The sequence below is a fragment of the Strongylocentrotus purpuratus genome, unplaced genomic scaffold, assembly GCF_000002235.5.
Source record: "Strongylocentrotus purpuratus isolate Spur 01 unplaced genomic scaffold, Spur_5.0 spur5_scaffold_13, whole genome shotgun sequence".
In the NCBI taxonomy this organism is placed as follows: Eukaryota; Metazoa; Echinodermata; class Echinoidea; order Camarodonta; family Strongylocentrotidae; genus Strongylocentrotus; species Strongylocentrotus purpuratus.
In genome coordinates, this window is record NW_022145598.1 from 14,057,639 (window position 1) to 14,129,727 (window position 72,089).

A 72,089-nucleotide genomic window follows, 5' to 3' on the forward strand; every position below is an offset into this window, starting at 1 on the left:
TTTAGTTGAAACTTTTAAATATATCGGTGGGGATTTTTTTCGGATTTTTCGTGGAATTCCCACCTGTCTCGATATGATGTTGAGAGCAGCAGTCGGGTGTCAGGTGTACAGATGAATAACCCTCACTGGTGCATGTCCAGACAGTATCGTTCGAAAGTAGCCCAGCGATGTTGTGATGGGTAGTGATTTGGCAGACATGTGTCAATAGCAATGAATCTAAGGATTACAAGGTGAAGGGAAGTTTAAATTGCGGTAAACATTTAACACAAATATAGTGGGTTACCAACCGTACTCTGGATCGTGACAATAATAGTCCATATATATTTGATATTTATATAATATTGGATGGCTTTGAGTGTGATACAAGAATATATTGCTCGAGCTATGACAATATTGGACGAGTCAAAGACGAGTCTAATATTGTCTTAGCGAGAGCAATGTATTCTTGTATCACACGAAAAAAAGCTATACAATATCATTATTATCATTTATATTATTCTGACTAGCGAAATAGCTAAATTGTACTTACCTCGGTAAATATAGCTTTGTTTTCGTGTGATATCGAAATGATATCGATATCAATAGTTGAAGTTCCCGGATGATTGAGCAATACGAAAACAACATTGGTCAGTCATCCGGGTACTGCGCTAAAAATATTGAATACACTGATATATTGTACCACTTGAAAGCCGTATATAAATAATAATTGCCAATCTCCACCCAGGTGTGAAAGGGTACCTGGAAATTACAAGGGTAATGATAACTACAGGGCCCGTAGGAGAAGCAGTATTAGGGACTTTTAGATTTGCAAGAAGACAATGTGGATTGCTACGATCAACGTCCTTTTAATGCACTGCCTTGAATGGACGTCACATGTATCAGTCCACGCAAATCTAAAAGCCCCTATTGATGCCGATGTTGCTGCTTTGGGTCAAAAAGACTCAATAATTCCCATTCTCTGAAGTCAATTAGGAAGTATTGCCTTCAAATGCCCTCATATTCGAAATATTACGAGAAATGAAAATTACATGCCAAACTATCATGTCACATGTGTGTTTATGTAGTCCCATGGCACAACGATGTCTTTTTGTCTTTTTAGCAACAATATTCAAAGGCGTGGGGACGGCGTTGTACGATCATACGATTGGAATGTACTTAGCTATGGTTCGATTATTTTTTCATTTGTACACGATTGCTATTTTCGGTTCAACGGTTTCAGAACTGAAACCATTGAACAACAAAAGCAATACAAAAACTGACGATCTACTGGTTATGAAATATGAAAAAAGAGTAAATAGACACATGCCGTTATAAAAGTAAAAAGGGGGAATCCCTAATGTGTATATCCACACTCCTTACATTTATATTTTGTATTCATTCAGATATTCAGTAAAAGCCAAACATGTCCGGGGTCATCATGGCAGCAAAAAGTTTTAAGAACCTGTACAAGGCTACATCCACGATGTTGTTATTCATAACTATGACATCATAATAGTTTAGCACGATATAAAACACGATTGCACGTATTTTCGAAAAATCAAGGGTAATTTCAATCCCCTATAATAATTGTATGTCCGATAGAAATCATGGTCGGATTGCGTAATCAATCATTGTCATGTGCACGCGTTTCAATAGATGACACACAGTGTTTATTGAAATTGCTTTTTGCTTATTTTTCGAAAGAAGTTGCTTTGTGCACACAAATCTTGCCCACTAAAATTCAAGGTTGGTAGAAGCTTTAACAAAGATTACATTATATACAGTAGGCTTGCGGGTGCACCATGTGAGAGAGAGGGAGGATTGAGGAGTCCTGAAAGATTACATTATATGATTATCCCAACCTGTGCAAGTTTTCTGTATCAACTTGCTTTGTGTTATACATGAAATGAAATAGATGAAACATATATCTAAAGATAAAGAAAACAAGAATACATGGTTCCATTGAGAAGATCTAAGCTAACAAATTTCTTACCACAATTTGTGGTTGAATCCACCGGGGCCGATCGGCTGGAGCATGTTCTCCCGAGAACCGGCAACAACAAGAAAACATGGAGTAACATCAAAACTCTTTTCTGCCCCCTGTCCATGGTGAGTTTGCTACACTGTACTATCTGGCACACATATGAGAACTCTCCCTGTACTCACGGAGTTTACAACAGAGGTCACAGAACTATAACTTTCCAAAGCAGTCCATCTATATATACATATATCTCTCTGTAGTAAAATGTTTATGTAACCAATTTTTCTTTAGATTCAGAGCTGATGGTTCATTGCTTTTATACAATGGAGAAACGAACTTAGCATTGATACAAATATTGCATATCCTCAATATCCTGTTACGGTAGATTCCCTCACCTCGCCTTTTAGTTAGGCTATTGTGTTTATTTGCAGACTATTTCTGGGTACTTGTTTCATATTAACACAAAGGATTTTTAATGGGAAGGTAGGTAAGAGAACGAGAGAGAGAGGGAGAGAGAGAGAGATAGAGAAAAGAGAGGGAGGGACAGAAAATAGTCAGGGAGAGAGAGAGAGAGAGACAGAGAGAGAGAGAGAGAGGAAGAGAGGGGGAGAGGGATGGAGAGGCAAAAAAAGAAAATAGTGCTAATTGTTGAAATGAGTAAAGGTTTTTTTTACCAAGCTGTTTTTCAATTTGACAAATATATAATAAGGTGGACCCTTCCTTGAAACCTTTATATATAGATAGATTAGCGGAGGGTTAGTTGGGAGTAAATGACAAATAGGGCACACATTGTCATTGACAACGTAAATAATGTATTGTTTGTTTGCTTGTCTTTTTGGCGAACTTACATTTTCATAATAAGAAAACAAAAACAAAGACACACACATACACACATCACATACACTATTAAACACAAATAATATAAAGGAATCAATCAATTAACAAAGTTTGGAGGTTTGTATAATAAAAACGGACACTCTGTTCAGTAGACTGTAACTAAATCATTATTTAATGAAAGGGCCGTGGTCTGAAGTGTTTTTAACATGCTGAATGTCACCTTTGAACGGATGGATATAGTCATTTAGAGTGAGACACAGCATTTTAATCGTAGCTCTAGCGCAGATTAGATTTGTGAACTTGCTTGTTATGGCGCTGTGCAGGTTGCAAGAAAACAAATATTGAGCCAGATCCTATACTGCTCTCGTCTAGAATCTGATCGGTTTAACATTTAAAAAAGATCTTCTAGTTTGTACCGATATATTCACCGGGCGCTCTATTAATCAGGGATCACGTATTGGTAGATTTTTTAAGAAATGAAATCGGTCAGATTCTGGATTAATAATGCAAAATCGGTCACACATGGGAAGTTGCTATCACTGTGTGTAATCTGGTTCTAGACGTTTTCAATAAGTTAATCCGTTTTAACTCCCTGTGCGTCTACCACGCGTAGATGGCGCTAAATCTTCTTCTTTTTCTTCTGGTAGTCTTTAAGATTTGCAAGTACAAGTCTTGATCCACTCACTCTCCCTAGAGGATTGAAAAACCAAACCCGGTAGAATTAATAAATTGACCAGGGGATTTAACGGTGTATAACTAAGTCCAAGACTAGATTTAGAGCATGACGTGGTTATATTTGCACCGTGCCTGGTACAGCAAACGCCCACAGAATCCCTCCCCTGTAAACCAGAGAAAGTTATGTTGCACGTATAATATTCCCGCATTGAAAACCACACCCCAATGAGTACGAACAATAAAACCTAGCGCAGACGTTCGCGAGAGCTATGACGTATAACCCTATTCATCGGCCCCTATTCAATAGGTAAAACTGCATAATATATATACCACAAACCTCCAGATGCATGCACAATTGAATGTGTGTTGTCGGTAGGACAGAACGAGCTTTGAACGTTAGTAATCAATGACGCTGTACTATTAAAGAATTCACCATGTCGTAAAATTATATCGCCTAGCCTCTCTGATAATTGTGGATGCAGTACATTATATAGCATACGAAATTGTCTACCCGAGGAAGCATACATTCGTCTGATCAACAGATTCTGGATAATATTCAAGAAACAGTTGGTAAGTATAATGTTTACAATTTTTTCTCGAACCAGATTCGGAAACAAAATCATCTCATACATTTAAATGCACCGTTGTATTGTAAGATAATTCATCATTTCGTATACATTTTCATCATTCACTTGCTTTGCTGTTGAACAGTGAAAACTGCATTTAATCGTTTCACCTGTCACCAACAACAGTGTTTTCCCGCTGAATTGAAGGCGGTTAAAATAACCCAGACACAATCAATGTTAGCATCATACTATTTAGCAATGACATGCTTGGTGATGCATATATTCGACGCATTTACATGTGCTTTCGAGTACAGACATAACTGCACGTCTAAATGAGTCAGCCATGAACTAATAAGAATGATTATAATTTATATTTAGAAATTTGTAGAATACAATATAACGGCTGGAGATGGCTTTTCAGTTAAATTCATACCTGTAAATTTGATGTTATTCAATGTTTTTCTTAACAGATGACTGACGAATTATATGTGGAGTGGTTTAACCATAGGACATTTGTTGTATATACTTTTAGATTCAAGCTATAATACGTCACATTCTGGAAAAAAAAGTAAATCTGGAAAATCAAATCTTGTCACATACTTTAAAAAAATCATGTTCAAAATTGATGAGGGTAAGGATCATTCAGTTTGTTAGTGTAAGCAGGCTATCAGAATGTGGGGTTATATCATACAATATTTCCGACCGTAAACACTATGATAATATTTCCATCTATTTTCTCGATCAGCAGCACTATGAATAGAAGTTCCAAAAACAACTTGTTCAATAGTATAACTAATGCACATGCCTCGGAAGAGGTCAATATGCAAGCCCTATTAAACAAATTGAAAAAGACAAAATGATATCAATAAAGGTAGCTGTGATGTATACTGTCTTTACCTTTCCATGCAATAGTGGCTATATATCATTGGCATTGTATGACGCGCAGGCGATGTTATAGAACACACTATTACTTTTCAATTGTACATTGTATCATAATCCTATCAGTGTCTACTATTATCGACTCCTTTAATGTAACTTATTATTGAACACGACTTTTTGTTTATGTGTCATCCTGTAAATGGATGGAGATCAAACAAATGCACCCTAGGTAAACAATTCACAAAGGGTTAAGGCCGTGGGTAAATAGAGACGACGAGAGTGCTCCTATTCATCATATACCGAGATCATAGTTTGTGCCAGACGTAAGAAGAAAAAAGGGTGTTCATACTTTGATATGCCTTGAATTTGAACCTGTTTCAAGTTTTAAAGACCGTCAATACTACTGGGCCAGAAGGGATTAGACCACACAGCAAGGTCACTGACAGGTGGCTATCTCATTAACTCAGCTCTCAACTAACATAAGAAAAAGAGGATCATGGGGGACCAACAGGCACCGATTGGGGAAGTTTTCTATATAGAGGGAGCAAGTAGATACAAGTAGGACAATGGGGCTTTAAGTTTCAAGTTTTATTTATCTTTCTTTCATAACACACTTTACAAATATGACATGAATATAACAAGTGAACAGAATATGGCGGTACAATAGAAAGATGAGATGACCTTGGTTGAAAGCAAGGCTTGTGGATTTAAGGTCCACCTTCTTGCATCTACATGATTTAGTTGACAAAAAAGAGAGATATTTTCCAAAATTATGATTATAATAGCCATAATAATTATGAAAACAACAACAATAGCAACAATAATAATAATAACAATAAAAATAATGATAATAATAATAATGACTCCTGGGGGTGTCTCACAAAGATCCTTAGTCGAACTTAACTCTAAGTTGGACTTAACAATAATGGAAGCCGTTAGCATCTTTGGAAATATTTTGAAAAAAAAATATTTTTGAAAGGCATACAAATGTTAATTCAAATTATTCATATTTTCTATTATCAAGGAGATTTCATGTTCTTGAAGTGGTATTTATGAAAAGTCTAAAACACTTGAATTTTTGCTTTTGAATATATTTTATTTTAAGGCTACAAATGGCTCTCCATAACGTTTAAGTCCAACTCTCTTCCACAATATATTTCGTAAACAATTGACAAAATTGAACTAAAACCAGACTGAATAGGTCCTTTTATATGCACCTTAATTAATATGCAAATAGGACACTCCGTTCTTCATGTATTCTGACAAAACACACACCCTATTTATTTGCGAGAATTTTCAGGAATAAAGGAGGCAGAGTTTACAGAAGAAGACGATAATAAATATTGATAATAAATAATAATGACATTAATGATGAGGATACAAATAATACTAATTGATTAAAAAATAATAATAAAAACAATGATACTAACAAAAAATTGTTGAATAAAGAAAAGGGAGATTTCATGTAAATATTGTGGTGTATCAGGAGGATTGAAAAAGCATTTTGCAGTCCCCTCTCTCTCCCCTCCCGGTTTGAAGGCCTCGAAATTGAAATGCTTAGTCTATGTTTCTGAGGCTGACCTGATAAATACTGCCCCCTCCCCTCCGCTGTTTTTAATTCCCGCATTCGCCTCAGAATTTTATTTTAGCGGTTTTATTTATTAATTTTGTATTCATTTCATAATTAAAATAAGAAATGGTTGTTTCTCTTATTTATTTCTTGATTAATATATCAATTTGTTCTTATATATTTTATTTTTTTTCAGTGACAACTTAACATGACAAGACAAAGCATGTACGACCAACGACCAGATTACCGAATACTTTTCACCGTCTGTATCATCGCTGCAAACGTCATCGTTACTCCAACGTTGGCTCAATTTAAAACACCACGTAAGTATATTTTGATTTATTGCTTTAATCTCACCGTAGTGTCTTCTTTGGAAAGTAAACAAAAGTGATCACGTTCGAATGTGTGCTTTTGTTTCTACGGGATTCATATGAGAATCTCATAATAATATGACCTGGGGGTGTTTCATGAAGCTGTTTGTAAAGTTACGCATGACTTTACGAACGATTTGTATATGAAAAGCCAAATGGGATGCTCAATCATTATTAACTGCATCAACTAAAATTGAACTGTGCAGATGTAGATTAACATTCTTATTATAACAACCATTTTTAATGCAAAGTATATATTTTGCCATAATTTAATTGAGGTCATTGGAAATATCAGAAAAAACTTTGGGCATCCTATCTGGCACTTCATATACAAGTCGTTCGTAAAGTCATGCGTAACTTTACGAACAGCTTTATGAAACACCCCTGTCTTAATGATAATGTGTCCCACGAAAATCTGTCCATATTTATAATAACGTTTAATTCTGTTTGTTTGAAAACCTGTTAAAATAATTATCTGCTCATAAGATTATCCGTTTATGTGATCATCTGTTCAATGATAATCTGTCATATGATATATGTTAATTATGTTCATAAGACATCTGTTCATATTGATACTTATTCATGTGAAAATCCCTTCAAGTAAAAGTCTTCTCATATCAAAATCTATTCATATGATAATATGTCCGTATAATAATGTGTTCATACAAAAATTTAGTCGAACGAAATTATGGTTATATCGATATGTTTCTAGGAAAATATTTTCTTGGAACATTGCGTTCATATCATGATAATCCGTTTAGATATAATACATTTTTCAAATGACAACCTATTTAATAATAATATGTTCTTATGAATACCTATTCATTCGATCCTCACATTAATACGATAATCTGTTCATGTGAGTTTGGGATATAATAATTTTGTTCGTTGTGATACTTGAATCATATTAGTTATCTATTTGTATGATAAAATGTTAACATGATCATATTTTCTAATAATATTATGTACATATAGAAATCTGTTCATATTACAAAATTCTGTTCATTAAATTGATACATCGTAATCTGTTTAGGTCTACACGTATGTAGTGATTTGTTCAAATGAAGATCCGTTCAAAATATAAATTAATCTATCAAAATTATATCCAAATAATCCTAATTATTGATATATTCAATCAACTGTTTTGTAATGACAGGGGCAGCACGGTTTGACTCTAATGCTTTGTGGAAGGGAACACCTGAGGTGAGGTTCAACAACAACAACAATTGGGTCGTCATATGCGCAGACTCGCGATGGAATATAGAAGTAGCAAGAGCAGTATGTTACCATCGAGGTTAGTAGCAGGGGATCCAGGATCTGTAAAAGGGGATTAGTTAAAAGACAAAAAAAAAATAACGTGTCTTCAAAGTGTGAAATATATGGAAGGGCTCAATTACGTTATGCTCTCACCCTCTCTCGCTCTGTTGTCTGTCTGTCTATCTGTCTGTCTCTCTGTCTCTCCCTCTTTCTGTCGATCTATGCCTTTAAAGGATTGGGACACACGTCCGATCCCCCACACCCTCTGAATTCGCCACTTATATACCCTTATACCCTTATATTATTATGAGCAAAAAAAAGATATCGCAACTTGTCATAATAGCCTTGATATTGAATTTATATTCAACACAAATTCAACAAAATGCATTATTTACATTTGAGTACCATATTTTAATGCCTTCACATTACATCCCTCCCTTTTTTAGTTTTTACTTTCATGTTCCATTTTAAGCTTCTTTTTAATCTTCATGATCATTCTGCACCACTTTATAATTAATGTCAATGAATTTCTTTGCTGTTATTTGTTTTGGATATCATTACACATTTCACTTGTTCAACATCGTTCCTTTCTGGAGAGCAGAGTCAATATTCCTGAAGCTAACCTATCATTATTAATATAACTAGTAGTAGTAGTAGTAGTAGTAGTAGTAGTAGTAGTAGTAGTAGTAGTAGTAGTAGTAGTAGTATAGTAGTAATAGTTGCAGTAATGATAATAATGATAATGATATTGTCACCATCATCATCATTATCCACATCATCATTACTGGTGTTGTTGTTGTTGCAGTTATTCTCGTCACAATTAGTATCACTTTTATTTCATGTATTCGGTTTTGTTTATTTTACATATTCTTGAATTTTCATCAATTTTGATTTGACACCAGGATTCGGCGGAGTTATGCTGATGGGCACCAATACGTTAAATTACCCGGTCGAACACGCATCGTGTACTCCCGATTATTCTTCCACGCCTCCTCTCTACTGCCAAGAGATTTCCACCAGATCGTGCTCTGAAGTACTGATGATTTCATGTTTTTGTAAGTTGCAATATCTCCATTGAACCGAAGCTTAAACGTGCAGCGAGATGGCGAATGGGAAAGGTGCCATGTTTAAGACGAGAAGGCGAGTTGTGAGAACTCGCCGAGGCACCATCCTTTTAAAGACAAGGCGGGAAAGTGCTTTGGCAGTTAAACAAGTCGCCTTTTCGCTGCCGGTTAAGTTTCCCTACCAGTGCCACATATTTGGTCACATGAAATAAACGCACTGTCCGCCGTCTGTATCTATTAAAAGACATCACGATTATAGCCGTAAATCTTACGAGTATAATCATGTTATCCTGACACCATCCATCTTCGGTATTCTTCCATTCCCAATTCATTTTCTTTGTTTAACTTTTGAAGTGCGAATCAGAAGCAAATACCGTTATTAATCAAAATCAATCCAAACAACTCCTTTCGATAGTTTACTATGATTTCAGAATGTATTTGGTTATTTGAAATGTATTATTATTTTGAACATCACTATGTGGAAAATCAAATCGCCCGTATTTTACTCAAACTTGAACCCAACGCTGGGTAAAGGACTTTCTTCAACATGGGGTTTCGCAAATGAATTTAACCCGATGTCTAAACATTGTTTTTTAAACGTGATTTTAGCCTCAGACTTAGGATTACCTGAATTAGTAGAATACGGTGCTTTGAGATATACAATCGGGGCACGTTTATGATAAAATGTCAATGCTTTACATTTACACCACTAGTTTTTGTTCCTCTTCCGTTGTTTAAAATGTATACAGTACCAGGTTATCAGGGCTGTTATGGGAACACGAACTCCAACCCGTACTTTAGCATCACCCCTCCTCAACCGTTCGATCAGACCCTCCAGGACTGCGCTCGAGATTGCTACTCCCGGGGTTACGAGTTCGCCGGTGTGTCTGGCCAGAGATGTTCTTGTGATAATACCAACGAACCCGCGGAAGGGGATGAGCTTGGTCCCGCAGCCTGTCAGACTGCCTGTCTGGGAGATAGCGACCAGGTCTGTGGAGGCAACAATGCCATTAGCGTTTATGATGGTGGGTTGAAATAATTATTCATTTCTATCAATTTGTCCAATTTTTAACGTCAAAAACGTTATTCTGTCAAAAATGTTATTCCGTTTGTGTTGCTAAGAAGAAAGCTATAAAACTTTTAAAATGTAACGCTAAAAGTCAGAGGCTGACGCATTCCTACGTGCTACGTGTAATGAGCATAATTTTAGTCGTGTCATTTAAAGGCCCACTGCACTACTGGTAGCTACTTGCGCCCTCTATATAACAAACAATGCCTAATCGGTGACCATTGGTCCCCCATGATCCTCTTTTTCTTATGTTAACTGAGAGCTGGGTTGATGAGATAACCACCTGTCCAGTGACCTTGCAGAGCGGTCTAATCCCTCCTGTAAACTATGGCAGATAAGCTTTAACCTGACTTTCTTCTTTTTTCCTCTTCTTCTCCTTCTTTTCTTCTCGATCTTCTTCTTTTCCTTCTCCTTCTTCTCCTTCTTCTTCTTTTCCCTCTCTTTTTCTTCTTCTTCTTGTTTTCCTTTTTCTTCTTCCTATCCTCATTTTTCTTTTTCTCCTTTTCCTCCTTCTCTTCCTTCTTCCTCTTCTTCTTCTGTATCTTTTTTCCTCGGTATCATTTTAGCGATTTCGTTCTCATACGGATTATTTAACTGTTTTTATTGTATTGTGATAATAAATGTCACATTGTTCTGTCTTCCCATTAATCTTTAAAGCTTCCCTGGGTCAGTGTGGATTAGAGCGTGTGATTGAAGATGGAGACTCGGGATACTTCACATCTAAGGTATGTGCAAATTTATCCATGGTTACAATGATTCATAGACTTCTCCATGACCCATTCTGCATGTTCTGGTGAAGAAATTGATCATGATTACAATTATTATTATCATCATTATTTTAACTGTACATCTCCTCTCTATTGGACCTCGTTTATTTATAATTATGAATCATCTAATATACATATATTTACATTTTTCTCTCTCTCTTTAGCTATATCTCTATCATTCACAGTTTCGTCCTCATAAGTTATCTCATTCCTCCTACTCTCTCTCTCTCCCTCTCTCTTTCTCTCTCTCTCTTACTCTCTTTCTCTATCTCTCTCTCTTTCTTTCTCTCTCTCTCTCTCTCTTTTTTTCTCTCTCTCTCTTTCTCTCATTTGTTTTTCTTCACTCGTCTTCCATCTCTCTCTACAATGTTTATGTGTATGATCGTAAAACTTTCGAAAAACCATCAAAAGGCGATTTCAACAGCATTTTGCGTCACTTATTCAGGCGCGGATCCAGGATTTTTCAATAGGGGGGGGGGGGGGGCCGGAAATTTGAAAATTGCGCATACCGTTTTTTCAACTCAACATAACAATACTGACAAGGTCATATTAGAAGCAACATACCGGTACAATTTTGAGCATATGTATTCTGTGAAAGCGTTATTTATTACCAAAAATAACCCGAGAAAAATATATCGAAAATTCATATTCGTGTTCCCCCCCCCCTCATTACGCGCGAAGCGCAGAACCTTTGTTGTTTCATGAAATTATTAGAGAAAGAAGAACATTCGTTGTACCATTCTCGACTCTTATTCTTTGTCTGAATTTAGTTCCTCCCCCCCCCCCTCTCCCGCGCGAAGCGCGGAAACTTTGACCTTTCATAGTTTAATGAAATTATTAGAGAAAGAAGACGTTCCGTTGTACCGTTCCCAACTCTTAATCCTTGTTTAAATGCAGTTTCCCCTCTCTCGCGCGAAGCGCGTGGAAGTTTTGATATTTCATTAAATTATTAGAGAAAGAAGAGGGTTCGTTGTTCCGTTCTCGACTCTAAATCCTTGTCTGAAGTCAGTTTCCTATTGCCCGCGCGAAGCGCGGAAGCTTTGACCTTTCATAAATTATTAGAGAAAGAAGACGATTCGTTGTACCGTTTTTTACTCTTTGTCCTTGTCTGAATTGAGTCCCCCCCCCCCCCCCACCTCTCGAGCGAAGCGCGGAAACGTTGACCTTTCATAGTTTAATGAAATTATTAGAGAAAGAAGACGTTCCGTTGTACCGTTCACAACTCTTAATCCTTGTTAAAATGCAGTTTCCCCCCTCCCACGCAAAGCGCGTGGAAGCTTTGATGTTTCATTAAATTATTAGAGAAAGAAGACGATTCGTTGTACCGTTTTTTACTTTTTGTCCTTGTCTGAATTGAGTTCCTCCCCCCCCCCCCCCTCTCGCGCGAAGCGCGGAAGCTTTGACGTTTCATTAAATTATTAGAAAAAGAAGAAGATTCGTTGTACCATTTTCGACTCTTAATCCTTGTCTGAATTCAGTTTCGGCCCCCCTCCCTCCAAGCGAAGCGCGGAAGCTTTGACATTTCATTAAATTATTAGAGAAAGAGACGATTCGTTGTACCGTTCTCGACTTGTCAGAATTTTCAAAAATGTTTCCTTGTCTGCTCCTACCACCCTTAGCTACGTGCCTGCTTTAAAGGGAAAATGAAACAATCATGATTGTAATAGTACACAATTAGGTCAGTAGAAATGAACGGGAAAAAAAAAAAAAAAAGATCTATTACACCAACCATGGATAAATCACGCCCGGGAGCGTCAGATCATAGTTTTGTGTTATCGGGCGAGGGCCGGGGAGTAGCGGCCAAGTGAGATTTTGCAATGTTGAATGCTGAAATTATGCATTCTAGAAAATCCCTAAGCCCAATATGTACGTTCTTTCCGCTATATTTTTTCGAGCTATATTTCTAAATTTCCTGGGGGACGTGTCCCCCTATCGGGCCAGGATTGCCGCCCCTGTCCATGATTACTACGATCATGAGTTCAAATACAAGAACAAGCGAGTCAGTATGAGCTGAATTTAAATGAAGGGCAAAATAAGAGTTGTAAAGCGGCCCTACCGTTAATTTCAAATTATATGAGTATATAGCTTCTATTTAAAAGACATCCAAAATATGGTGCCCTTTTCAAATTGCTCGCTAAAGAGTGATTACCTTTGTAGCGCAGGGGCTGTTTTTAACGTTTAACTTTGAATCCGCGGCTCGAGATTTTATGCGGCCGGCCTGGTCCCCTCTATTCACGAACGTTTGTCAAGCCTTCTGGAATGACCCAAAATCTCCCGATTACAGTTTTCCCTTATTCGTCGTTACTGTCACTTAGCGCCATTTCCTTTTCTTTCTCCCTTTCTCACCCGACTTTTCTCTTCCCCCATTGTTGTGTATTACGGGCCGGACTTTGTTGGGAGATTTTGGGAACACAAATTCGGTCCCTCCGACCCCGGAGTGGGAGGGAAGGGGGGGGCGTTCTTCGTGTTATTTTCTATTTTTTTCTCTCTTTCTCTCTCTCTCTCTCTCTGTTTCTTTTCTCTTCTCCTTTTTTTCTTCTCTCTTCTCTTCTCCTTTTTTTTCTTCTCTTCTCCTTTTTTTCTTCTCTTCTCCTTTCTTTTTTTCCCTCTTCTTTTCTTCCTCTTTTTTCCATTTTTTTTGCGCCGCCAATAGTGGGGGGCCGCGGCCGTTTCGGCACCCCCCCCCTGGATCCGCCACTGCTTATTGCAATATGCAATCATTACAGTGACACGCATTACGCAATCCAAACCTGATATGTATGTACAGCAGGTTACTAAAAAAAGTATCGCTTGTGTTTTCCTCTGATTCAATATGTAAATTATTTTAGTCCTAGAATTTTCCATTATCATATTCAATATCTCAATATTTTGATTTTATTGTGCTTATATTGAAGTGGAAATACATCAAATGTAATCAAAGTCTTTGCCATGATATCGCAATATATCTTTTCCCTTTTCCTTTATTGCTCAAGGGTTTTCCAAGTAAATACCTGTCCGATTCTGACTGCCAACATGAGTTGATCGTCAACCTGACCTCATCATATCTCGAGATTTATATCAATTACCTGTTGGGTGACAACGACGTGCTCGAGTTATATTTCGACTCTGACAACATAACGCTAAGAGGGGGCAGTGGCTTGGAGTCAGCCTACATATGGTACCCCGAGTTTGGTTCTATAGTTAGTGTCCATTTCCAGGCGCAAGCTCCGACCACTGGGGGCTTCTTCATCATCTATTTCAATGCAGAGTGTGAGTATCAATGTTCCGTTGCTACCATGAGTATGTCTTTTTTCAATGCCATATTTATTGCGCAAAAACAATAAATAAACAAATGATGAATGATTAGTTTCATTGATTTCATTAATTATATATATTTTTTTAAAGCAAGGGGGACCTACTTTAACCTGAAAAGCCGTGCATAAGTATCAAAAAACATCCAACACTGATATAACAAATTACAATATATACATATATATATATATCATACCAAATAGAAATAATGAATAAACTATACCAAATAGATAGAAGGTCAACAAATGTATATATACATTTGTTTTAAAATATACGACATTGTACTTCAATACAATAAACTTCAATTCAATACTAAAAAGCGTTTTAAAAAGGCAACTGACAGGGTTGTAGTTGGCAAAGAGGCGTCAAGCTTTGGTGATACGGTTCCCGTACATATATTCCTGAAGATGGGAGCTACATAAGAACCGAAAGAACGAAGTCTCTGTGGGGATATTTTCATATTAAAGAATACTGATGATATTGGAACAAAATTGAGATTTATGGTTTTCAGTTATGGTTTTCTTTGCTTTTTGGGGTATCTTGATATAGAAAAGGCTGTGTGCGAATAGCTATATCATCCGCTTTTCTGCTTTCTTGATAATGTTACATTGGGATATGTAACATGGTGAGTAATAAACTGTCATTGATGCAGTGTCATTTGTTTATTCCTTCCGCAGTGAACGAGACTACTGACTACAGTTCAAGTTCAAGTTCAAGCTACGACACACCTCCCCCTAGTCCACCTTCAGAGTCTACGACGACCACTGCCAGTCCACCTTCTAACAACAATCTTGGTAAGGACACGTCCATTGCTCTCCTCGCCTCTCTGCAAGATCGCTCGTTTGCCAGACGAAATAAATAATTGCATGAAACAATAGGCACCAATGTTTGACGGTAGGATCGCTTTTTGCAATTAACAGAAAGGCTATGTAAAATTACTAATGTCCGGTCTTGATTTAAACACTGGTATAGATATATCGACTGCTACGAGAGGCCTGGCTGTTTTATGGGCTCAAGGGGACGTTGCATCATCAGATGACCCCTCGGCGCGCTGCCTGAGGGCCAACAGTCAGGCCTTGGATATTAACAGTCGATATGTCTTTTATATACCGAATTGACACAAAAATCTACCAAGATTTCTTACCTTATCATTTTCTTGAGTAAAGATTGGTTGAAACATCACGGAAAATATTAGGCATTGTCTGTTAATCTTCGCTGAACGGATGACTGAATGTTACAATCATTTGGGAATCGCAGAGAAAGAACACTGTAGGGTATCCGCGCTCGCACAAACTAAGTTTTAACAAGTAAACCAATGGGGATCGCAGCAAAATTTTACTATTTTCCTGGTACCCGGAATCTTGCGGGAATCTCACTCATGAACTATTAACCGGTACTGGCATTGATTGTTTCTTTACGGGCATTGCTAAAATCACGACTCCAATTTCGACCAATCAGATGGCTAGATTTCTAAAGAGAGGTATATAATATAGATTAATCTTGTACTGGAATTGAATAACTAATAGTGACGCCTTTGGTATATGTATCTCTTGATACACTAGTGTAGCACAAGGAGGTTGCTTGTGTGTCACGGTTATAACAGTGAGAACAGTGTGGTATTTTGCTAGAGGATCGTGATTTTATTTTTCTAAAGAGAGGTGTCGGGTCCGATCTGTGCTCGGTGCTTATATCCATAGACAAGGTGCTTTTCCCATAAAGTCCCTCTCGACTCAGTTGTTTTAAGCCCCACTGTACTACTTGTAGCTACTTGCTCCCTCTATATAGAAAACAATGCCTAATCGATGCCTGTTGGTCCCCAATGCTCCTCTTTTTCTTATGTTAATTGAGAGCTGAGTCGATGAGATAGCCAGCCGTCAGTGACCTCGCTGGGTGGTTTACTCCCTCCTGGCCAAACTACTACATACGGCCTTTAAATACCCGACAAGATTGAAATCAACAAGAATTGCAAGGCCCAAATTAAGTAGAGTATTAATTTAATTTCATTTCATTTCATTTTCTTCTGCTTTCCATATAAGTATTTTCGGTAACATAACAAACTAGGCAAGTACTAAAAGGAACTTTCTGACAATTAGTCATAAATAATCAAATGTACATAAAATGTTAAGTATAACAAAATGTGTGTATGTATGGTTTTAATGACAAATATCTATGTTCTTGGTCTCTTTTGCATATTTCCAGCGTTGTACATAGGAGTCGGAGTGGCAGCTGCAGTCGTTATCATTTTGTTCATAGCGCTATTGAGTGTTTTCATAACGGCAAGAAGAAATAGGTACGATCTTTTTTATTTTATTTATCAAATACACATCCATTCAATACGCTTCTATAGGCGTTTTGAAGTCCAGTTTGGCACATATTCTGTAGACGTAGAAGTGCAACGCTTCTTGGAGTGTGAGCGCATAGGAAAGTTGATCAAAGCTCAAAAGACATGAATGAGATAAACGCATGAAATAACAGTAGTAGAATGAACTTCGTGGCAGATGATTGACCGTGTAGCAGATCAGAATGATTAATTTTCAAATTTTCGAGGGCAAAAAAAAAGGGCTCACTTCCCCCCCCCCTCCCCCTAGAGCGACCCCCTCCCCCCTCTCCCCCCCCCCCCCCCCCCCCCTGAGCGACTTTTCGGCCGGCGCGATTTTCAAATTTTCGGGAGCAAAAAAGAAACAAAATTGGGCCCCCTCCCCTGAGAAATCCTGGATCTGCGCCTGCATTGGAGGATCCAACTCTTACACCGTCAATCATTATTATTTACTACTACTACTACTACTACAAATTTTGCTACAAAAGTACCAACTGAATTATTTTAGCCAGCTGCTGATTTTTTAAATGATGTTTCTGCTTTCAGAGAGTTATTACAAATATGAAACAGAGGTTAATACTTAATTGATGATTTCGTAACGTTTTCCATTGTTCTCACAGATCTAAACCTGCTGCAGGAGGTCACGTGGACGTTAACTCCGCTACAAACGTGGCGTACAACATGGACAACGACAACGTAAAGGTTAACAGTGGTAATACACCTGGCACACACTCGACTGAAGATACACACAGATACGCCACCATTGACGGCGACGGCGGTTACTATTACGCACCTACCAATGGCCCGCAACCGCCATTGCCACAAGCACGTGATGGAGCCGCACCAGCCAATCAGGAGGCGCAGTATGAAGAGCTGCCGGGCGACACTGCAGGAACTCCATACCAGTCGTTAACAAAAACAGACGCACAAGCATATCAGGAACTGAGCAAGGAAGAAGCGCCTTCATATACCACACTCAATCCCCCTGCTAATAATGAATACATGGAGCCGATATAAATAGTTTGTTTAACTCCAAATTAATAAAACAAATACAACAGAGCAATAACATTTATATCTCTGTCAATGATTTTACGTATGTTTTTGTACATCTCAATATCAAAATAAAACAATCCGCCAATTGTACGTGTGATTGCAAATGACTCGGGCTATTTTCCACTCCAATCAGCGGTTGAGATGAGCCTAGCTGGCGACGAAGAGAGATCAAGAGACCAGAGTCGAACGAGCGATCGAGTACCGTTAACCATGAGGCCTTTTGGATTTTGGCTTTTGCTGATCTGCATGAGTTATTAATAGGTACACTTTAGCATGCTAATACGCCATCTTTGGATTTATTGTGACCAATCAAAAAGGCCATCTCCCGGTTTGCTTCGTTCGTGATTCGTTCATTATCGATACATGTATCAACAGGTTAAAGACGTAAATAAATTTAGCTTATGAGATGAACATATGAATGATAAATGCAAAATATCACATTTTAGTCTATTTTACATACCAAATTACGATAAAACAGGAAGCTTTGATGATTTGAGCTAAAAATTGAAAGTGAAATGATTAGACCTTCCCTGTATATACATTCGTTTAAAACTCGTTTTCGTTCAATCTATGCTGACGTCATGCGAGAAAACGTTCGCTGATTGGACGCTACAATTTCGGTAGAGAATCCCGCTCGGAAACCAAGGTCAACATAAGAAATCCAAACCAGATTACTAAAGGCCTCTTGGCTGAAGCCACTTGGTCTCGCGTTTGCTTGGGTTTTCGTGATTAGTCTCGTTTTAGTCGCTCGGCGTCAGATATAAATATCATTATCAGACACGAGGCCTTGTCTAAAGGCTACTCTACTCCCTTTCATTCGCTGATAAATGGGAAAAGAGGGACCGAAGGATATTTGTTAGATATCTGATGTCATATGGCAATGTCATTAAATAATATAGATAAGTCCCTATCATCTAGCTTCTTATACAGCTATGCATTGATGTTTTTTACGATATTATGAGGCCAATTGCAAACCACTTCCATTGTTACCACTTCAACTGATATGTGATAATATTTGCATCCTGATAGCAATGTTAAAGGTACTATGTCCCTTTTGCAGCCAACCTCAAATTCTGTAGAACTTTGCAGGAATTATGAATATGTCATGTATGTCCTATCTGTGAAATTTAAACGTTAGCAGTGTCCTAATATTCAAATTATACAAGGAAACCCGTTTACTTGCTAGACTTCACTGTCAGACACTATTGAGTGACTGACTGGCTCTTTTTCTTCTTTGGTAATAACATACATACAATGAGCTGTAGAGGGTACATGAGCATTTGTCTACATCAATAACCACTTCTTATGATGGCCAAAATTAAACTGATTGAATCTTTGTGCAGTATAAAATGTATAACCGTTCGGTACAATGGTCTGAAAATCAAGACTATTACTTATTGGCTCTATAACTCCTAAGTCGATTTGACAACTAAAAGTCGTTATTTTCCTACTTGAAAGCATTTTCAAGCCCCACCTTTTTTAGAGAAGTTCTAAATTGGTATTATCTTTCAAATGCCGTTGGAATTTAACCTTTTCATTTTTTGGCCTGCAAATGGGACATAGTACCTTTAATGTGTAGATGTTTAACATGTTTAACATGTTATGTTCGCATATATTTGAATGTGGCACAGGGCTTATTGAAAGTGCCTTAGGTTGATAGTTGAAATAATAAGTTTTTGTTCATAAAGTGCATGACCAGATGCATTATGTTGTGTATATTTCTAATTATGTGTTTTAGATTATTTTGTGATTTTGATAGTGTAAAAACTATATATTCTGCGTTTATACGGCGCTTAATAAAACGATTGTCAGCTGGATCTCTTTGCAGATAAACGCTCCTATATAGTTTAAGTATCTTACCTTATTTGATATGGTATTTTTCTGTTCCTGTCATGTTTCTTTGTATGTAAAAGGTTTATAGTGAGCAACAGTATGTATTTACAAATGACGATACAGATTTTGTATTAACATGAGATATATATTTTATTTCTTGGCCTTTGATGGTAATTTGTTTTGTTTATATATTTTCACTTGAATTCTGAACCCCTCTGTCACGGATCATGGGCAACACTAAACCACGACAATCTGATTCGCCACCAAAGACAAGCATTACACATCCCCAAACCGCCACAATAACTCCCAGAACATATGAGTCAGAAGGCCAATGTCTATGTGTCAAGATGTCTACGATAACGAACCCTTTATTAAGTAGTCTTGGTTCCAAGCGCACGCAGGCGCGTCACACCTCCCTCCTTAAAACAGAAAGTTATGGAAGAACTTTCTAGCAACAACATGCATATAATCTCAAAGCATGCTCTGTAAGTTAAACTCTGTAACTCTAACAATAAACATAGTTATTGGATACATCTACATAGTAACAGTAACTGAATACTTTGGCTAAGCTCATCCTTGTATGCTAGTGAATAGTCTTACATAAACGCACAACTGTTTATCGATTAACAATAACAAAAAGGTGGTATTTCAAAGAAAAATGAACGCCCTCTTTATAGACATGTACCCATTGCACAGCAATACTGGATATAACCGCTACAAAATTTTCTTATTTTTTAAAAGAACAACTGGCAAAAAACATATACATCATTGCCACTGAAAACTGAAACCATAGTCCTCTGCCTTTTGATTAGACACAAATGTGTCGAGCTGAATCTGAAATATTTCAAATACGCTTATATATGCCTGTAGGTAATAATGCAAAATACTGTTAAACACTGACATATATCCAGATATAATATACAAGTGAGTATATAAGCAAAACGAACAAACTTAAATTTGTCACCTGATACAATATAGTAATAAATTTACGACAAATATTCATAACCTTTCATGGTCATGTGACCTTACCATAGCCACAACACTAGTTATCAACATGCATACTGTACACAGCTCGTTAAATATGTGAAATATATAGATAGCTGATCTTCCACCAAGTGAGTATAAGCACGATTTTAACATTGAAGCCCAGGGAAAAAAACGTCTAAAACCTGATTTTAAGGAAATTGTCACAAAGGAATGGCATTTTCGATTAACCTTTTCTGAAAACGACAAATACTGATAACTTGCTCTTTTTCAATGAAACAAAATATGAAACTTGATACATTCAACAACATGTACAAAGCACCTTCATACCTCTACTATAGTACTCAGTACATGTACTTTTAAACAAATAGTATGAACACTCTGTATTTACTTTACCTCTTGTAAAATTCTTTAAAACAAGGTATAATCATATTCTTTTCAGCAATAACACTACACCTTTTTCTGTGTGTCAATCTCAACTGTACAATTTAAACGAGCTCCAAACAATGAGAAGTTACCGTATCGTCATTCTCTCTTGAACATACATGTAGTATCACTGTTATTGTAGTAGTCTTAATTGTCTGTACCAACTGTAATCTGACCAAAATGCATTTGACGGAGTGAAATACATTATAATGTATTAACTGCTATTTAAAATCTTGCATGTTAACCTCTGTTGACTAGACAAAATGTATGACGTTGAAAATAAACTGCATATACCTGCAAATAAAAATATTTAAAGAATATGCAAAAAGAGTACGCTGTACAATTTTCACATTTTTCATATACAAAATACAATAATTATTTCTTAACATTGCAAATAGCAATCTATCCACGAGACAATGTATCAGCAATGATATTGTCGTTTCCACGAATGTGTTCAATCTTCAAATCATACTCCTGAAGCATGAGAGACCACCTCATTAGTCTGCTGTTTTTGTTTCTCATCTTAGTTAGCAAGGTGAGAGGGTTGTGGTCAGTTCTTACTGTCACTGAGTATTCGTTGGTAGTTACATATTGTTACGAATATACACATGAGATGTTGATTAATATGCTAATTCCAAGATGTGGCTAGAGTTGAGAGTAATAAACGGATCAAAGGTAACCAAATCATCTTGATTGTTCTTTATTTATCAAAATAATTCTGAGTTGTGGAAGGGCCAATGTGAGTAGATTGCCCCGACCCAACAATATATATCAAAGTACTGGAGAGATAGGATAAGGGCCAGGGTTTCCTTCTCAATTGTCGAATATCTTGCTTGATGCTTGTTAAACTTCTTCGACATATAACATACTGAGCGCTCCATCCCAGCCTCATCCGCTTGGATCAAAACACTTCCAGCCCCCACGTCGCTTTGGTCTAGTGGTATGATTCTTGCTTGGGGTGCGAGAGGTCCCGGGTTCGACTCCCGGACGAGCCCCCAATTTGTCACGGATCATGGGCAAAACTAAACCACGACAATCTGATTCGCCACCGAAGACAAGCATTACACATCCCCAAACCGCCACAATAACTCCCAGAACATATAAGTCAGAAGGCCAATGTCTATATGTCAAGATGTCTACGATAACGAACCCTTTATTAAGTAGTCTTGGTTCCAAGCGCACGCAGGCGCGTCACACCCTCCCCCTATCACTCTAATACCCCCCCCCCCCTCTCTCTCTCTCTCTCTCTTTCCCTCTCTCTCTCTGTTTATGATTCCGTCTCTCTCACTCTCCCCTCTCTCTCTCTCTGTCTCTCTCTGTCTCTGTCTCTCTCTCTCTCTCGGAGGCTGTTCACACCGCAATGAGATAGCGCGGTCTATCGTAGCACCCCCTTTTTTCTAGCGCGCGCTAGCCCGCGCTATCTCTCGTGGACCACCCCCAAGAGGTGCTCCAGTGTTGGCTCGCCGTGGCTCGCTGTTGGGCGGACCGAAACGACGTTGTACCTTCCAAACCGCGGAGATAGCGCGGTCTGGCGCGCGCTATCTCTGCCGGTGTGAACAGCCTCTCTGTCTCTCTTAAAGTTGGTGACCAGCAGGATTTATGAAACACCAATTTCCCTTGACCATCTTCTTTTTTTTTTAAAGTAAAATCCTATAAACAAATCAGTACACTTTGATAAAGCACTAAGAAAACTCCGAGAAAAAAAATTGTACTAATTTGTGACCAAGGCTTAGTTTTAAGAAACTGTCACAATTTCGCCGGCATCCCATTGAAACACATACAGATTTCAATACATGGGTTTCCGTTATAGGTGACGGCGGACTTGTACTTATGGTGGTTTCATGAAACGGTGCCCTGAGCCTCGATCTATATCATCGGGGAAGAGTGATAATCAGTGTGCTGATTATGAATCAATTTCTTGGATACTGTTATTTCGTCGTAAAAACAAAGCCGACCAAAATCCTGGTCTGGTTTTTATGATAGCCTTGTGCATTGTGGCAACATTACAATGGCATATGACGTAATCTGAACATGATATGTAATGACATTGCGATTGAGATTACTTCTAAAAATCGTTCAATCGTCTTCTCGTTATATTCAATAACAACTACACAACATTCCAGCGACTGAAAAAATGATGATGCTTCTCCGTTTGAAAAGCAAATATATCTAAATAAATATGCTGATCAAAATTGAATTCAGGCGCGACTCCTTAATTCATAGTATTGTTTGGCAATTCACCAATGTGTGCGTTTTTGGCCGAGGTAGAGGTGAAAAGTGTTTGCATTGTTCGAGAAGTTTAAATACACCATGAATGGCAATATGAAATTACTCGAGGGGTGCAAACATTTGAGGAAAAGTCAAATAAAAAGGGGTTACGGTGCAGAGACCACGCCAGTGACAAAGGTAATATCTTCTCATTCGCTTTTTTACAAGCATTCTCCAAATCCGTACCTTCCCTGCTCAAGATTGTGTTTTTCAGAAAATTTGGAAGCCAGTCGAAGTTGTTGTCGAATTCATCCCTCTGGCAACTGAAAACGGGATCTAACAACGTTTAGAAATATTATAGGATAACTAGCAATGAAAATGGGATTTCGTGAATACAGGGATATCCATGTACTTGGAAACAGTCCCTTGTTCTTTATGAGGCATATTGCAATTATACTTCTGTATGTCACGTCTTGTTCAGCGATATTCCATTTCCAAGAAACACGTAAGTATGATTTTCTTTGTTTGTATATTTGTTTGATTGTTTGTTTCGATGGTTCTATTGCTGTTTTTCTCAATCTCTCTCCTTTTCTTTCCCTTAGTCTGTCTCCAATTCTCCATAATTCTCAACGTGATGTACACTTAAGTATACATAAGTAAGAAAAAAAGTGACATTCAAATGACATTCAAAATATATCTGCTCATTCATGCTCGATTAGGAAATTAACCAATAATAATAGAATTAATAAAAGATAAACATCCTTATCGGTAAAGATCCTTACAAAATAAACGTTTAGTGAAAATCCTACTTTTTAAAAGTCCTATTTTTTATGATATATCAAATAACGTGACCTGTTATAGGAAATGATGCTCGGGTAGTACATGAGGTTTTCCGAGCGTTATTTAGGAGATTTAACAGTAAAAAGAATCGTCATAAATTATCGTTTCAATTTACATTGATAAAGGAATGGCGATTACGATTCTCATGTTTAAAGTAATGAATGCGGCATCGACCTTTCAACTAATATCATGATTGTTTTGTTGTTTTTCTGCCCCACACACTATTTTAGTTTCCATCAGTTTAGATGGCAGTGCAGACATCTGGCAAGGGAGTCCATCTGCCTTCATACGATCTGATAAAAAATATCGAATTTGTGCAGACGACATATACTGGAGCGATGAGATCGCTGATTCTATATGTAGATACCGAGGTAAGTAAAGATTTGACTCTTATAAATCGGGGCTTACCCGAAATAGCCAGAAGTAGTGTATGCAGATATAAATGACAGGTTTACTGGAATAACTCGTCACCAGGTCCCCTTGAAAGGAACATCCATAAATTTGCATATGCTAGTAAACCGGTCTATTAATTGTAGATCGCTCCAACTGGTGGACTAAGCAATGTTGCATCTACGTCAAAACATCCCAATCGAAATCCATTCTGGTCAGGTACAATCATTTATTTTAAATCACTATGTGATCATTGTTCATGACATAACGAATGTATTGGTTTAGGTTAAGACTTCAATGTCGTGAGCCTACTGCTGATTGTGAATTTGAAAAGAAGAGAAAATCCCAGAATATGGGCCTATGGAAATTCGACAGAAAAAAGTTTTACATGAGTAATACGCGGTCATACAAGTTATCGAATCCTGCAACAATGAGAGTTCAGAATTACATTTAAAGACCGTCAATACTACTGGGCCAGAAGGGATTAGACCACACAGCCAGGTCACTGACAGGTGCTTCTATCTCATCAACTCAGCTCTCAACTAACATAAGAAAAAGAGGATCAGTGGGTACCAACAGGCACCGATTGGGGAAGTTTTCTATATAGAGGGAGCAAGTAGCTACAAGTAGGACAGTGGGGCTTTAAGAAATATTTTATTAAAGTATTTATTTAAAAAAAAAATTGTATGTTATCTTTTTTTTCTTCAGGTTTCGATGGAGCAATGATCATAAAGGAATATCCATCCAACTCTGGATATGATTATGCCGTGTGTAATCTTGCCGAGACCGGTCGCACACCCCTCGTGTGTGATTCCATCGACGTGTGCGATAAGGCTCCAGTCATCTCATGCTTATGTAAGTAAATCCTCGGTCACAGATGCCATTACGAACTGCTACGAACTGCTACGAACTGCTACGAACGATTTGTAGACCACGGAAATTCGGGAAGACCATGGAAAAACAGGGAGATTCGTACGACAGCATCGTTCGTAAGAATCTTTGTGATCGTAGCTTTAGTTCGCCAACTTAATTCTTAAAGGTCTTTAGTCGCGGGTTCTCATGAGGACTTAGACACCATTCGGGTGTTTACTCAATAATAGGTGTTGTCAATTACCCAGAATGGACGTGACTTTAATGAAATGCACTGCACCTTTCACCAATCACACCATAATGAAATACATTTCGTAAATTTCATTCAGGCTCGAGATATGAAGGCAAGCTAAATTAGTTGTTGTGATGGGTCACGTACAGTTTTGCTGCCTCCGAGACGTGTACAAGCATCAATGGTTAATGCAACTAAATTTGGTGTTGGCGAAATATTACACAATGCAAATGGAAAAAGACGGCTGAGTCACTTTTGCACTTTGCTTTAGCACAAATAGAACAAATAGTGGACTCCCACAGTCGACTCACGTCAGAAGTATATAGAAGACATACACTCAAAGCAAAGTGGCAATTAAGGGTTTAAGTCGTCATCAAATAAAAGAGTTGATTAAATTGTAGGAATAATATTATGAACTAATTTAACACAAAGTGTGAATTACAACTCCACTCATCCTTCCGGTAAGAAAAATGAAATATTTTACATTTTTATCTTGACCCTCGGCCGTCTTCAACGAAATTAAACCGATGTTAGTCCTCAACATGTATGGAGTGCATATGCAAATCTTTCAATCAACTTGTAATATACTGTACATATATAAAAGATTAACAATGATTTTATACTCAAAACAGTTTTTAAATGGAGAGAAAGGCTTATAAGATGCGGGACATACTGGAAGTGATAAATGGAGGGTGGGGAGATATATATATATATATATATATATATATATATATATATATATATAAGGGGGAGAGAGAGAGAGAGGGGGAGAAGGGGGAGGGACTAGAATCCATAGAGAAAAGGAATACGATACAAATGAAAAAAACAAAAAACACGGAAAATAAAAAAAGTGAATTAATGAACTAAAATAAAGTTAAAATTGATGAAGGAGGAAGGAGAGAGAGAGAGATATATATATATATAGAAGAGAGACAGACTAAAATAGTTATACAGTATGTGAGAATGTTAGAATGTGGGAACATTGCCTAGGTAAAACTCTATCACGATCGAAAGGACAACCCAAGATCAATTCCAATACCCTATTGTATATCCCATATAATCGAAATCGTCATCGTCATTTGTAATGTTGACATTATAGCTTTGGTAATCGTCAACTCTATGACAATGAAATCATGTTTGTATTCAGTACCAGGATACCAAGGCTGCTTCACTCACACCGAATCCAGTCCATTCTTCACCAACGCGGAACAAGCGCCCTCTCAAGACGAACCATACAACATCCAAACCTGTGCTGAGGCATGCGTCCAATACCCATACATGGGACTTACGAACGGTCAGATCTGTATCTGCGGATCAGCCTTAGACGATCAGGGTAAAGGGGTCTGTGATCTGGGATGTCTAGAAGACGAACTGCAGCTATGTGGAGGAGTAGATTCTATAAGCGTTTTTGCTGTTGGTATGTTAAAATTCATGTACTGTTTGGAGTCAGAGGGCGTCATGTCAATATGTCATATTGTTCTACATAGACTATCAAGTTTATTTCAAGTTTACTTACTTCACTTTATCAACGAAAACATAATTGAATATAATGAACAATGGTAATTATTAATGCCCTTTTGGCTCCCATTATAATGGCTTTCTTTGAAATGATTATCTTTTTGTTTTTAAGTGGCGTAGCTACGGAGGCATGGCTGAAACGAGAAACGAAGAGAGACAAACAGAAAGAATTATATGAGAGGGTCAAGGAAATGTGATTTGCTGCACTCCTCTCAGTCTCAACCCCACCCTGACCTCCTCCCACATTTATGGCTTTCTTAAGTCATCTTTTTATCTACGTACCACCCATCCTTTCTTGCCAGTCCCCATTAAATGGTGCCCGAATAAAACGTTGCTAAAAATTTAATTATTTTTCTTTTCTAGGTGGCTTTACCGGACAATGCAGTTCTTCACAAGCATCGCAAGATCTTTTGCCGAACGAAACTTTATTTGTATTGTCACCTGTAAGTAGAATCGTACAATGAGCCAATTGCAATAAAACATAAAATAAATAAATGAGAGTTAACTACACGAAATATCAAAAATAGTTATGTTCTGACGTTTAGATTTGTGAAGTTAATTTTCTTCAGAGTTTGCTTGGACATGATATGGATTTTATTTTTGGTGTGTAGGGAAATAATGGAGATTGCTACTGTTTGGTAAAACCTCGCGTTAAAAAATATAAAATCACGAATAATAGAAATCAGAGTTTCGGATGAATAAATTCGTAAATAACATAAGATAAGAGACAAATAATTTTATGACACGAGGTACAAAAGACGTTTTTGATGACTTATATTTCAACCCAAAATCTAGTATCGTACTAATCATGTTAGTTTTGCCAATTTTTTATCAATATAAAAGGTTTCCTTCTCAGCATTACCAAAGTAAATACAAAAGAAGTGAATTGATCAACTAGTAACACAATGTTTGGAAATGACTTTTCCAATCCTGCCGTTTATCCCTAAACCTGCAATTTCTCCAGAATTTCCCAGATAGTTTCAGCGCAGGAGCTACATGCCAGTGGACGTTGTCCATCAATGTCCAGGAGAGCCATAATCTTGAAGTGACTGCTACAGCCGATCTTCTGTTAGATGCCTCCATCGAGGTTTCCTCCAAGTCGGGCTACCTGTACACGATTCTTTATGGAACACAAGGAACAAGCGGGCTTACGTTTTACCCCTATAGCGTCTTCCAGGATACCATTACGGTGGATTTTACCTCGCATGGAGTTTTGGGCGGTGGCAGCTTCCTAATAAGATTTAGTCTCACCCGTAAGTTTTAAGTGTTTTTTCGTATTTATAGCCAAACGTATTTTCCCGAAATTAGAACATTAACATACACAAAACAGTGCAGGACTTTAAAGTTTGATTGCTGAATTGAATAGGTTATACTGATTTCAACTTCAAATTATTTAAATGGATTAGTCTGAAACCTTCCTCTTTTTTAGTTATTAGTGCTCAATTATCTTAATTGTTTCGAGACGCAATTGAGTATTCTGTATCTCTTGCCTCCTAAACTGTGTTTGTTGTCAATGATATGTAATGCTAGTTTGCTGGTCGAACGAATTATACTTAGCCTAGCATTTTAACTTACAGATTGGTATTTTGGCATGTAAGAACTAAGGCGTTCATTTTACGCATGCATTCAATAACTATAACTCTTCCATATACTTCCCTTCTTTCTTTCTTAGCATCCGTTGTAAAATCGACATTTCCGCCATTTGTCACTGATTCCTCGATTCGCCATACACTAGCATCTCCGTCGCCGACCAAACTTCGTACAAACTCACCGGACATGCCACCCCCCTCCTCGGATTCCTTCCCCTCCTCCTCCTCCTCCTCCTCCACCAATTCCTCCCCCTCCTCGATCGGATCTAGTTCAACAAAGACCCTTCCAGAATCAGCTAGATCAATAAACGAGCAGGGTATGTATATTTCGTAGATAAAATCAACTTCGCCCTTTTAAAGTAAACATTTTGAAATGTGGACTTTGTATTTTTTCAGAAGATCGAACCAAATTTGAGTCCCTTCGAAGAGATCATATCGTCATCCCGTAGCTGTCCTGTTAACAGGATTAAATGGGGCCAAATCATCAAAGGATATTTTTGCCATCAGTATTTGGGGTGCAATGCATTCTAGAAATTGGAGTAGACAATAATACAATCACTTTGCGCAGCTGGGTTGACTTCTGTGCGGGTTTTTACATGAACTTGTTTTCTCATGTAATAACAAAAAAAAATATTTGCATTCTTAAAACCTTGACCATTTTAACAACTCTTCAATCTGTGTTTCTTATTCTAATCATTTAATGATCCGCTTATTTTTGGTCCTTCTTCTGATACCCCAGCTATCTTCGCTGGGGTGGGAGTGGCCGTTGCCGTTGTTATCCTTCTAGCTTTAGGAATCATCTTTGTCCTGTTCAGAGGAAGAATCGGAAGGTAAAATTTGTTTTACAATAAATTTATAATCCCTAATTGCCACATCCGCCATCACTAACAACAATCGAAATAAAGGACTATATTTTGTCAATAAGTTTTGTATAAGACTTCATACAATCGTCTCTTGCCATATTACATGCCGACGTTGGTGGCGTGTACTGTCACCAATCCACAACCTTTTTTTTCCGCCGGTGGCCATGTGTTGAGAATATTTGATTTCAACTAATAATCCTATAAACTAGGAAGTCAATATGACTTTTTCATATTATCCTTTGAACCCTACCAAAGCTAATTTCAAGATGATTTTAAGATGATTTTATAGCATGAAATATTTAGGTAAAAGCCAGCAAAGCCTGGCCCAAAAAACAAAAAAGCATTGAAGAAAGTAGTTGTGTTTCATTATCATTATACTTGTCATTAATGTTGTCACATTACATGACTCTCCGCCGATTATTATGTATGCGTATAGTGTAAGCAGGGTATGAGCGTGATACATTACAACTTGTCTTAGTGGCCACACTCTCTCATGTCTATTTTTACCATCCACATTGCCTCCCCCTATAGAAGGAAATGTGTGTTGAAGAACCTGTCACATAACATAGACCCTCCGCCCATTGTTCTGTATTCATGCAGTGTAGGCGTGATACAGTCACACTTGTCTTAGTGGCCACCTTTCACACACTCTCATCTGTCTATTGTGATCGCCCACATTGCCTCCCTCTAGAAGGAAATTTGTGTTGAAAAACCTGTCTAGAAAGACCACCTGTCTAAAACTAGCCCCCTTTTTAAAATTCCCATACGAGGCCTTAAACAGGTTCCTTTGTATTCCACTTGGAGTTCTGTAATTCATCCGTATTTTTCAGAAGGACTTTTGCCAAGTCAACTGCAGAGAAGCCGGCCGGACTGGTCGGCTACCACCACGGAGTGGTTGACGTAGTAAACACTGCGTACGCTACACCAACGTCACTTCCGTCCGGACAGCCAGGCAACGAGGAAGTAGAGAATCACATTTACGCTACCATCCCCGATGATCAATACCTTGTCCCGGATGCATTCAACAATGGACAAGTTGAAGACGGAAAGTTGAACGACGACTCTTCTGAGACGGCTGCTGAAAGGAAATTGAACGACTACGATGTTTAATACACTTTTCGTCATCCAATAACGCAGTACATTGTTTGAAGGGGAAAAAAAGCTGTTTGATACCCCTGTGTATATTTCTTAAATAAGAAAGAAAAAAAGAGAAATATGAATAGCCTTTCATTTAATAACATTTGTTGTCACCTAGTCATAGAAACTCCAAAAAATTACTGATTCATAAACTTGTTGGTTTCATTTATGTGAAAACTTCTAATACTCATACTGTTCTAATACTAGGTATAGCACACCAAAAATAAGTACAACAAACTCATGTTATTTGATGATTGCAAATGATCAAGCTTTATGAAAGCTTCAAAAAACAAAAAACAGAATTGAAATCGGTCAATGCGTTGTGATTTTAAACCATTTTTTTGATAAACCGAAAAACCTGCCAGAAATGGTCAAATTGGCAAAAATGGCAAACATCGACAAAGTTGGCAACTTAATTCAACACTTTCTTTGACACAAATAATAAATTAAATTATCAGACACTAAAACATCATCTTTGTGGTAAAAAAATACAAAAAAGAAAATCCATATATCTATAACCGTTTTGAAAACAGAAGCAAACAAAATAAGTAATTTTTGCCATTTTTGCGAATCTGCAGATATGAAAAAGTTGTGAAATTAACTAAGTCCGTCTTATTAATATGCGCATATGTAATCAAATCAAAACCAAACATGATACATCTATGTAACCTATGTATATCAGACAAGTATAGAATTTTTTTTTTTTTTTTTTTTAAGCAAAAAAAAGTCTTGAATATTCATCAAATATGCAAATTAGGTCATTTCAGCTAATTATGTATATAGGAAAGTCAAACTGTTCATTTTGTTGGCATTTTTTAAAATCATATATTTAAAAACCATATTTACACCAAGTATTAACATTAAATTCCTAATACTTTTGCAATGCCAATAAAATATGGCGATGGGAATTACTTGGATCACCGTTACAGCTATTTCCTCATATGTTTCACAAATTATTCAGAAAAACCGAACAAATAATAAGAATTAACCGACTTGCAGCTACATCACAGTATAGTTTTATTTTAAAAAAATGTCAGATATGAGGATTTATGACGATTTTCCGAGAAACCATTCTATTCAACAGGCCATAACATTCTACAGGGACTGAACTTTGGAAAAAAAGAAAATTTGGTGACCCCAGTACATTTGTGGCTACCTTGAGTGTAAAAAACAAATTGATTCAATGAGTGAAACACATGAGGATATTGCATTTTTGTAAGAGAGTTTTATACATTGAAGTGCATTTTCATCACGCAGAATAACGGTCAGCGGGCCATGTCACACATGGCTGAAAAGACAATATTCTAATTAATAATTTAACATATTTTCCACATGCCTATAAAAATGAAACTACACAAAATTGTAGTTAAAGGTATGTTTGAAAGATATGTGAAATAAAAATTTAAAAATATTGTTCAGTTTTTTAAAAATAAATTTACGAAAATTGCTATTTCTACCAACTGACTGCTGTTGTGTGTGTGTATGTGCATGGGGCAGACTGTGTGCACAGGCAGTGGGATCACCCTAATTACTAATACTCTAACATCGACAACTTTCGTGAGGTAATTTGCATCAGCACATGTGAAGATCGATTGGAAGCGTAGCTTTGAATTCGTTGTTCCTCGATACCGCCTTCTGGTTTTGTGTAAATAACTGTCAAGGTTGAAGAAAAAAGAAAAAAATATCCTTCGATAATTGAACATGGTCCTTATGGCCGTGTAAGCGAAAATCCTTAACCACTAGACCAAGGAGGCAGGTCGTGTGATACTACACCAGATACACTCCCCGACAGAAAGCCTCTTCAACCTCCAATCTAATAATATGTATTATATATGACATTTTATATATTTCTTTGCAAACATGCATTTGATATCCTGAACAAAAATCAAATGAATAGCATTGGGCAATGCACGTGACAAAGTGGTGATGACAATCTCCAGTTAATAGCATTACATTCTAGAATGTTTGTAGAAGTTTTTACCAAAAAAATGTTTACGATAGAAGCATTAGTTCAAATTGAAGCTTATCAGGCTTAATGTAAGCTAGAGGAATATGATGAATGAGGTTTGCAAACATTGATTCTTGTTTGCATCGGTCACACAAGATCTTATCTGACAGTCTGCCCAACGGCATCACGCAGCGCATGTCAATTTAAAGGGATAGTTGAGTTCTGTTTTCAGACCGCAAATGCCTTCAAAGTGCATGGTTATTGCTCTTATTCTTATCAATGACATTTATAGTGCCCTTTTAGCACCTAAAATTGCTATGAAGGTAATTTTAGACCCCAAAATGTGTGAAATTTAGCCCATACGATCATACCAATTCAGCTCCACAAACATGGTGACCGTTTAATAATTATTAAATTAAAAATAACAATACATGAGCCGGCAAATTGTGGGTAATATAAGCAACACGAAAATGCCAACAAAAAAGCTAACATCAGCATTGGCTGAAATACGACGTAAAAGGCGTTATTTCGTTTTTTGTTCAACGGGTTTTTCAAATTTTCAAAATATCTAATATTTGTGGTGGAACACAAGTATAAGTAATCGTTATATTTCAGCCGTTCATTTTCCATTATCTCACAAGAAAATTATTTTGTGTAGCGCCCTCTGCAACAGAACTTAACTATCCCTTTAATCAATTTAAAGGAATAAAATAAGGAAGGCGAATAGAAGCAATAAAATGGACATAGCTGATATAATGGTCGAGATTCCCACAAAATGTAGGCATGTTTTAAGTGGGTGTTTGTGTGAGTGTCTATGCACGTGTCTGTTTGTGTGTATGTAAGTGTTTTTTTTTTTTTTTTTTTTTTTTTTTCCTCTTAAATGTCGTTTTATGTTCATGCCTTCCTCATGCATGCATGTTTCATGCTTTATTTGATGTAAATTGCAAAATTTCAATTATATTATTTAGATGTGAATGTAAAATCATATTTTGTATAATAATATTAACATGCAGATTACTTTATGTATTGATTTTGTTATTGTTTGTGAAAAACAATAGAAAAAGAAATATCATTGGAGAGAGAGAAAAAATAAAGAAAAAAAAACTTGTCAAATGTGGTCTAGCGCCATCTTTTGTTTAAAACATTATAAGAATATCTTAAACACTCATTGCCATTGATCTTTTGTGTTACAATATTTCAAAGTCGCAAACCGATGCAACTTTTAAGTTCTCAAAAGTTTAGTTTAGTTATTAGTTAGCATATTGTATGTAATGTTTATACCGTGTATACATGAATTACATAGGTATATAATAGTTTTTTTTTTTTTTTTTTTTTTTTTTTTTGTTGTTGGTTTTTTTTTTTTTTTTTTTTTTTAATGCCTTTTTATGTTCATGCCTTCTTTATGCATGCATGTTTCATGCTTTATTTGATGTAAATAGTAAAAGTTATTTTGTATTATTTAGCTGTGAATGTAAAATCATACTCTATATAATAATATTAACATGCAGATTATTTTATGTATTGATTTTGTCATTGTTTGTTATTATAATTTTTGTTATTGTTTGTGAAAAGCAATGGAGAAAATAAAATCTCATTGAAAAAAAAAAATTTTTTTTGGAGAGGTTAATTCCCCTGTCTTACAATTTCAAGACATAACCCATTGCCTACTAGAACCGGGTGTTTCTTGTTAAGCCTATTGGGATTAGAAAACTCAGTAATCAATGGGTTAAATTTTGTATGATGTACAATCATTGAGCACAATTATTGCAATTAAATGTATACATGAGTGATGTCATAAGGCGTGAACAAATAAATATATGTTTCCACGAGAAGATTTTCTAATCAAGTTGCAATGCCTTTGTAAACAGTATCATCGTAATTATTGGAAAGAGTCAGCGCCGTGGTTTATTGCAACTTTGCGTGGAGATTGAACTTGAATCAAAGTGAAGAAGTTGGCAGTTTTTACTGGAGCGAGAATGAGTAATAGAGAGAGAGAGAGAGAGAGAGAGAGAGTGTGTGTGTGTGTGTGTGTGTGTGTGCGTGTGTGTGTGTATGTGAGAGAGAGAGCGAGAGAGAGAGAGAGAGAGAGAGAGAGAGAGGGGAGAAGAGGGGGGAGAGACAGAGTCTGACTATTATATCAAATGATAAAATGTGAGTCATGCATTAGATAGGTTATTAGGAATGGCAAAATTATGATTGAAATAGAAGGAAAACTCGCTGGATATCACATTATTTTAGAGGCTTATTACATGCCCGAGTTTCTCAATTTCTTTTGCAAAAAATCAGTTATCTATACATATTCTATCAAACCTTTCGCGATTAGGATTACCGCTCCGTTTAATTCTTTTAAAACTTATTTACATTCATTATCATCACTCCAGACTATTTACCCTGGACATGTATGTTTATTGTCTAAGATGGATTGATTAGGAAATGTATGAGTATAATAGGAAATATGGAGGGCGACTGAGAATGGGTGAGATAATGAAAGAAGCGAACTCGTGATATGAACCCTATATTAATGATTATTAGGGGATCATACAGTGAAAAGTGGAAGGTAAACATACACGGACCGCAATTTCCTATTTTTCGACAGCTCAAATTGTTCGATAGTCAATTTCAACAAAATAAATATTGGTTTAAATCAGATATATGTTTGTCTAAACTGACATTTTGGAAGAGTAGTGTAAACTTAAAAGAGATTAATAACATCCACCAAATTAAAAAAAAAAAATCAACTTGTGCACACTAAGAATAAATACGTCATTACCTGCGCAGTGTTACTAGTTGTGAATGCTGCTCCTGCCTGGTTGTTTTTAAACAAAAATCATTTCGTCTCAGTCCAACGAAAGGGGGTAGTCAATTATCACCATCTATCTGCACCCTAGAATTGTATTCAACGATAAAGGGCACCATGCGTTTCTCGTGGGAGCTGGTTTTTGTAAATATCTGCCTTTACTCTGCTTTTGGAAGTAAGTAATATTCCGATTTTGATTTAAAAACCATTGAAATCAATAGACTAAGATTACAATAATTTGCTCTCACTGTGTACCCTTACACATTTTGCCTAACGCAAGTTGCAAATTTAACATCACACTCTCATTACAACATTTTTTTACCAATACGTTAACTACCATTATTTCTCATTTATTTTTCTTTTATTTATTTATCATGGATTACTCATGATGTGTTCCCTTTTTCAAGATGGATGTTTTGTTCGTCCTTTCGTTGAATGATGCCAGGCATAGGCGGTGCCAAATACGTCAAATGCACGTAGGCATGATGAGTTATTTTCGAATATCATTCCTAGGATAAATAAGAATGCGAGTGAGTGTGTGCGTGCAGGGTAATATGATGGTGTGTGAGTGCGCGGTATGATAGTGTGCGTGTTTGTCAAGGAAAAACAACTATATTTCTTTTTCTAAAATTAATTTGTATTGTTTGGAATCAATACAAAAAAAACTATTGGAAAAAAGAAGAAAAAAAGTGTTTGTGTATGTAAGTTCTTTTTTTCCCGACGCGTTTCATGCAGATAATGCAATTCGGTGTAGATTCGAGTGGATATAAAATCATTTGTACATGGAATCGTTTTAAAACCTCAGTAAGATATTCTAAGCCTAAACCTAATTGAATATCGAAAATTGGTCAAATACAGACTAGATGTAAAAGGGGGAAACTCCGTTTACTATTAACATAGATACAACGATTCGAGCTTTGCGACATAACATCCTTTGACTCCTACCAAAATTTGGCTTTTCCAAATTCACAAAGTTACAGATACGGAATCTCCCCTAAAAAGCCTCTCCCAAAACTTAGATACACCTTTTCTTTTCCTGTGAAGTCGTTACAAACTTTTGGAATGACTTAGCACCCTTTTTGCCAAATTTGATTTGTTGTTAACACTTTACCTACGGGAAAATGGTTGTTCCTGTTCTAAGCAAATGTGAATGATATGATTAAGTAAACAAAGAGTTAATACAGGTGCATGTTCTCTTGGGTATTTACGAGCCTCGTACGTCTAGAAATATCTCTCCAACTTTCTGCCGTTGTTTGGTTAAACAATATATTTTCAGGTGTCGGTGCGGCGTAATTACGAAGCCTACTCTCAGTCACTTTTATAATTTTCTTTTGTCGTTTGAATCTGTTGAACATTACATTACACAAAGGAAAAACGAATCAGTAATTCATGCCGCCATGTGGGCAAGCATGTTGAATTATTATCAAGGGTCAGTAGGAATATAAGATTGTGCTTTCTAAAGCTAGGGTTAATAATTCACAAAGCTCTTTGGAAGCGCATAGAGATTTTATTTCATAATGTGTTATGCACTATGCAAGAACGAACTATTATTATTATATTTTTTCTTTCATTTGGCCAGGTGCCTGCACTTTGTTTTACTTTTACTTTCTGATGAGCAATGTTTATAGTTGGTTGTATCCTGTATTTTTATGTAATCTCTTAATACCAGCAATCGACTACTAGTCGTTTGATTGTTTTGTTCTTGTATGTTAAACATTTGTATATTTTAAGCCATTTATATCTTATTATATAATCCACCGTATAAATTTATTTTAATACTACTTGATGTTTGATTTTAATTGGAAAGGATCAATAAAACATGGATAACGAAAAATAAAGGGAAATACAACGGAGCATTATCGGGGCTCAATCGATATTTTCCATTGAAATGGTGCCCCTTCTGGTTTACATGCATCTTCGGTTGTTAGGAAGACCAAGAGACATTACGGGACAAATATAATACTCATAATAAAGAAAATGGAAAGTGCATAGATGCGGGGCCTGAAGTTCAGAATGGATATTCATATTGCAGATTTCTCTCAGTGCAAAATAACTTAATTGTGTATTGATTTCAGTTACAGATACTGTGGACTCTTCCGTGCATCCCACAGAGGTGTCTTGGAATGCGACTATAGAAATTAATCATTCTCTACCATACATGATAACCTCGAACAGATCTAACGAATACATGTGCCAGCCATTTATATTGGACGGTAAGAATGTTTTCTTGTAACCCTCAGCTCTTAAAGGTACTATGTCCCATTTGCAGGCCAAAAAAATGAAAAGATTTAATTCCAACAGCATTTGAAAGACAATACTAATTTAATACTTCCCTAAAAAAAGGGGGGGGGGGCTTGAAAATGTCTTTAAGTGGGAAAATAATGACTATTAGTTGTCGAATCGACTTAGGAGCTATAGAGCCAGTAAGTAATAGTCTGATTTTTCAGACCATTGTACCGAATGGTCGTACGTTTTATGCTACGCAAATATTCAATCAGTTTAATTTTGGCCATTACAAGAAGTGGGTTATTGATGTAGGCAATAATGGAGATACCCAAATAGTAAATATTTGCCTACTGCACGTTTTTAGAACATTATCATAAGGATTTTATTTTGAGTTTCTCTGAAGAAACTGAATGTAAAAATGAAAAAATTTCAACTTAAAACCAGACAGATACATGTATTTGCAATCACTGTATACCATACACACTGGAGGAACACACTTTGCAAGATTTTACTTAAAGGGCTGATCCTTTGATCTACTGCACATAACAGAATTACAAAACTGTAAAAGAACAAAAAATGATACATGATTTATATACGTCTTATGTTAATGTCTATGTTATGTCTTATGTTAACAAATACAACAATACGTTAATAATGAAATCATTTCGGTAAAAACAGAGTTTTTATATATCTTAACAGCTTTTTTTAGCCAATTTTTTTTTTTTCCAGTAGAAGTGAACCCATTTCTATGAATTTTGAGTGCCCCCCTTTTTTTTCTCTCTCTCTCTCTCTCTTATTTATGTGGTCAAACAGCACTGTGCTACTCGCAGCAGAGTGGAAGTGGGGGAACCTACCCCGATTTCTTTCCGTGTTCCGCTTATGATTGCTTTGGCAACGGAGGACCTCTCATTGGAAGCGGTATTTATCCTCTCTTTTTTCGTTTTCTTTAAGTGGGAATAGAAACTGTTTGGGGAGTAAAGTATTTATTATTTAATTTGCTGGCATGATCTCTTCTCTTATGCGTCGTAAATGCGTCATAATTGAATTACTATTTTTATTCTGCTTATTGTTATTGTCATCATCATTATCATCATTATTATTATTATTATTATTATTATTATCATTATTATTGTTATTATTAAAACCATTATTAAAGGTACTATGTCCCTTTTGCAGCCAACCTCAAATTGTGTAGAACTTTGCAGGAATTATGAATATGTCATGTATGTCCTATCTGTGAAATTTAAACGTAAGCAGTGTCCAAATATTCAAATAATGCAAGGAAACCCATTTACTTGCTAGACTTCACTGTCAGACACTATTGAGTGACTGACTGTCTTTTTTTTCTTCTTTGGTAATAACATACATAAAATGAGCTGTAAAGGGTACATGATCATTTGTCTACATCATAACCCACTTCTTGTAATGGCCGAAATTAAACTGATTGAATCTTTGCGCAGCATAAAACGTACGACCATTCGGTACAATGGTCTCTACAATATTGGCTCTATAGCTCCTAAGTCGATTTGACAACTAATAGTCGTTATTTTCCCACTTGAAGACATTTTCAAGCCCCACCTTTTTTAGGGAAGTTCTAAATTAGTATTAACTTTCAAGTGCCGTTGGAATTTAACCTTTTCATTTTTTTGGCCTGCAAATGGGACATAGTACCTTTAATACCAATATTTATTTCATTTTATTTTATTTCATTGTATATATTTTTGATATTATCATTATTATTGCCCTTTCTTCCATGTTTCTTTGACAAAAATACTGTGCTGAACCACCTGTGACATATTTGCCTGATTATCAAAGTTAGTATAACTTCTATTAAATTCACAGTAAGCATGATATGAGCATAGTTTAAGTCCTCGCAAGAATAATGTCTCTTTAATATTAGTAAGTTCATTAACTTATTCGACATAGCAGTGTTCATGTTTTTATTTTATTTTTAAGGTTTCGAGGACATCCGCGTTTGTTCCATGAAATTAACATTTAATGCTGTGGTCGGGAATCCTGAAGAAGACACATATAAATGTTTCTGTCAATATGACTATATCGATTACTCTAGACCTTGCGCCTGGACATTACAAGGTAAGATACGAAATTTAATTAATATATTCACAATGCCAACATCTAAGACATGCTGTAAATTGTAATGCATTTCAGAATTTCGAAGTCGATTATAGCGACTTAAAAAATAATCAACAAGATATAGATAATAAACTGGGCATGCTTTTTAACAGGAAATGCAAGAGGATATTGAAAGTGCCCTTAAGTTGATTTCTAGAAAGTCTTTGCGATCATGGTAATCGTATCAGTGATCGATCATTTTGCACGGTAGGCGTTGTAGGAAATAATAATAATCACGAGGTGTATGATTTGACCAAGTAGATAGCCTACATTCCAGAACCCGTTTCTAAAACAAAATATATGAACTGAGAAATTAAGAATTTCCAAAGTGATGCTATATTCACTGAGGCCGGTGAACAACGAAATACTTGCAATATTGTTTATACAACAGTTAGAGTATTTGGGATCTCATGCCATTAAGCTTTGAAGTCAGACCCTCTCGATAACATTCACATTGCCTTCGCGTCGGAAGCGCGCAGCTAAAACTGTGGGTACGTGCGGGGGAAAAAAGGGTTTTGCAAGCGTTATCGCGTGCAAAAAAGGTTGTCATAATGTACAATCGTGCTCATAATAACTTGTCACCGTTGTCATCCAATATTATTCCCGCTAGCAAATGCCATTTTCCATTAGTTATGCATAGAGCAATATTAATACATATATTTATATATAAATATATATATATATATATATATATACACTGAGAATATGATCCAAACAAAGGTTGGCGTGTTTCGGACTAACTAAGACAAAAAATCTATAACAGTGAGGGGGGGGGGGGACAAACCTTCAAAAGGTATGACGAAAACTATCAACATAATCAAAACAATTACTGGTATAAAGAGTAGAAACGTGTAATATCAATTGACATAATAATATGCCTATTTAGTTAGGTTATATTTTTTGTATATCTATTCATTTATTCAGATATACTCTTTATTCTCCCTGATCTCTTGTTTTTTCGACAGCATTTATTCATGGCCTCTGTTTTGGAGGAATTTTCAATCGTGAGGATTTGGATTGCGATTGCTCTGACAGATTCCAGAAGTTGTTTTGTGGTAAGATGTTTTTGTTGATGAGAGGACGAGACCGTCTGTCCAGAAAGCCGAAATTTGTTCAGGGTTTCCTTTGCATGTCTCTGATTTGTCAGTCTATTTCTTTATTTCCTAATGTATTATTTTCTTTCTCATGTATTTCTTAGTTTTCAATCTCTCGGTCTGTCGGTCTAATAGGCTATCTCTATTAAACACGTAATGTCACGATGCGACGCATGAGATGAGTTTGTCATAACTATAGGAATCCGTAGTATAATAATAACAACAATTCATAAGATTTATAAGGCGCCAAATCCACTTGGCAGTCAAATGCTCAAGGCGCAGCTTGTGCAAAGGATCTTCTATTTTCATTTTCAAAGTAGGCCTAAAGTTTACTTAATTAATTACTTAGTTAATATTCATGGAGGTATTGTTGTTAAAGAGGGAACAAAGCGTTGTTGTTACATGCTATTGATTTCCTACTGTGCTGCAATCATTCTTCATTTTGTTTAAATTTTGTTATATTCCCCCTAGTTGATCCATGCAGCAATGAACCCTGTCAGAATGGAGGTATTTGTTCTTCAAGGCCTAGTTCATGGATCTTCGTATGCCATTGTCCTCCTGGGTTTACTGGAGGTACCACTTGTGGTATGTAAAACCTCACTTAAAGTGATTATATTTAATTCACTGTCGAGGATTTTCTAATGAAATAGCGATGACTTGTCATTATAGGGCTCATATCCGTAACGTTGTGGTACCTAGTATATAGGCTCCAACATCATGCCCCTCGGTTATAAACCGAGCCGCCAACTAGTTCACAATCACATCAAGTTTGCCTACTCGTTGACGCCTGGGTAAATAATGGCAAAAGTGTACCTGAAAATCTTGCCAACATGGTCCAAGAATTGTAATGCAAGGCTGGGATCGAGAATTTAATGTACAGTCTCATTTGAATGCACGCTTGAATCATTTTGATATTAAATGTTAATCATTTAGTGTTTGGATGATATGTTGCCTCGATAAGAAAAGATCAAAACCTTGACAAACATGGAAAGGCGTCGTCCGATAGAAGATAAATTTGTTGACGCCTCTTGTAAACCTGTCACGGCTCGATCATAAACTATTTCCAATAAAAGCTGTTATAGACGTCCGCAATTGCAAGCTAAGCTCGTTCGATATTTTAATTCGTATTTCAATTTAATAATCCCCTTACCCCTTGCACAGACACACGCTTATAAACAGATGAACGATAACATTGCACATGTCTCTATGTTAACCTCAGATCAAACCATAATGACTGAACAAAAAGAGACTACACCTCTGACACATGTAGATGACGAAGTGTCTACATCTGCTATGTCAAATGCGACAACTACTCTTAACTCAGGTACATTATTATATCATAATCATGTGCTGATTCGACTTTTGTAAGTGCTTGTATTTGTACATGAATGATAATCCCAAGCTACTTTGGTTTTCTTTTTGTAATTGTATATTGACTATGTATATACTTGATGGATTGTCAATACTCCATACGTATTTGCTTTTTATTTAGAATTGGTATATCCATTACTATAGGATTTTCCGGCCAAATTCGCGAGTTTGTAATCTAAAAAAAATTGTCTTGCGTTAAAATTGACGGTTTTAGTGCTGTCAGATATATCTTGGGTTTGTATTCCTTTTTCTACTTTTCAAATCTATGAAGTGTTCGTTAGAATCTATGTATATTTCTCTTACTTCTCATAGGTCGAGTGCGGCAAGTGTAGATTAGTGTTTTTTTCAAAGGACGTACGTGATATGAAAGGGAATCGAATCCGATACTTTGTAGTTCACATTTAGTGGACTTTTGCGTTTGAAGAAAAAAAAACCTCCACGTTCATGTATTTTTACTGTTAATAATCGTTAGATACCGCTGCCATGTCGAATTACATCACTGCAAAGTCACGTTTGCTAGAGAACAAAACAACACCATACCCGTTTACCAGCTTTCCTCCATATACAGGTATTTTTATTGTAGCTAATGTAGCTAAGGTGACTAATTTGCACCATTTAGCATAAGGCCCCTTGTGTATCAGGTAGGGTTAGGGTTGGGGTGAGGATTAGGCCCTAAGGCTAGGGCTACCATTCCGGTCCTGAATCTCATAGATAGGGAGACACAAACATTCTTTAATAGAAAACAGACACTATATGTTAGCTAAAAATGATTATTTAACAACAACCATTTAATCCTGTTTGTTTATGTTTTAGGGGGTAAACTAGATTAATGCTGTAAAATATTATAGGCATATCTGTTATTTAATCAAAAATTTTGATATTGACAAACGTGTGAATAATCCCTTCAGGAAAGGAGCAATCTGAATCGACCTATCAGATGGCTACCGTTGTCTTAATGTTTTCAGTTTATGCGTACTTTTGTTTGTTTGAATGTTTGTTTTTATTTCCGTAATGAGATAAAAACATGATTAACATGCAAATTGAATTCAGCGCAATTCAGCTGTAATGAGAGACAAAAGCTGTACTTCTATTGGTCCTTATTATATGAGATGATGCTTAAATTTTACAAATACAACGACCGTTGGTTGAAATTGATAAAAATTCTACATTTCAAAAATAGGTATGTAACTAAATAAAAATATAGGCCTAAGTGTCAAATTAATGGGAATGTTTGAAAAGATGATATATAACATAAAAAGAATCATCCTCACTATGATGAAATTTTTGTTACTAGAATCGGCATTAAAATATTCAAAAAGTTAAAAATTTACACACGTATATAAAGAGAATAAACACATGGACAACAAGTCGCTTTTTATTTTTCTATGCCAACATAAGTTATACATTTTAACTTTACACATTTCGTAATTTAGTATCATTGGATCAGTGTAACTGTGATCATATTACCAATATTCGATTGCTATCTACATGTATTACATCGACAACATTAATTTCCGTCACCCCTATGTCCCTTCACTCCATTGAGAAGTCATATGGGCTGATTGGTGAGAGGTCGCGAATCTACAATGTATGCAAAGTGTCCCCACCCCCCCCCCCCACTCAGTGTTATTTAGGGTACGCATATGCGTGTTCCCAGCGACCCCCCCCCCCCCTTCAAAAGCAAAAGTCCGGTGTGTAAAGAAAATAAGGGTCGACCTTTTTCAGCACCCCCCTTTTCAGCAAAAGTCCGGTGTGTAAAGTCAATACGGGTAGACCTTTTGCTTTTGTTACGAGCCGGAGAGTTTGTGAACACGCATGGTATCCCTCGGTTCACGGAGTGGGGGGGGGGGGGGGGGGAGTAAATAATAATTAATTAAGTACAGGCTTCAATAAAGTTTCAACGGAAAATCACAGTAAGAGACTTTCCAACAATTAATAGTAAAGGCTTTGATAGATAGTTGAGGAAGAAAAAAAAATCTTTTTAGATCCAGATGATCGATGTGACAGCTTCCCGTGTATGAACAACGGTACATGTTTATCGGGCAAGAATGGGACGTACAATTGCCATTGTCACCCTCCATTTACTGGCACTCAATGTCTTGACAAAGTTGAAGGTACGTAGATTCTCACTTTGCAGAACCGTGACGTCTAAAAAAAAAAGTAATACTAAGTCAAAATGAAAAAATGGCGCGGCACCGGAATCGTCCAAAATCGGTGTACAAATTAAAAATTATCCTACTAGAAAAAGAAAATATATGTTCATGTTGCTTTGGAAGCGAAAAATGGGGCATGGCTACACATTTTAGGAGTCAGGGGACAACCATTTGTATGCCTTCGTGACGCAAAACAATTTGTGTTTTGAAAGGGGATAACTGAAAAAGAATTATTTTGAACATGACAAGGCCTTTTATCATTGAATTACGCAACACAAAGAGAAGACAAGAAACGGCAAACTAAACACACTCGTTAAACATTGATTCGATTGACATATGACCCATAAATTGAATAGCATTTTACATAATGATGCATGAAGCTATAGTTTTGTTTTCTCCCTCTCCATCTTTCTCTTTCTTTTATGTAAAAAATCCTTTGTGTTTATAACACACTTTCAGTCATCCCAACTCAGCCAGCTTCTACTCCTACTGCAGAAACTGAGTCCAACCCCTGGACTAAAATAGGTGAGACAAACACGTGGTAACCTGTATAGCAATTTACTTAAACCTTCTTGAGATGTTATTATGAAAGTACCGTTAGTGAAATTAATACAGCTATGATAATAACAATCATAGATCACATTGTATAACGCGCATAATTCGTTGTTTCTAGGCGTAGTGGTGCTGTTGTCCCAGCAGCCATTAAGTAAAGCGCTGTCCTAGCACGAAATAAAAGCCGGGACGACAGTACCACGATTACACAATATTATTCAATCAAACATTACAGTATGTTGCAGATAAATCAATCAATCAATTTAATCTGACTTTAATTCTAAAGATGACTTATTTCAGAACTAATAGAAGTACGAGTATTTTTTTTATTTATTGTGACATGTTTAGAGAAAACACAAATTCATAATATGGATTAGAACAAATGGGTTTTTAATATTACATTATTTTAGTTATATTATTATAATTACTGTTATATACCTCACTTAAGTAATCCAGCAATCTGATTGGTCGAAATTGCATTCATAAACTTTAACTGTTCCCGATAACCATGGTTAAAAAACAGTTCAAAATCCCAATAACCATGGTTATTGGGAAAATAGGTCAGTCTCCATGGTTACCCCATAGGTTTACATGTTAAAAAATGGTCTGAGCGATCGAGGATACCGTACGTGTGCGAAGAATTGGTCGGTAATTTCAATACAATTGAATCTCGATCGATCTTACCGACAATTTTATCTTGCATTGTTGACATAAAGACGAAAATAAACTTCCAATAACAAAAAAAACAACATCTGCCGATTGATCTTGATCTAAATTCGTGCCAATATGCATTGCAAAAGTAAAAGAAGGGCCTGTTTGATGGAGCAGCCGCGAAGCATCCACCACGCGAAGCCGTTTCAATCCATTTTAATGTATATATAAGAAAAACTGCTGTGAATGGTAACAGAGCGCGATAGCCGAGCGGTTTAAGGCGCTGATTTCACTTACATCACCTTTTGTACGCAAGAGATCGAATCCCATCTTCGTAAAAAGTTTTTTTTTTCTTTTTTCTTTTTTAATTTTTTTTTTCGGCATATAAAAGTATTAATGACTGCTTAAATATTCGAGAAATAGTTGTTTTTATACGCTCTCGGGAAGGTTACAATTGGGCTATCACCCTCGGCACGCCTCGGGTAATAGCACAATTCTAACCTTCCCTTGAGCGTATAAAAACAACTATTTCTCTCAAAGCAGTCATTAATACTATATTATTATTAATATTATTATCATTATTATTAATATTTTGTTTTTGTTAATTCTATTTTCAAAATCGTAAATAAATACACGACCAACCACTATTAGCATAAAAAGTTTATTCAGATGTACGTGTTGAGGGTAAAGCTCCGCAAGTATACGACACGTCTTTTTTTTTTTTTGTCTATTTTATTTTCGCGTCTGATTGTTTGTCAATTTTACTCGGATTTGATCACTGATTGGTGGCAACCACAATGAATAGTGTAATTTGAATGTATACTCGTTGTTAGATTTTGAAAATAGTAGTAATTTTGTCCAGTGTTATGACCCAATTCCCCTGCTGTTCTTCTTTTCCTGATGCAGGGATGGTCATCGGGGTTGTTCTCGGTTTTCTCATTGTTCTGTGTATCCCTTTGGCGATTGTTCTTCATAGATATTACCAAGCCAAGTAAGAACGAGAGTAGTCTGTCTTCATCAGCTCGAGTTTGCCAAATAACCCGCTATTTTCAGACTCGGGATATTTTCCCGAAGCTCGGAATTGCGTCCTCACCAAACCGATACGCTCATCACAAACTAGCTTGGACGGCCGCAAATCAGCCCGCTATTTCCCAAATAGCAGGATATTTTGGAAACAAGACCACGATTTATCGAGATATTTTATCGACCAAATATCCCGATAATTGCAACTGCAGACTCATAAAGACACACATTTAGTGGTTAGTTTGCAATCGGGATAGTTCAAATATCGGGTTATTTGGCAAACTTGAGCTGATGAGAACAGGCCTGTGTCTTTTATCATCACTATTTTTCATTTCTACTAGTCGTAATAAAATGAACTCAAATTCACCAGGGAGTAAATGCTTTGCACCAGCAACAACAAAAATGCCACCAAAATTGTGGGCTTCTGCACAAAAATTCAGAGTGGAATATCGAAGGGGTTAATAAATCATTGCTTTAGTCATTTGTGTTTCTTCTTCCAAACATGCATGCTATAGAAAACCACTGAGTCAGGCAAAAATCACTTGAATTGAATTTTGCAACTGGGAGTGTTTTCTTCACCCTATTGTTCTTTGCCGAATGGGGGCTTCTATTTCTAATCACAGAGAAAAAACACTACTTCTTTTGATCTAAAACAAATGGTACAGACTTTCATTAACCTATTTCAAAGCTTTACAGATACATTTTGAAATGAGTCTATGGGGGCTAGGCATTCCCTGATAAGGGCTTTAAAGCCTGACGTAAATTTTGTCAATGTTTATCTGTATTTATTAATCGAAATATGAAGTTCCTACATCAAGTAAGAAAGGACTAACATGACAACTTTTCTTTTTTTGAAAAGGAGTCAATCGATAGGAAACATTTTGTGACAATAAGATAACAATATCTCTTTCGAAGATAACTTGTTTTCTCAAACACCTTTATGATTCGAAATATTCTTTGACAGCATTCATCATATTTTCCATATTTTGCATTCCTTCATCAAATATTCCACGAACTGATTACATGGGAAGTTTCATTCCTGTTCTTTATGTATTTTTCATTTCTTGATTCGTACTTGTCAAGACGTAAATTGAGGGCATCGAGGCGTGCTTACCGAACTGAACACGAAATCGTCCAGAGAATGTCTTCAGCCCACTTTACAAATCCAGCGTACCTGTCAGACAAAGAGGTTCATGGGAAGCTACAGGCGGGAGGGAGCATACCTCCCCCGATCAGCCCACGTCCTATCATATCCCTACCTTCCGGAAACGGACCTGGAAACGACATCTACGCAGAGTATATCTACATCGATCGGCCTGGAGTAGACTTTCCATCTTCCCGTAAGGGTCCAGCTGGAAAGGAGGCTTCCGATAGCGGGGAATATATCTATGTTGTGGACCCCGTCGGCAGCAGAGGCCTTGTAAGTGATGTTGAACCACCTAGAGCGAAGATGGTTGGTCCTCTTCCATCTGCCCCACCACCATCTCCAGGGGAATACATCTACTTTGACCAATCCATGCCTGCCAATAACCAATCGGGACCTGGGGAGTACATATACGTGGAAGAACCTACGATGATGAAGACTCCTGGAAAACAGCAAACCAGTTCCCCCTCTCTGTTTGGTTCCCCTAAGAAACCGGCGCCGCCAATGGCAAGCGTCCGACCCCTCCCCCTCGAACCCCCGTCGATTCCGACTTCGTATCACGATGACAGTAAAAAGACAAATGAGAATTTGTATGAAGAGTTACCAGACGATAACCACACCAAGTCAATGGATGTTGTTGCATCCGACGTCGATCTCGATAAAGACATGTACTTAGCACCTGACAACATTGTTAAGAAGATTATAAATGCATTGTAGATATTAAAATACATGTTGCAAGGGTACTTGGTAACGCCAAAGAGTGATATAAATGCAAAGATATTGAATACGAAAACAAAAATATATGTTCAAGTTCAAGTTTTATTTCTATTTTCAACAAAGTATACAAAAACTATTAATCAAGTGTACATGTTATTTTTCTTTGCATAATAAAGAACATTGTTTATATAATTCTTAATTAGGTGGCAGCACCAATAAGGCATTTCCTTTCTAGCTGCCTCCTCATTCACATTTCTTTTTATTTCTCCATGTTAATCCTCCCTGTTAGTATGTAGCTTTAATGTGTTATTCACAGTAGATACATGTAATGTAATTGCCTTAATTTGAATTTGTAATGTTTTGCCCTAAAATTAATTGTATTATATTGTATTTATATGTATTGACTAGATGTATCTGTGCTTATGTATTTAAATTAATTGTAGGTTGATTAGTATATATTAATTATAGTTTGTAAATATGATATTGAATGTATTATTTTCTTGCCAACTTTGCAAAGCGCTTAGAAACATTGTAATAAGCGCTATAGAAATATAATGTATCATTATTATTATTATTATTATCATTATTATAAATACTCGCTTTTTTATGTTTTTGTCCAGATCACCTTATATTGTACTATTATATTATGTAATGTTTGTTTATTTTTACTATATCTTGTGATCTTGTATGTTATTGTATCTAAATGTTTTTTTAATGATGAATGGAATAAATTTGATCATCTTATCAATTCAATCTGAATTAAGTTAAAAGGAATAAACAGATAAACATATTATACAATCTAAATCAAGAAGAAGAAACAAAATGTTGCTGTATATTTATATGTCAAGTGAAAATGGAGGGATCCTCTTAAAAGCATAAATTGTAGAGTGTATATTATATTTGTAATAACTTAGTAATATTGAAATGTGCGAATATCTTCGTAACATATGACGGTATCTATTCACTTTTCTAAATGGCATATACAACAGAGTATTGGTACTAATTTGATTTCGCAAAAGCCTTTGCGATTAAGTCATATTGCTATTGTCTTTCTTCAACGTATGAAACAATTGTAGGATACCATCTTACAGCACGGAGCCATCTATATACAAAGTTTGGCCAACCCGGTTCGAGTTGGACACAATATGGTGACTACTGCTTTGTTGGGCGAGCACAAAACAAAATAATATACGCTATGTTGTGACCCAGTGAACTAATTTGACTAAAATCTGTTTATAGATGGCTCTGGTACAGCATCAGTACCACAGCCGCCTACGAAAAAGGTCTGAAGTAGCTTGTAGCATGGCAAATTTAGGATTAGCAACAAGACAATGTTTCCACTGGTTGTGAAGAAAGAACTAATCTTCGTCATACATTAAAGCTTTTTAAACGATTTGACAAACGCATACAAACTCTGGGAAAAGAACACGTTTTATCAACGTTTACCTATCGTTGCTCCATAATAATCATCTAATAAAAGTCACCCTAAAAAAGAATTACACTCAATTCGGTAGGGGTAAAAAGGAGAAGGTGAATGAAACATTCAGCCGCCAGATCGCGAAAGTGACGAAAGATCATCGCCCCTCCCCATCCCCCTAAACAAGAAACAAAAATATAAGACACTTTTTGATAATAGGGTCCTTGTGAATAATTAACCTAAGTAGAAATTTAATCAACCCACTCAAGTGTAAAAACATAGTAGTTTTAGGGATACGATTTTGTCTTCGATTCAATATTATTTTCCTTTTTGTATAACTTAAATTAGATCTGCATTGATATATTGGTGTACAGTCTCAGCGCTACTTTCTTCATGTGTAAGATGTGTCTAAGCTGGTCGAAGGTGTATGCATGAGAAGTCCCAAGGGGGAATACATTTTTAACATTATAAACTTCTCTAAATAGTGGGAATCGTGTTGTGGCTGTTTATTTAATAATCGAGAGTGGTATAATTAAATATATTAAATTCTAAAAGCTTCAATCTAAGTGACATACAAGGCTTTTGAGATTGCTTTAGGTAGACTTTTTTCGTACAGTAGTTACGATCATGTTATAGATATGAATATATACATTTAGAGAGAGGAATAGAGAGTCGATCTGCATGTGCGTGGGCGTGTTTGTGCGTGCGTGAGTAATTAATGGTGGCACACATAACGAAGGTCATAAATGAATTGATGAGCTTTTTTGCCCTGGTGTTTGTTTTATTCGCTAAATCAAACAATATGGGATACTTTGTCTTTATGTCTTTCATCTTATGCAACATAAAACCGTCATCATCGTATATCGCAGCGTAGACATAATGTATACATTTTTTATTATCACAGTCATGAAATTATGAGAGACGTGAGCGACATTTGTTGTTAAGAGGAGCATCAGACGTGCATCTTGTAAAGGTCAACTGTTGCATTTTGTATGTTATAATAATTACCTTTCAAATTTTTAAAAGAGGCTGAAATTGAAGAAGGTAAACATAGGCGTCGTATAACCCATTAACTGTCTTTGATGACTACAAATCGTGCGGATGACTTGATGACATTTTTCTAATAGCAAATTTGAGATCATTAAAAATGGGTGATATCGTCCAGTGTTGATTCGAGTGCCAATTTCCCCTTTTCTGAAGTATGGATTGTTGGCACACGTTCTATAACAGGTACTCAATGCCATAAACATCATTTCTCAGAAGAAGAAAAAACTTCTCCCATAGACAATTGCGTTGGATGTGCCATACCCATTACATATTATTATTATTATTATTATTATATTTGGAGGGGGAGTATTCATTTATACAAGGTAAAAAGCCCAAACTGTGACAAGACTGGTTTTCTCGGGACCGTGTCAAACATTGGAAATATATAAAATAATAATAATAATAATAATAATATATAAGATTTGTATGGCGCCAAATACACTTGACAATCAAATGCTCAAGGCGCAGCCTGTGCAAAAGATGAAATACATGATAAATATATACAAAAGTGAAATGATAAAGGTACAGACATGACAGGTAATGGTAATCAATTATAAGCTAAATTAAACAGATATTTCTTAAGATGTTTTTTTTTAAACATTTCACCAGAACTTCTTTTTTTTTAATTCATTGAGAGAGAGTATTCCATAATGAAGGCCCATCATGAGCGAATGTTTGCTCCCCCACTTTTCTTTAACCCTATGAATAACAAGTAAGCCAGAGTTTTGAGAGCGTAGCTGTCTAGAGGGAATGTATTGCTAGACCGAGCCGACGTTACGAATCTAAGAACATAAAAATGACAATAGTGTATTAAAACACGAAGTTTTATTAAAAGAAAATGAAAAGTAATGGCATCACTATATCAAAACTGTTTCCTCAAAATCATAAGAGTTGAACGAAAACAGCACTATTTATTTAAACTATCTGTATTTATTGCATCTCCGGTATCAAGCATTGTGTCAAAATTGTATCACGACTTAGAGAACGGGGCTTCAAAACATCATTATAAAAGGAAGATAATGTATTTGTCAATAAAAAGAGAGTAGCTGATATACGATTATAATTCAAAATTTCATTAGTTTCTTATTTACTAGATACGATTAAGGTTGTATGATGGACAGGGAAGACAATTCACATCCTTTTTTTATGACCTAAAATACACGAAATCTATTAAATATGACATGTGAGATTAGTGTTGGGAAACAGCCGGCGATTGAAAACTAGATAAGGTCATTATAGAAACTATTCTTTTACTGATAACCTTATAATTTATTTTTCATTTCCAATTTCATTTCATCAAAAGTGGTAGGTAAACACATTTTGGTCCCAATCTGAATGTGTTTCAAGGTACAGGCAATGCAGATCACAAGTGTAATAAAAGTAATTAAACCCGGTAATATTGTCAAAAGTGACATGTTCAGAGAGAAGCGTAAACTGAAATAAGTCTAATCTAATCAATATGAAAGGCTCGTTATGATTCGCCTATCATACTGTCTGACTGAAGGGCATTCATTTCTCGTCAATCCACCTTCAAAGTAAGACCTCATCACCAATCTATCTGCTCGATAAACGTTTCAATGATGAACTGCAGGGTATTTATGTGTGTGGCGTTGGCGCTTCTGTACCTTCAAATGAACAATGCCTTTGACGGTGAGTGTAATCCTTTACATGTTATTTGACAGAGTGTATTTATCAGTATTGTTCTTCCTTTTCATCGTCCTCTTCTTTGTCCTCTTCTTCTTCATTATTTCGATATGCTTCCTTTCCTTATCATTCTTTATCTCTTTCCTCTTCTACCGTTTCTTCTTTTTCTTGTTGTTGTTCATATTCTTCTTCTTCGAAATTGTTTTTCTTCTTCTCGTCCTCGTGTTTTCCCCCTTCTCATTCAGTATTATCAAGGCCTTCTGCTGCTGCGACGGCTTCTTCTTCTTTTTTTTTCTACATATTTTTTTTTCTTTGCCTTCTTCTTGTTTTTCTCCTTCTTCTTGTTGTTCTTCTTCTACTCTTCCTCCCAAATCTTCTTCTCTTTCTTCTTCTTCTAGTAATTGTACTTAATTGTACGTAATTGTAATTCTTCTTCTTCTTTGTCTCCTCCTTATTCTTTTTTTCTTCCTCCTTATTCTTCTTTTTTTGTGGGGGGGGGGGGGGGGTCTTTTTCTTGTTCCTCTTGTTCTTGTTATTCTCCTTCTACTTCTACTTCATTTATTCCCCCTTCTGCATCCTTCCACTTCCTTATGTTTAGTTCTTTTTTAATCATTGTTATTCCCTCTCTCTCTCTGATATTTCAATCTATTGATAACTTCTTAATTCATGAATTTGTATCGTTTTTTTCTTTTTTTTCCATATTTATCTTGAGAAGATTCATGCGACAGTGTGCCCTGTGATAATGGAGGCACATGTAAATATAACAATTGTTTCGTCAGCCGCATTTGCAATCTTGGCTCTACAGGTGGATTTTGTTGTATGTAGGATGTTAATATAAATTAATTCATTCATCAATTTAAGTTGTTTCTTTCTTTCTTTAATTTCATATTTATCTTGAGGCGATCCATGCACCAATGACCCCTGTCAAAATGGAGGCGTATGTAATGGCAGTCATGCATTCATCTGCATTTGCCCTTCCGGTTTTACAGGCGTATTTTGTGGTATGTAGAATGTTACCCAAACATGCCTAACCTAAACTTTCCTGATAATACTATTTAAAGAAAGTAAAAACATTGGTCACATCAAAAGACATGTCTATTTAAACATTTCGAAGGAGGTAAGGCTGAATGTAATATAAAAACCAAGATGGAAGTAAAGAACCAAACTAAAAGGGAAAATCTAGAGCTGAAAGGGGATTTTACATTGGAATGATTGCAATCGACTTCGGGACTGGGAGAAAAAACAAAGAAAAATAGATAATATATAATAAAGGCGGAGCATAGGGATTACCATGGGCCTATAAAATCAGACATAGGAGTATTAACACCTTATCATACTCAAAATAGTATATTTGTATATGTATGTTTGTACATATATTTGTTAAACATTATATTGCCAACTTGCTTATGGTATACCGGCATATCTGTTAAATCATTTTCTTTAAATGCTAAGGAACAATATACATATGTGATCCATATTAACTATCGATTACGCAGAACGCAAAACACCAACAACTGCTGTAGCCGTTGTCCATCTACCGAATGATGCATTCAGGAATGCTACTACTATGACTTCTACTACTTCTACTAGTAGAACCTCTTCTTCTGATGACACACCTGACCCACGTGATGCCGCAACAATGAATGGTACCACTGGTCAGATGTCCATGGTTACGATGACAATAACCGGCCCCAGAAACAATTCAAGTACAGACTCGGGTAATATGCTAATTTTTCAATCATTATTATTTTTTTTTTATAGAAAAGAGTTTTATGACACATCCAATTTTAACCCATTGCCTTGTGGATCAAGGTGGCTCCTGTATTAAACCTATGAGAATGTGTGACAGTTTCGTTGTCTAAGGCCAGACATTATGTCCTGCGACGCTTACTGGCTGACTCAAGTTAGCTACAAGTACATATACTAGCTGCCAGGTTTCCGATCAACTTATGAATTAAATTTGGATGAGCCATATAATTATTTTCTGAATGCTTTTCTGAATGCTTTTCAAAGTACAGACAGAGCAGATCACGAATGTAAATGAGGTGAAATTTGAGACAGAAGCGTACATTGAGAAAAGTTCAATTAAATTAATTTGAAAGGCTCGTTATGATCACCTATCACTCTGTCTGACTGAAGGCCATTCATTTTTGGTCAATCCACCTTCAAAGTAAGATCTCATCACCAATCTATAGACTTAAAACTGTGTTTCAATGATAATAATGGTGTTGAATCCTACGTGATATTATGTATGATAAAATGTAATGTTGGTATTGTTCTTCTTTAGCTTCTTCTTCTTCTTCCTCTTCTACGTGCCTTTCGTCTTTATTATTTCGATTTACTTCCTTTTCCTATTCTTATCCTTCTTCTTCTCTTTGTTCTTTTTCTTCTATTTTTCTTGTTCTTGTTTTGTTCTTGTTTTTTAAATTGTTTTTCTCCTTCTTGTTGTCCTTCTCTTCCTCCTCCTCATTCTTCTTAGTTTGTACTCTTCCACCTCCTTGTTTTTTTCATCTTCTTCTCATCCTGCTCTTCATTCAGCTTCATCTGTACTCCTCCAACCCCTTATTATTATTCTTCTCATTCTTATTCAGTTCCTCCACCTCCTCCTCATCCTTCGTCTGTGCCCCCCCCCCCTCCCCTCATAATCTGTTGTTCCTTTTCTTGTTCTCCTTTTCCTCCTCCTTTTTCTCCTTTGTCTGCACTCCTCCACCTCCTTATTCCTTTTCTGTTTCTTATTATTGCTATTTTTCTTCCCTAATATTTCAATCTATTAATTAATTCATTCATTTAATTTAATTTGTTTTTTGGTTTCTTTAATTTCATATTTATCTTTAAAAGATCCATGCGTGAGTGGCCCCTGTCACAATGGAGGCACGTGTAATAATGGCAATCATACCTTCAGCTGCAATTGCCCTCCCGGCTATACAGGTGTATATTGTGGTATGTAGAATGAATGTTACCATAACATGCTTAGTTTAAACTATCATTATAATACTAGTTAAAAGAGAGTAAAAATACACTGGTCACATCAGAAGACATGTCTCTTCAAACATTTCGAGGGAGGTAAGGTTGAATGAAGTATAAAGACCAAGATGGAAGCAGAAAAACCAACCTTAACGTGAAAATCAAGAGCTGGAAGGGAATTTGAAATCTGAATTCTTGCAATCGACCTCGGATCTGGGAGAAGATACAATGATAGATAGATAATAAATAATTAATTGGGAGCATGAGGGCAAGTGGATGAAGGTTCTTGATTCTCATATGAAAAGTCCCCGATTTGATCCCTGCTATAGGTGCTCTCGAGTCCTTACATTTTTACTCATAGAGATAAAACTACATCTCGAAGTTCATTCTGCTCAGTAGGAGTCAATTCAAGGATTCCTTCTACGGAGTTGAGTACACACCAAAACTTAGTGAAATCCACTCCTTATTGATTAATTGAAGTTTAAAGTGTATTATATCATTGTTTAGGTTTCATTTCAACTCTGAACAAGTTAATCTCTGTTGTTTCTCAAAAAAGATATTATATCCTTTCCCGTACATTTAAAGAGTACAAAAGACCCTGCATATCTTTATTGAATAATTTTCTTTAAATGCAAATGAAATCATATAATCCATATCAACTATATCGCTTACACAGAAAACATTACATCAACAACTGATCCTGACCCAAATGATGCCCCAACAATGATGAGTGATACCACCGGCCAGATATCATCGGTTACTATGACGATCAAAAGCTCAAGAAGCACTTCACGTTCGGACTTGGGTAATGTGCTCGTTTTTAACATTTTAGAAAAAGAGTTGCAAGACACATCCAAAATTAATTACCCTTGTAGCAATTTGTGTGTCTATTTTATAGTCCAGACACCGTCCTGCGAATTTTACTGGCAGACTTAAAGCAACTGGTAGCTGCCGGTTTTCCGATAGAAAAAACTCTCTTCTAAATTATTTAAACCATGCTGATAAACATTGTTCAGCAATTCATTTTTGAGTTGTAGTAACAATACCAAACATTTTAGTATCATTCAAAGTTGTCTTCACAGTTTCATTTAAATCAGAAGTTATTGAAGGATTGAAATGAGGCATGTTATTTGAAGGTTCTGTTTACCTCTATGAAATTGAATTAGTCAGAAGAGAATTAATAATATACCTGCAACAGATTCTAAATTTTCCTGGAATGGAACATATATTTTATTATCGTAACATAGCAAATCTCGCATTGTCATTGCTAATTTTATTAATTTTGTAATAATATGTACTTTTACAAAATCATTACATTTCCATTTCCTGATGATGTTCACGTCGGGCCTATAAAGTCAGAAAAAGGAGTATTAACACCTGATCATACTCAAAATAGTATATGTGTATGTATGTGTGTACATATATTTGTTAAACATCGACTAAATGGGGAGGGTGTGGCCGATAATAAGAGTTTGTTTTAATTCTGCTTTGCTTTATATAGCCCACTTGCTAACGATAAACCGGCATATATGAAATAATTTCTTTAAATGCAAAGGAAATCATGAATATATATATTCAATTATATAATCCATATTAACTATATCGAATACGCAGAAAACATGAAACCAACAACTCATTTAGCCGTTGTCAATCCAACGACTGATACATTCACGACTACTACTACTTCTACTACTGATGAGACTCCTGACCCAAGTGACGCCGCAACAATGAGTGATAACACTGGTCAGATAGCCGTGGTTGAGACAACAACAAACGGCCCCAGGAACAATGCAAGCACAAACTCAGGTAATATGTTTTTATTTAGTTATTTAAAAACATAGTTGAATGACGCATTGCCTATACTGGAATAAGGTGGCCCCCGTATTAAACCTTTGAGAATGTGAGAATTCAGAATTCAACGGGTTAACTGTGTGGCAGTTCCGATGTTCAAGTCAATGCAGACACTGTCTTGCGACGGTTACTGTCAGATTCAAGTTAGATGCAAGTACCAGCTGCTAGTTTTGGGATCGACAAAGTAATTAAATTTGAATGAGCCATAGAATTCTTTACTGACTGTTTTTCCAAAGTACATACAATGCAGATCACAAATTTAATGAAAGTAATTAAACCCGGTAATATTATCAAAAGTGACATGTTCAGAGAGAAGCATAAACTGAAATAAGTCTAATCTAATCAATATGAAAGACTCGTTATGATTCGCCTATCATACTGTCTGACTAAAGGACATTCATTTCTCGTCAATTCACCTTCAAAGTAAGACCTCATCACCAATCTATCTGCTCGATAAACTATATGTTTTAATAATAACTCCAAAGTGTTTATGTGCGTGGGACTTGCAGTTATGTACCTTCAAATGAACAGCGCCTGGCGGTGAGTGGAATTTTACATGATATTCAAAAGAAATGTATCTTAGTATTGTTGTTCTTCTTCTAATTCTTCTTCCTCTTCCTCTTCTATATGCATTTCGTCTTTATTGTTTCGATTTGCTTCGTTTTCTTATTCTTTTTCTTCTCTTCGTTCTTGTTCTTCTGTTTTTCTTGGTCTGTTCTTGTTTTTGTTCTTGTTTTTCTCCTTCTTTTTGTCCTTCTCTTCCTCCTTCTCGTTATTCTTAGTTTGTACTCTTCCACCTTCTTGTTTTGTTCTTTTCCATCTTCTTCTCTTCCTCCTCTTCATTCTTCTTCATCTGTACTCCTCCACCTCCTATTCTTGCTCTTCTTATTCTTCTTCAGTTTCTCTTCCTCATTCTTCTTCGTCTGTACTCCTTCCCCTCCTTATCTTTATTCTTTTTCTCGTTCTCCTCTTCCTCCTCCTCATTCTTCTTCGTCTGTACTTTTCCACCTCCTTATTATTTTTCTTATTATTGCTATTTTTCTTCCCTAATATTTCAATATATTAATTAATTAATTCATTTAATTTAATTTGTTTTTTTGTTTCTTTAATTTCATATTTATCTTGAGAAGATCCATGCATGAGTGGTCCCTGTCTAAATGGAGGCACGTGTAATAATGGCAATCATACCGTCAGCTGCAATTGCCCTCCCGGCTTTACAGGTGTATATTGTGGTATGTAGAATGTTACCATAACATGCCGAGCTTAAAAATAGTAGTTTATATATATATATATGTTTGTACATAGTATTTCTTAAACATCGACAAATTGATGAATTGAATTCCTCTGTTGAAAGTAAATTTTATCATTGTTTAGGATTCATTTCCACTCTGAACGCGTCAAACCCTGTTATTACTCCCCCCTCCAAAAAAGAAATATAATTCCATTGAATGTATATATAGATGAAGCTCTGAAGCTTTTTTTCTTACGAAGTTTAAAAAAAACTTCATTGTTTTTGTTTTTTTAAACCGAACTTTTTTTCTTTTTTTTTTGTTGTTGTTGTTGTTGTTGTTGTTGTTGTTTTGTTTTGTTTGTTTGTTTGTTTTGTTTTTTGTTTTTTGTTTTTTGCGGGGGGGGGGGGGTTGCATAATAGTTAGAATGCATAAAATAAGATATTTTATTATGCACTGTTGGCAAGTTGACCATGAGATGGCGCTATGCAACAGTACACTAGGGAAGAAAGTTCATAAGGTTAGTATAGCTTAAAAAGGAAAAGAAAATTATCCAAAGCAGTAAATGTTTATTCTGTCCCCCCGAACACATGCAGGTGTCCATGTGGATCCCACAGTTCGTCCCAGCAGTTCGGAGAGGCTTCGTACCACTACCGCTTTCAGTACTTACAATGTCACGGGGACTGGATATGTAACTTTAACGGAACAAGCAACTATCACCAGTATGTAGTGTACTCCTTGTATGGGATATATTAAAAACGTAGTGTACTAGCAATTCATTGGATTTCTTCAAAAATAATCTGATAACAATCCTTTACCATGTCAACAGTTTTTCTTAAAGTTACTCTGTTCCTTTTGCAGCCAACAGTAAATTCTGTAGAAATGTCATTTATGTCCTGTCTGTGAAATTTAGACATAAGCAGTATTCAAATTATGCAAGGAAACCTTTTTAGTTTCTAGACTTCCATGTCAGACACTATTGAGTGACTGACTGATGGTCGTTATTTTCCCACAAAAAGCCATTTTCAAACCCTTTCGTTTCGAGGGAAGTTTTAAATAAGTATTGTCTTTCAAATGCCGTTGGGATTAACCTTTTCATATTTTTATCTGCAAATGGGACATAGTGCCTTTAATGTTTTCATAGAATAAAGTATAATGTGTAGCATCGCCTTATTAAGGCGCTACAAAAATCAAATCATTATTGTTATCATCGTTAGGATTCCTGTCCGAGGAACTTACACGATGAACATGACTTACATCCCATGCGTTCATAACACATAAGTTCCAAAATTGCACATGTTATCTTAGCAATGTCACAGCAAAAAAAAAAATTCAGAACTAAAACTATTTTAATCTTTGGGATCAAGTGCATTTTTCAGAAATATTACGAAAATCGTTTCTGTGATTAAAAATCTTAAAAACTCACTATTCTAGTGTACTGCATAAATGACTAATCCGAATCTTGAATGTAATAGTTCTGTGCACATAGTTTTTTGTTTTGACTGGGGCAAGTTTTACCTTTATCCTTGGAAAATACCAGCGGTAAATATTTTCTTTCATTTTGCCTTCTCAAAGGTTTTCTCAGAATATCCGTGTAAAAAATATTCTTCGTCTTTGTCTGTATCATCGTCATGTTCTTCTTCTTATTCTTCCTTTTTTCTTCTTCTTCTTCTTCTTCTTCTTCTTCTTCTTCTTCTTCTTCTTGGTCTTCTTATTCTATTTTCTTCTTCTACTTATCATTTTATCATTATGATTACCGTTATTATCAAACACCACCACGAAGACTTAATATGTGGGACAATTTAAGAAACTTTTGACATCACGTTTGGAGGCAAACTTTTTTGTAGAGAGGATTGGACCAACGTTCTTTTGGGAAATGGGTTATCATTACTTAAGTGTTCCTTGCCCTATTCTTTTGGTGGACATTGAGAATCTCTTTGTGGATATAAAGAAGCATTTAATATTATAACAAACTGGGCCTATCATTAATTAATAAACTGTAAATACATTTTTTTTTTAAATACAGCTTTGAATGGAATTTCAACCCAGGATATAGGTAAGTAGAACAGATTTATATCTCTTTTGAGGAAAAAATAAATAAATAAGTAAGTTATAAAATTATAATATTCGTTCATTAGATTAAAGGAACAGTTGAGTTCTTGTTTTAGTCCGCAAATGCCTTGGTACATGGTTCTTGCTCTTATCCTTATTTATGACATTTCTATATGCCCTTTTAGGACCTAAAATTGTTATGAAGGTCATTCTAGAACCGAAAATGTGTGAAATTTAGCGACTGTTAATTAATTGATAATAACAATACACAAGCCGACTGGTTGAGTTTATTATAACCAACACGAAAAGGCTAACAAAAAGGCTCGAATAAAACGCTATTTCGTTTTTTTTCAACTGCTGGTTCATATTATCGAATATTTGTGGGGCACCACAAATATTATAAATCGTTATATTTATGGATATTTAAGCCTTTCCTATCCCGATTCCGATCAATCAAAGATGATGTTGTCATTTAAATTGTAACTAATTTCAAATTTGACACTCAGTTTTTCATTATCTCACCTGAAGATCATTTTGTGTAGTGCCCTCTGTAACAAAACTCAACTAAGCCTATCCCTTTAATATCATTTTACTTACTATAAACAATTAATAATTTCAAGTTCTGTTGTTCCTATGTGTCAATTGATGCAACTACCCGCGAATAGATTGTATATATAAAAGTGCATTTACTTTTGTTATCACCGATACATTATTCCCATTTCCGTGTTTTTCAAAATACAGGGATCATTAGCGGTGTAGCCCTTGCGGCCTTGGGTATTCTGTTGGTCCTTGGCCTCCGCAAATACTGCCGAAGAAGGTAAAGCATGTGGATAAGTTAGTTGGATATCTCTTTATTTCATAGAAAATAATTTTGGTAAACATATCCTATTGTCTGTTTGTTTGTTTGTTTTACCTGACTGCTAAGAAAGCATGTGTATGCTTGCAAGTAAGCAACCAGGGGACCGACGGTTTTAAGTCCTCTTCGAGGGACTTTGTAATTAGAAATAATGCCTGACTAAAGGCAACTAGCGCATGGAATCGGTTTCGAAGCCGGGACACCCCGGTAACAACACCGATGATCTACCACTAAGCCATTTGGCTTCGTCTCAACACTTAAATAAATCACCCTTATTAAAATGCTTGATATCAAGACTCATTTCTTCTTTTTATTTTTTAAAAATTATATAACTTGTGTTGAAACGTCAACACAGAGCATAACATAATGAAAGTCTCATTTCTTTTCATTCACCAGACGTAAACGGCAAGCTTACCATGATGAACAGGGGATATCTGACATAATGTCTTCAGCCCGCTTTGATAATCCTGTTTACCAGTCGGACAAAGAGGTACAAGGAAACGTGCCACCTCCTGTCAGGCCACGTCCCATCATCTCCCTACCCGCTGACAATGAAGATGGAACTGATGTCTACGCAGAATATATCTACATAGATCGCCCTGGAGCACGCGTAGAATTTTCGTCATCCCATAAGGATCTTAGTGAGAACGAAGCCTTCGATAACGGAGAGTACATCTATGTCGTGGACCCGGTTGGAAATACGGGATGTGTTTGTGACGTTGGGCCATTCGGAAGGAAATCTGCCAGTCCGCTTCCATCTGCCCCACCACCATCTGCAGGAGAATATATCTACTTCGACCAATCTGTTTGTCCAAAGACGCTACCTGAAGCTGATGAGGAGTACATATACATGGAGGAACCAACGGCGTTGAAGTCTCCTGGAAGACCACAGGCCACTACGCCCTCTCCGTTTAGCTCCCCTAGGAAGCCGGCACCGCCCATAGCAAGCGTCCGACCCCTCCCTCTAAAACCATCGTCGAAACCTAGCGGGGGTAGTGATGACATCATAAAGGGAGGTGGCAACATTTACGAGGAGTTGCCAGAAGGTCATCCCGATGGAATGGCGGATCGTAAGGCCTCTCCAATGAAGTCAGGTGGTGTTCTGGAAGGTGACGTAGATCTTGATAATGACCTGTACTTGCAACCTGCATGCATTGCGAAGTAAACCCCTTATGGAACTTGTTGACGGTGAACGAAAGTAAATTCTTGACCCTTTAGATTTTGAAGATAGCCATGCGTTTTCTGTTATTAGAATAATGGATATTAAAGGTGTTCAGATAGCATTTTCAACTTGATGGTAATTATTGGTGGCTTTTCAGACCTACAAATCCAATTGACAGTAAATCCTTGAACCTGTACAATATATCAAGCTGTTCTTTCAATATTGACATCCATGTTTTCTTTGTAATTTAATTTACTTTTGCCTTCGTTTTCACACACTCATCAGCATGTCGACTTCTCTAGAGTACTATGTATAGTGCATGGTCTCCTTAGAATTTGCTTTCATTATTATTATATTATGAATATGTGTAACCGTAATATGTGTATAATATTGTGTAACCTGTAATTAATATTTAGTACGACGTTATGTAAATTGATGTAGTATAACGGTGTACCTATATTAAGTCTTAGTATAATGCGCAACAACCTCATGTCATGAATTTTGTTCAATGGAATTATCAAGTTTCACATAGGCCTAACGCTTTATAGTAGCTAAGTCTTCATGGGATTATTGTGAATGACGTGTCTTTAGATTAAAAAGAAGTAGAACTTCGTCCATTCACTTGCAAAGATGATATGAAAAACCACTGAGAACGTCAGTTTGATTAAAGGCCCCAAAACTTTTCTCCACATGTCTTTGATTTTAAGTTCGAAATAGCAATATATGAACAATGAACACGTTCGAAACCACTTTCGAAAAATCAACTCAGGGGCAATTTTAATTGTACATTATTGTTCATCTCAAAGAAATCATGTTCAGATTACGTAATACGTTGTTGTAATATCCGCGCATTTCAAAACGTGATTGACAGGGTTATCGTTGTTGCCTTAATAAAGTTGACATTTCGATAGTAGTTGCGACCGTGCTAATGTTAAAGCCCCATTGCACTACTCAAAGCTGTTTGCGCCCTCTTTATAGCAAACAGTGCCTAATCGGTGACCATTGGTCCCCCATGGTCCCCTTTTTTCTTAGGTTAATTGAGAGTTGATTTGATGAGATAACCACCTGTCAGTGACAATGCAGGGAGGTCTAATCCCTCCTGGCCAAACTAGTGCAGATAGGCTTTAAGCTGGTAATATTTTTGTCTTCTACAAGTGGACTTTTAATGAAGAGAGATGATGCTGCTTTACATTTCTTGACAGGATGTAAACCAATTTAAATTACAATGTATCTTAAAAGTACAATTGAGTTATCATTGGTAGTTCTGACGCGTATGACGTAAAACATATTGATAGGAGATACTAATTTGTACGTATTCTCAACTGTTCTACTTATCTCTTCAATCGACGCCGTTGAATATACTTGTATTTCACAACTCAAGCTCAATCCATTAGTTTCATTCACACATGTATAACAAGATTGACACAATCAAACATGTAACTTTCAAAGGCATGTAATGTTTTAGGTGTAAGAACAGTTTGAAGTATCCTGAATAAATGAAATATATATTACGAAGACATTAAGCGTTGAGAGAAGATTGAAATTATTTATTAACTTAATGCTTTCAACACTTGTAAATAGAAATGATCGAGGTGGCCGTATTATGCCGTAATGAAACAGAAAGCCACAGAGTCAGAGAGAAGGGAAGAGAGATGGAGAGAAGATAACGGGACAATAAAAGAGGAACTGAAATAAGAATATATAAAATGCTTTTGTTTTGAAGACTTCATTTGGTTTTGCACACACACACAACAATAAGGAGAGATGACGAATACGAGAACAAGCCAATTTGAGATTGATGTTAGAGGACGTGTTTGTATTCATTTAGCCGCAACGATCAAGTTTCTCCCTATAATAATCCCCGTATGACGATCATAAAACGGCCTACTCATTCTTATACAGGGTGTATCATAATAAAGGATATTGAAGTTTAATGACGATTTATATGAAAACTACTGATTTCATAATCAAGCACTTATGTCTGTTGTAAAGGACAGAATGTCCTCTTTTTAATGACACCCCAATCATACTTCTACTGTCACAGTTGACTGAATAACAAAGCATTGCTGTCCACCATGTGAAAGGTGCACTGTGACAAGTTAGCATTCAAAGACTAGTGCTTGTGTCAGCCCAGACATATTGAAATGCTGAACAATGAGTGGATTATGTGTCTAAGAAGGAAATGTTATCAAACTTGGCACAGTGCACCTTTCACATGGTGGACAGCAATGCTTTGTTATTCAGTCAACTGTGACAGTAGTAGTATGATCGGGGTGTCATTAAAAAGAGGACATTCTGTCCTTTACAACAGACATAAAATGCTTGATTATGAAATCAGTAGTTTTCATATAAATCGTCATTAAACTTCAATATCCTTTATTATGATACGCCCTGTATAATGGAATTCTCTTAACTCCACTTCTTTGAACACTCAGCGGCGTACTGGTATAGTTAATCCTTATGCACGCAACCAACTTGCATCACAAACGGGAAAAACGATGACGTCATACTTTGCGGCGTCACGTATACTTCACGCGATTACTTAATGGTTGATAATTAAACCGATCAGTCAACATTACCCGATAACCCTTTTAGATTGGAATGGAATTTTGCCTTTGTTCAACCAAAGCTACGCAGTGTATCAGAACACACAACGAATTGGTGTTAAGGCTTTGGTAAGCCAATGACCCATGAAGTAATAAATTTAATTTTGTGTGAATCACGCGTGATGAAATAATAAGAATGATCATGAAGAGTATCATCAAAAGACATTTCGAATAGACGTTGTATTACTTATTCATGGATCCCGTCACTGTCGTAAGATACTTATCAATTACCGTGTTTTTATACATTCCCTCGACCTTTAACATAGATATTTTTGTCAAGCGCGTGAAGACAGGAGACTTAAGTTTCATAGCTTGATTGGGCAAGAACTTTAACTCTTCTTATCTCCCTCGTCTGGAAGAAGCTATGTAAACGTTTTACTGACATACACACACTACATCCCACCCATGACACAGTAGTCCTTAAAACAAGTGCACATTTCGCTATGTATTTTAACCGACGCCTCTTGGAATAACGCTTTACTTCAAGGTAAGTTAGAGATATTCTAAATTGTTTTGGTTTTATTGTAATGCGACATTTCATTAGCAGTTAAAATAAAATGTATTTCACTACGATGTCAGAGAGATACATAAGTGCTGCCGGCTAGTAGCAATAAGTTTTGAATGTAGCGTCGTCATTATAATGAGCATATACATGTAGTTGTTTATCTCTATGACGGTAAACTGATGATTGTGATAATATATAATTATCATGAAATATCGAATGATAGATCTTTTTGGAAGTTGATAAGAGTAATGCTAGAACGCCGAGTAAAATCCATTTAAACTAAAAAATAACGACACTAGTTCCGAGAGATGTGCATCTCTTTATAGCATATTATGTCATATATTAATTATGTCATATAATATATAATTAACTTTGATACGTTATATCATCACGTCTCAATAACGGGGGCCGTATGGTAACGGTAAGTGGGGATGTAGATAAATCACGTTTTAGGTTCATAGGTCTTTACCAACTCTCTGTAATATCTTACAAACTTTTGCTTATAATCGTCTACAGTTTAAAACGATAAATGTTGTTATTTTTTCAGTTTCCAAATACGTATAAATCAAGCGTGTCAAAGAACGATGACTGTTTGAATGTAAACAAATCATTTGTATATGTCCTTTCCATTTGTGTTAGTGGATATATCCCTGGGTCGGCATAGGACTTACAGGGTTTTTGCAAAAAATTAAATATGATCCTATTATACAAGTTTCGTGGAAGCCTCTAATTTGGGTAATACAAGTGAATAATTAATTTTATCGTGAAAAAAAGCAGAAGAGAAGACCCGTTATCCCTAACTTTACTGCTAATGATAAAATTATTGCTTTATTCGGTAGAGCTACATCAGCATACATACATGAGGAAATAAGCAAGCCACGGAAGCACAATGGATACCACTTCAGCTGAGGCACCAACAGTAGATGTACATGACGACACCAACTCGCCTGGGGACACGACCGGTACAGGTGAACAGCATAACAATTCAGGAAATGTACGTCTCCCGTCGTACTATCAATCAACCCCATTGGTCAGTGCACCTGTTTCCCAACAGGATGACATCACCCAGCCCGGGGAATCCCCGATACAGCAGACTGGTGACGACATCACTGCTGTAGATATCAATGTAGACCAAGAACAAGTGACGGTATCAAATGGACTATCAACTTCACATCCAGTGGCCCAAGAACAGAACCCATCAATGCCATATCCACCGCAGACTGACCAACAAACGAATTTCGCGTACCCTCCTGCATCTTTACCTTATCCAAATCCTGCTACGAACTTGCCTTATCCACCATCGGGCGTTACTGAAACCCCAGCGTTGTTCCCTGAGCAGTACCCTCCACCCGTGCCAACCTATCCTCCCACTAATGGCACAGAACTGCAGATGGCTAACAACCCTGGTGGTGAACCAGCAACGACCACTGAAAGCCCCCTTATAGAGGATGAGGGCGTTACTCTTGCGGATGGCCAGGTGGTGAATCACGGACGACATCCACTCTTGAAGTTACCGTCTTACCATGGGGGTGGGCAGTTTCCTTCAGAGCCGCCACCGTCGTATGAGGACAGCAACCCGATACCAGTGCCACAAGCCATGAATCCAAGGCAGCCATCCAGTGCTCCTCAACCAAGCTATACGCCACCAAGTAAGTCATGTTTCCTCATATGCAGCATAACTCCTAGAATAAGGGGAGTGTTTCACAAAGACTAAGATCGACTTTAAGTTGGACTAAACTATGGCAGGCCGTTCATGCCACTGTTTGCTTTCATCACTTACTGGTATTGGTCTATCAAGTGACGTACAAATCGTGGTCACCAAATCGACAGAATGTTCATTTTGTTTAATAGTTCATTATTGAAGGAAAATTTTTATCTAAAGATCATAATTGTGAGAGCAAACAGTGGCATGTACGGCCTACCATATAGTTGGGTCCAACTTAAAGTCGATCTTAATCTTTGTGAAACACTCCCCCGGTATTGTGTTCGGCCATTAGCCATTACGTTATTCTCATTTAAAATCATTAATTTCAATCGAATTAGGCACTTCGTTTCACCAGTAGGTCATTTGAGGAGTTGCAACTTGGTATCACACCGATCTATTCAGTCTGTTTATAGCGTGTGGGTCTTGTCTGCACTGGACAACAACCTAGGTTTCAATGTAGTAGCGATCCACAAGAGGCACTGGTGTTCAACAGTGAGTGCACTTTGGATATTTTTTTAACTTGGTCAAGGTTCTCAAGAGAGGCTGTTGGTTGAATCCTCGCTCGATGCCTATACCCTAGCAGGGTCAAGTTCTTTTTTTTCTCTCTCCACCCAAAGTGAAAATTGGGTAAGCTTTTTTGCAGTGCTGGGGTATGATTAAAAGGCCCTTTATAGGGAGAACAGCATTGTATATAATAACGCGTATAAAGCTGCATGGGGAAACAAATTTATTAGTAGTACCATTATTAGTATGACCGTTACTGTTAATTATTATTATTATTATTACCATTATCATGAATATTGTTATCTTAATTATCATAAATCATCCTAATCTTGCCAGTAATGACCTCAAATAAATTCCCATTAATCCTTTTAATTGAGGAAACAGCCAACATTATTATCATGATTATTATTGTTCTTGTTATCATTACAATCATTATCGTTGTTGGTGTTATTATACTCGTTTTTTGCAGCAGCTCAGTTGATTAGTCGTAACTTCGGCTCCACACCGATCTACACGATCTGCCCAGCCTGCGGCGAGGAAGTCAGGACAGTCACCGTGTTCGTACCAGGCGCGCTCACCTATGTTATGGTCTGCATTTTCCTAATGCTTGGGTAAGATTCACAAATGACCCGTTCACACTTCGTTCCAAACTACCCGATTTGACCCATTATTAATGACATACGACCCAGAGCAAACTTTAAAGGTAATACAAAGTTTTGTTATGGGGTCATGAATTTGGTTCAAATAAACATATTGGAAGCATACGCGATCCTACGATATTCAGTGATCGTTGTCGCGGTTGAAATCGAGACTAAAGTTATGAAATTGTAAATAATAAACTCTTTTTGTTGTATAGGTCCCTCTCAAGGTCAAGATATCAATTAAGCCATACAAAATGTTTCTTGACTAAAATCGACCGATTGGTTATTCCCGTTTGGAAATTACATATCACAACTGCATATTCTGAGATTTTCATGGTCGCAGCTACAACTGTATGGCCGTAAGCGCTATTTTAAATTCATCAACAATTTTCTCAAAAGCAGAAGTGTTTTAGTGGCCAAATTTTCTAGTGCTTATAATTCAGCCACATGGTCATTAAAATATATCAAAATTGTAAAGAATCACTATCCAGCCAATTTTCAAAATCTCCCAAAACTTTGTTTTACCTTTAATTTCAAAAATCACATTAATGATAATTGTTCACAAAGACCTAGGCGATGAGAGGCGAACCGAAATGGAATCGTATCGATACAAAAATGATACAGTTACTAATGCTCCCTTGCTCTCCTTCGTTAGAGGGGAAGTCCACCCTGAAATTAAGTTAGTTTTAATAGGAGTAGAAAAATGAGAGAAACAAGTCAGTGAAAGTTTGAGCAAATTCCGATTAAAAATAAGGAAGTTAGGATTTTTGAAGTAGTGATCAATCAAACACAAATTGGCAACTCTATGACGTATCATGCGAGCTCAACTTCCATTTGCTCAGTACTAAAAAAATCTAAAATTTTCATTTTCCCTCAAGAAAAATTTCAACCATACATGCACCCTAAATATAATAATTGCAAATATGTTTCTATACTCCCCCTGCAAGGAACAGATATATATTCCGTTATCAATAACGAAGAAAACATGATTTTATGGAATATTATGCACAAAGCAAATGAAGGAGAGCTCGTATAAGTCACAGAGTTGCCAATTTGTATTTGATTGATCACAACTTCAATAATTCATAACTTTCTTATTTTCATTCAGAATTTGCTCAAACTTTCACTCACCTGATTTTCTTATTATTCTGCCTCTATCGAAACAAACTTATTTTGGGGGTGGACTTTCCCTTTAATACACATCCTGATTTACTATAAAAGGCCGATTGCAAACATGCCGCCATTCCGGTTGCTTTTGACATGCGTTAGTAAAGACTGAGAACGGAGTTGGCCCACATACCAGTAATTTAAAGAAGAGTTTGGGCTGTTAATGCAGCAATCACTTTTTGTTTGTACGATGATATTACTCATCAAACACACGCCGGTTGTTGATGCAGTCCTAGCCCTGTTTCATAAAACTTGTTATCAATTTCAAATGCTAATTTGCATGACAAATTTGCTCTCTGCGAATAAAATGCAACGATTACAGTATCTTATAACAGTTGTTGAACTATTTGTTATTGATAACAACTTTTATGAAACAGGCACTGGGTCAGGAAGTGACTGTTCATAATTATGCAAGGGGTATTATGGTCGACGGCGCGTTACGGAGAAATATAATGTTTGGAGGCAAAAGGTAGAAAAACTCTTAGGATGATATTTACGAAAGCGGAATAACTTTAGTCCATGGTTTAATCCACCGACTAAGTATGAAATGCCAAGTAGCCATATGAATATATATTTTGAATAATTTAATATGTCCCTAAATACCATGATAACATAATTATATCATAGTTATATTTTAGTTTATTAATTATGTTAATAGATTTTAATTTAGTTTAGTGACAGATTAAATTATTCAAAAACTTTTTCATATGGATACTTGGCATTCGATACTTAGTCGGTGGATTAAACCATGGACTAAAGTTAATCCGCTTTCGAGAATACCGCCCTTATAATGTACCAAAAAGTTAACGCCCTTCTAGCTCTAAAGAGACGGATTGATGTTTCTACGAATATTGTTCCCATTTAGAGGAACACATCGAAAGAGGTACCAAATGTCAAAACTGCTATTAAACTTCAGCTAATTAACTACATGTATATTCATTAATGAGTTCTGTTCCTCTTACTATGACGTCTTCCGCAGGTGGTGGTTCCTGTGCTGTTTCTTACCGTTTTGCGTGCAAGGCTTCAAGGACGTCCATCACGTGTGTCCAAACTGCAAGAAGACCATCGGTAGATATGACAGGATCGGCAACTGAGACGCATCAGAAACTGAAAACCACGTTTCCATATTAATTTTTGTTTTGTGATAAACATTATTTGTTTTCTTAATATTATACGATTTTCACTTAATGTGACTTAAATCTTCACAATGCAACGCATATGTTTGTAGCATTAACTGAAATCGAATTGAAAGTGTTGCGAATATCATAATGAAAGTTTAAATATGAACGGTTTTAAAGAAGCGTTTGCCTTTTGCCTATTTGCCTTTTTTCGGGGGGGGGGGTATTGTTGTTATATGTCCGTTTCCACCAACGGGCTTACGTTACGTTACATCTAGGCCCTGTCAGATATTAAAATGGTTACAACTAATCATATATCCCCAAATGTAACCGTTTCTCCTTTTATCAATTGTGAATTTGCAATGAAATGTTATCTTTACTACACAGTGCATGGAAGAAAATACGCTTAAATTGTTGCACGTTTTATAGATACAGTATATGTTTTGGATTGTAGATCGATTGATATGTTACGGGGCCTAGGACACGTATTGCTCCGCAATTTGTCACGGACATCTGAAATCGGCACAGCAGGATTTACGAAAAAGAAATACGTTGATTTTGTTTTGATTATTTTTCTTGGATTATGCGATTCGAGCAGACTTCTTCTGAATAGCAGTTTAAGAGAGACGTGCACAGACACCGAACTTTAACTTTATACTTTTGTGTTGAATTTATTTAACGCTCATATGTCTATAGTATGACGTAATCCTAAATTCAATTCTCGCCTAGTTTGTCAATATTGCAAGGTCTAATGCGAGATAGTATAACGAAGGAAATAATGAGAGAGATCACTTCTTATAGAGGCAATACATTATTATAAATAAAAGAGATAAGTAAAGACTGTGGCCACGCTTAATGGACTACATATTCCTTCTACTTAAATAAGTACATCCCACCTAACACCTCTGGAAATCCAATTCGGTTTTTTAAAGAAATTGAAATAATCATATTTGTTTCAACGTTTCAAAACTTATTGATGATCATTGATCACATGACATAAGGAACCCCAAGTAAATGTTTCGATTTTTTTAAATCTAATGATGCCTAAAAATCCTACCGCATCGGGTAGCAAACGAGTTGTATATTATGTGATGGAATGATCTTCATTTCCACTCAGAGCAGTTTCCGGCATCCCCTAACGGTTCGATTATCTTCTTAGCTCTACATTATATCTAGAAAGCATAAAGCATCCAATTAAATATACAGATGCCTTTAAATATATTTTTGTTTACATAATACTTGAATA

General features: G+C 36.3%; 3 protein-coding genes, 1 long non-coding RNA gene and 1 other non-coding gene across 5 annotated transcripts; all 5 read left to right on the plus strand.

Moving 5' to 3' along the window:
- The first annotated feature begins 3,785 nt into the window (after positions 1 to 3,785).
- LOC592686 (kremen protein 2) lies at positions 3,786 to 17,740 on the plus strand. The gene is made up of 10 exons (XM_030982966.1): positions 3,786 to 4,042; positions 6,684 to 6,810; positions 8,015 to 8,152; positions 9,018 to 9,170; positions 9,929 to 10,204; positions 10,906 to 10,973; positions 13,988 to 14,264; positions 14,984 to 15,100; positions 16,506 to 16,596; positions 17,244 to 17,740. The coding sequence occupies exons 2-10, from the start codon at positions 6,696 to 6,698 to the stop codon at positions 17,638 to 17,640; spliced, it is 1,632 nt and encodes a 543-aa protein (XP_030838826.1). The 5' UTR covers positions 3,786 to 4,042; positions 6,684 to 6,695; the 3' UTR covers positions 17,641 to 17,740.
- A 4,102-nt stretch (positions 17,741 to 21,842) lies between these two features.
- Positions 21,843 to 21,914, plus strand: TRNAP-GGG. The gene has a single exon. It is a non-coding gene; the product is annotated as a tRNA-Pro (tRNA).
- Positions 21,915 to 23,332: 1,418 nt separating this feature from the next.
- On the plus strand, positions 23,333 to 28,900 carry LOC100893326 (kremen protein 1). Its single transcript, XM_030983548.1, has 7 exons — positions 23,333 to 23,632; positions 24,198 to 24,338; positions 25,066 to 25,212; positions 26,607 to 26,876; positions 27,341 to 27,420; positions 27,942 to 28,230; positions 28,650 to 28,900. Exons 1-7 carry the CDS (start codon positions 23,500 to 23,502, stop codon positions 28,898 to 28,900), a joined length of 1,311 nt encoding a protein of 436 aa, XP_030839408.1. The 5' UTR covers positions 23,333 to 23,499.
- Positions 28,901 to 29,026: 126 nt separating this feature from the next.
- On the plus strand, positions 29,027 to 30,470 carry LOC115923007. Its single transcript, XR_004063717.1, has 2 exons — positions 29,027 to 29,396; positions 30,260 to 30,470. It is a non-coding gene; the product is annotated as an uncharacterized LOC115923007 (long non-coding RNA).
- A 34,750-nt stretch (positions 30,471 to 65,220) lies between these two features.
- LOC764214 (cell death-inducing p53-target protein 1) lies at positions 65,221 to 70,819 on the plus strand. The gene is made up of 4 exons (XM_030983549.1): positions 65,221 to 65,690; positions 66,548 to 67,357; positions 68,387 to 68,528; positions 70,705 to 70,819. Exons 2-4 carry the CDS (start codon positions 66,598 to 66,600, stop codon positions 70,817 to 70,819), a joined length of 1,017 nt encoding a protein of 338 aa, XP_030839409.1. The 5' UTR covers positions 65,221 to 65,690; positions 66,548 to 66,597.
- Positions 70,820 to 72,089: the final 1,270 nt, after the last annotated feature.

Bases quoted from the DNA above. Each gene is read 5' to 3' on its own strand.
- LOC592686 (XM_030982966.1), top strand. From the start codon at position 6,696: ATGACAAGACAAAGCATGTACGACCAACGACCAGATTACCGAATACTT. The intron at 10,205-10,905 runs GTGGGTTGAAAT...TAATCTTTAAAG, and splicing joins TGCCATTAGCGTTTATGATG to CTTCCCTGGGTCAGTGTGGA. The intron at 16,597-17,243 runs GTACGATCTTTT...TTGTTCTCACAG, and splicing joins ATAACGGCAAGAAGAAATAG to ATCTAAACCTGCTGCAGGAG.
- LOC100893326 (XM_030983548.1), top strand. From the start codon at position 23,500: ATGAAAATGGGATTTCGTGAATACAGGGATATCCATGTACTTGGAAAC. The intron at 23,633-24,197 runs GTAAGTATGATT...ACACTATTTTAG, and splicing joins ATTCCATTTCCAAGAAACAC to TTTCCATCAGTTTAGATGGC. The intron at 24,339-25,065 runs GTAAGTAAAGAT...TTTTTTCTTCAG, and splicing joins TTCTATATGTAGATACCGAG to GTTTCGATGGAGCAATGATC.
- LOC764214 (XM_030983549.1), top strand. From the start codon at position 66,598: ATGGATACCACTTCAGCTGAGGCACCAACAGTAGATGTACATGACGAC. The intron at 67,358-68,386 runs GTAAGTCATGTT...CGTTTTTTGCAG, and splicing joins ACCAAGCTATACGCCACCAA to CAGCTCAGTTGATTAGTCGT. The intron at 68,529-70,704 runs GTAAGATTCACA...CGTCTTCCGCAG, and splicing joins TGCATTTTCCTAATGCTTGG to GTGGTGGTTCCTGTGCTGTT.